This window comes from Brassica rapa, chromosome A05 (assembly GCF_000309985.2).
Source record: "Brassica rapa cultivar Chiifu-401-42 chromosome A05, CAAS_Brap_v3.01, whole genome shotgun sequence".
Lineage (NCBI taxonomy): Eukaryota > Viridiplantae > Streptophyta > Magnoliopsida > Brassicales > Brassicaceae > Brassica > Brassica rapa.
In genome coordinates this window covers 1021219-1082166 of record NC_024799.2, presented here as the reverse complement: position 1 = coordinate 1082166, position 60948 = coordinate 1021219, and the positions used below count along the sequence as shown (strand labels likewise).

General features: G+C 34.7%; 12 protein-coding genes, 4 long non-coding RNA genes and 1 pseudogene across 22 annotated transcripts in view; 9 read left to right on the top strand and 8 right to left on the bottom strand.

The window, feature by feature from the left end:
* Window positions 1-1812: 1812 nt before the first annotated feature.
* Window positions 1813-5663, top strand: LOC103866516 (probable WRKY transcription factor 54). The gene is made up of 3 exons (XM_009144459.3): window positions 1813-4156; window positions 4633-4737; window positions 4890-5663. Exons 1-3 carry the CDS (start codon window positions 3780-3782, stop codon window positions 5425-5427), a joined length of 1020 nt encoding a protein of 339 aa, XP_009142707.1. The 5' UTR covers window positions 1813-3779; the 3' UTR covers window positions 5428-5663.
* A 1657-nt stretch (window positions 5664-7320) lies between these two features.
* Window positions 7321-8796, top strand: LOC117134302. Its single transcript, XR_004458547.1, has 2 exons — window positions 7321-8055; window positions 8141-8796. It is a non-coding gene; the product is annotated as an uncharacterized LOC117134302 (long non-coding RNA).
* LOC103866515 (DEAD-box ATP-dependent RNA helicase 17) lies at window positions 8604-11597 on the bottom strand. The gene is made up of 10 exons (XM_009144458.3): window positions 11365-11597; window positions 11201-11273; window positions 10999-11108; window positions 10560-10703; window positions 10358-10466; window positions 9928-10286; window positions 9783-9856; window positions 9394-9707; window positions 9062-9308; window positions 8604-8983 (listed from the first exon to the last, which is right to left on the bottom strand). The coding sequence occupies exons 1-10, from the start codon at window positions 11501-11503 to the stop codon at window positions 8708-8710; spliced, it is 1845 nt and encodes a 614-aa protein (XP_009142706.1). The 5' UTR covers window positions 11504-11597; the 3' UTR covers window positions 8604-8707.
* A 234-nt stretch (window positions 11598-11831) lies between these two features.
* On the top strand, window positions 11832-12831 carry LOC103866514. The gene is made up of 2 exons (XR_632542.3): window positions 11832-12360; window positions 12448-12831. It is a non-coding gene; the product is annotated as an uncharacterized LOC103866514 (long non-coding RNA).
* A 114-nt stretch (window positions 12832-12945) lies between these two features.
* On the bottom strand, window positions 12946-15366 carry LOC103866513 (tRNA-aminoacylation cofactor arc1). The gene is made up of 11 exons (XM_009144457.3): window positions 15168-15366; window positions 14968-15066; window positions 14656-14817; window positions 14512-14577; window positions 14238-14408; window positions 13997-14163; window positions 13823-13913; window positions 13662-13730; window positions 13491-13582; window positions 13329-13392; window positions 12946-13235 (listed from the first exon to the last, which is right to left on the bottom strand). The coding sequence occupies exons 1-11, from the start codon at window positions 15228-15230 to the stop codon at window positions 13131-13133; spliced, it is 1149 nt and encodes a 382-aa protein (XP_009142705.1). The 5' UTR covers window positions 15231-15366; the 3' UTR covers window positions 12946-13130.
* A 350-nt stretch (window positions 15367-15716) lies between these two features.
* LOC103866512 (bZIP transcription factor 18) lies at window positions 15717-18642 on the top strand. Its single transcript, XM_009144456.3, has 4 exons — window positions 15717-16741; window positions 17546-17678; window positions 17755-17839; window positions 17911-18642. The coding sequence occupies exons 1-4, from the start codon at window positions 16314-16316 to the stop codon at window positions 18333-18335; spliced, it is 1071 nt and encodes a 356-aa protein (XP_009142704.1). The 5' UTR covers window positions 15717-16313; the 3' UTR covers window positions 18336-18642.
* Window positions 18643-20714: 2072 nt separating this feature from the next.
* Window positions 20715-22380, top strand: LOC103866511 (expansin-A8). The gene is made up of 3 exons (XM_009144454.3): window positions 20715-20985; window positions 21096-21408; window positions 21844-22380. The coding sequence occupies exons 1-3, from the start codon at window positions 20832-20834 to the stop codon at window positions 22148-22150; spliced, it is 774 nt and encodes a 257-aa protein (XP_009142702.1). The 5' UTR covers window positions 20715-20831; the 3' UTR covers window positions 22151-22380.
* Window positions 22381-24517: 2137 nt separating this feature from the next.
* LOC103866509 (macro domain-containing protein VPA0103) lies at window positions 24518-26592 on the top strand. Of its 2 annotated transcripts, XM_009144452.3 has the most exons (8): window positions 24518-24917; window positions 25123-25259; window positions 25407-25455; window positions 25578-25680; window positions 25782-25877; window positions 25951-26025; window positions 26106-26175; window positions 26267-26592. In XM_009144452.3, the coding sequence occupies exons 2-8, from the start codon at window positions 25158-25160 to the stop codon at window positions 26342-26344; spliced, it is 573 nt and encodes a 190-aa protein (XP_009142700.1). In that variant the 5' UTR covers window positions 24518-24917; window positions 25123-25157; the 3' UTR covers window positions 26345-26592. The 2 variants fall into 2 exon arrangements, with proteins under 2 accessions (XP_009142700.1, XP_009142699.1); XM_009144451.3 differs by having other exon boundaries at window positions 24519-25259.
* A 1916-nt stretch (window positions 26593-28508) lies between these two features.
* On the bottom strand, window positions 28509-29384 carry LOC117134295 (mini-chromosome maintenance complex-binding protein). The gene is made up of 2 exons (XM_033292553.1): window positions 28858-29384; window positions 28509-28770 (listed from the first exon to the last, which is right to left on the bottom strand). Exons 1-2 carry the CDS (start codon window positions 29340-29342, stop codon window positions 28656-28658), a joined length of 600 nt encoding a protein of 199 aa, XP_033148444.1. The 5' UTR covers window positions 29343-29384; the 3' UTR covers window positions 28509-28655.
* Window positions 29385-33903: 4519 nt separating this feature from the next.
* On the bottom strand, window positions 33904-36320 carry LOC103866510 (precursor of CEP15). The gene has a single exon (XM_033292557.1). The coding sequence runs from the start codon at window positions 35918-35920 to the stop codon at window positions 35615-35617; it is 306 nt and encodes a 101-aa protein (XP_033148448.1). The 5' UTR covers window positions 35921-36320; the 3' UTR covers window positions 33904-35614.
* A 1087-nt stretch (window positions 36321-37407) lies between these two features.
* Window positions 37408-40680, bottom strand: LOC103866508. Of its 6 annotated transcripts, none has more exons than XM_009144448.3 (9): window positions 40527-40680; window positions 40189-40256; window positions 39409-39701; window positions 39033-39215; window positions 38857-38949; window positions 38617-38799; window positions 38266-38539; window positions 37759-38201; window positions 37408-37689 (listed from the first exon to the last, which is right to left on the bottom strand). In XM_009144448.3, exons 3-9 carry the CDS (start codon window positions 39634-39636, stop codon window positions 37591-37593), a joined length of 1503 nt encoding a protein of 500 aa, XP_009142696.1. In that variant the 5' UTR covers window positions 39637-39701; window positions 40189-40256; window positions 40527-40680; the 3' UTR covers window positions 37408-37590. The 6 variants fall into 6 exon arrangements, with proteins under 6 accessions (XP_009142696.1, XP_033148419.1, XP_009142697.1 ...); XM_033292528.1 differs by having other exon boundaries at window positions 39409-39662; window positions 40527-40677; XM_009144449.3 differs by having other exon boundaries at window positions 40378-40555.
* Window positions 40681-43917: 3237 nt separating this feature from the next.
* Window positions 43918-47162, top strand: LOC117134305. Its single transcript, XR_004458550.1, has 2 exons — window positions 43918-44895; window positions 44974-47162. It is a non-coding gene; the product is annotated as an uncharacterized LOC117134305 (long non-coding RNA).
* Window positions 47163-48798: 1636 nt separating this feature from the next.
* LOC103867731 lies at window positions 48799-50618 on the bottom strand (annotated as a pseudogene).
* A 973-nt stretch (window positions 50619-51591) lies between these two features.
* Window positions 51592-52699, top strand: LOC103866507. Its single transcript, XM_009144446.3, has one exon. The coding sequence runs from the start codon at window positions 51903-51905 to the stop codon at window positions 52491-52493; it is 591 nt and encodes a 196-aa protein (XP_009142694.1). The 5' UTR covers window positions 51592-51902; the 3' UTR covers window positions 52494-52699.
* Window positions 52700-52951: 252 nt separating this feature from the next.
* LOC103866506 (LOB domain-containing protein 15) lies at window positions 52952-57298 on the top strand. The gene is made up of 3 exons (XM_009144445.3): window positions 52952-55387; window positions 55536-55794; window positions 55970-57298. The coding sequence occupies exons 1-3, from the start codon at window positions 55374-55376 to the stop codon at window positions 56366-56368; spliced, it is 672 nt and encodes a 223-aa protein (XP_009142693.1). The 5' UTR covers window positions 52952-55373; the 3' UTR covers window positions 56369-57298.
* Window positions 57299-58530: 1232 nt separating this feature from the next.
* Window positions 58531-60948, bottom strand: part of LOC103866505 (protein NRT1/ PTR FAMILY 5.1) — a 13450-nt gene continuing 11032 nt past the window's right edge. The window contains exon 5 of the mRNA XM_033292521.1: window positions 58531-59660. Within this exon, the coding sequence (XP_033148412.1) occupies window positions 59063-59660 (598 nt within the window). The 3' untranslated portion in view covers window positions 58531-59062. The remainder of the gene's footprint in view (window positions 59661-60948) is intronic.
* Window positions 59719-60948, bottom strand: part of LOC103848179 — a 6447-nt gene continuing 5217 nt past the window's right edge. The window contains exons 2-4 of the long non-coding RNA XR_004458541.1: window positions 60842-60948; window positions 60452-60507; window positions 59719-59890 (exon numbers count right to left, since the gene is read on the bottom strand). The exon at window positions 60842-60948 is cut by the window's right edge and continues 4380 nt beyond it. This is a non-coding gene — a long non-coding RNA (uncharacterized LOC103848179). The remainder of the gene's footprint in view (window positions 59891-60451; window positions 60508-60841) is intronic.

Sequence of the window (60948 nt, the reverse complement as noted above, 5' to 3'; positions counted from 1 at the left end):
TAAACACAAGACAAGATTAAGCTTTCGAGAATGTGATGGATATGTGGTATCTTCCGTTATTAAAGAGCGTGCTACGTGTATGGTTGCATGTTTCTTAATTAGTTAAAGAAAGTCTAAATTGGTTAAGTGCTGTATATAATATAAACCTTATATTGATCTTAACTCTAACAATTTAGATACATGTATCATAAAATTGTAGTTCATAAATTTTAACTATTCTAGTCGGCACGGCACAACAATAATGTACATGTATAAAGGACCACATGTTAAGGTTTTTTTTTTGGTAAAAATAAAATAGATGGTTTCACTTATTTGTCGGGAATCCAAACATTATAAATTATTTTTCTAGGTGACGATAGTTCTAGCCGAAATATCTTTATCACTTCGACCAACTCGTCCTAGTACCACATGTTAAGTTCAAAAAAGAAAAAAAAATACTACATGCTTTTGTATATTTTTCTGGGAGTAATGTCTGGTAATTTAGGAATCCGTTTCTCCATTTCACGACCTTCTGGATCGATATGTCGACACAATAATATATACCACATGTTAAGTTCAAAAAAGAAAAAAAATACTACATGCTTTTGTATATTTTTCTGGGAGTAATGTCTGGTAATTTAGGAATCCGTTTCTCCATTTCACGACCTTCTGGATCGATATGTCGACACAATAATATATATATATATATATATATATATGTGTGTGTGTGTGTGTGTGTGAGAACCGGCAGCCAGCCAAAATATAAAAAATAACTAAAGATATGTACCTAGCTGAAACCAAATGCACATCTACGTACAAATAAAGGCAAAATCGCTAGGTTACAAACAATCTGGTTAATGCAAAAATAGTTTTAGAGATCGCTAAATGGGATTTGGTTCAAAACAATATATTACTTTAAAGGATCCTACTTTAAAATCAAAACTCAAGAGGCAGCCGTACGTAAGACTAGTGGGACGAACGAAACAAAAATATAAGTAAATAATGATAACGACTATATACAACTATGAGCTGGGTCTAGTTGAATTATTGACGGGGTAATGTTTACATACATTTTCTATAATTTTATTGATGTATTTTAATGTCTAAGAAATAGATAATTGTTTTGTCCGACGCCAGAGTGGTTCCTTACAATCATCTCTCTTTTGACTTGATGCTTAGTTAATTATTCTTAAGATAATGAATTCCCCGATTGGGCATTCGCATGAAGTAAGATTTCAACTTACACACTAGAAAACTATATATGCCACACTAATTTTATTTACTAAAATATTTCTAGCTTCTTGACAGATCATTATCCTGATTATAGAGTAGGTTTTCACGATAAGTAGCAGTCCTTTAATTGTGGCTCTTGATTTACTTTATACTTTTATACAACTTGGCAAAGAAATGACATATTTTGAATAAATTTAATTATTATTCTTATAACCATTTGTCATTTGTCAAGAAAACGTCCATAATCACGGTTGACCTTTCTCACATCATCCGGAAAGAAAACAATATTTTAGCTGTTCTATTTTGATGTTTACAGTAAACATTTAAATATAACTAGTGTCTATTTTTTTTTAAAAAACTAGTGTCTAGATAGCCAATCTCTACTGCATGATTAGTTGAGATTATAGAGAAATGGCGGATTTGGATGACCTAAAATGAAGAAGTAAACAAAGTTGACGGGACATATATATAACATATCTATTGGTTCAAACAGAGAAGCAACACATAGTTACTGGAATACATACTCGAAATTACTGAGTTCTGCTAGAACAAAATAAGATTTAGAAGTGTTTTGATCTAGTGTGGCCCTTTAACATGAAACGGAGAATAATATATCTATTCAAGTTAATCATCTGCTGAAAGATATTGCGTTAATCTTGAATATATTTATATCTAAGTGAGATACATGTGTCGCTGTAAAACTCTTATATATTTTCATGTTGACCTAAAATGTATTTTAGGTACGAATAAATTCACTTTAGCAAGTTTTGTGAAGTTTTTGAAAGTATTCATGATGAAATCTTATACTACTAAAGTGCTCTAGAATTTCTCAGCAAGATTAATGTTTTATGATTAGTGAGTACATAGAGACGGTTTATTAAAATTGAAAATTAAGTGTGTTATAGATGTGTGAATTAATAAGTAACTATATTGATTTGACTTATGGAGTTTTATTTGCGAGTGGATGCACGAATGTGGACTGAATTTATTGCGACTCCAAGGAGAGGAGTACCTAGTGGCACACTGGCACTGGCACCTGCCCCCTCAATGCCCTCACAATATCTAAATCACTAATCATTTTTCAAACAAATGTATTACCGTATAACATTTAAATTTATTTTACACGTAAAGAGAATAAACTAATTCAACTAACCTAAAATAATTTCAGTAAAAAAAACTTAGCTTAAATAACTCTTTTTATATTACGGTCTACAAATTACGAAAAGCGAATATGTTTCAATAAAACAAGTCAAAACGAAGTTTTTTCAGAAAAAAGGATCAAAATGAATTCTTTGTTATGATCATATTATTGGTTCATTTTTTTTTTAGAATTACCCTGTTGGTATTAAAACGGATAACTTCTACGAACATTTCAATTGTTTCCTGTGAAAGTAGCGACAGTTTCTATAACAAATAAACAAGTACTGCCAAACTGATGGGGGGGCCAAGCAAGCAGTAGGCTGACACATCACACATATGTACAAGGGGCACTTGTGAATTTTGATTGTAATGCCTTCAAGTTTACGGTTCAAAGTTTTAAGCTCTATGTCTCTAGCAAAATGATTCAAAACATTTTTGATGATAATTCTACTAAAATTAAAAATAAAAATAAATCAAGGTTGCTTTATTATATTGAAATTAGTCTAGATTACCGCGTTAAGATCCTAACAAAGCGGCCTCACCAGCCACCACAACAGATATATATTAGTTTTTTTAACATTTAGTATTAGTAGTAAATCTATCCATTAAAAATTCAAAGATTCAAACCAGGATGAGAATATCCGTTAGTTTCCTTATGAATCCTTCTACTTTTGTAAATGTACGGCACTACACACATGACACATCACTAATTTATTGAAATACCTTTACCATCAAAAGTTATTTTGGTTTAGAATTATCTTACTCAATAACTCTACAATAAAGATTGTAATGGTTGGTCCGATATTATCTTGTCAACATGTCTCCTCTTTTTTTTGTTAAGTAACATGTCTCCTCTTGTTTTTGTCTCTTCTTGAAAGTGATTTTATTGCTTTATAACTCAATGTAAACAAATAAAGAGAAAACATTTTGTTCCTAGTAAGCATTTTAAAACCTAGCCGAGTTGTTTGAGATCCTTTTCGCGGAAATAAATAAAGAGTAATCCAGGAAGAACGGAGAGAACTGAAAAAAACAGCCACCAAGTCCCTCAAACGTGCTACGGAGATGGGTGACGTCATCTCACCTCATCTACGTGACGGCAGCAGAGCTCTGGTAAACCAATGGAAGGGCAAATAAGCTATCACTTTCCCATTATATCCTCGACTCCACTATACTATTGATAAGCCAGTTCACAAACATTCCTGTTATACCCTCCACGCAGTTATAACTCAAACCTAATCTCTCTCTCTCTCGTCTCTCTTTCTTAAGCATCTCCCTCTGATTATTTTCTCTGTCTTGATTAGAGATAAAACAAAAAGAAAACCCCAGAAAATCTTTCTTCCGTCCACTATATTAGACCATTGTCTCAACTTCAGATCATCATATCTAAAAACCTAAAAAAAAGACTCACACACCTATCGTAACAAAAAATGGATCCAAATAGTAACAACACCAAATCCATAAAGAGAAAAGTTGTCGACCAACTCGTCCAAGGCTACGAGTTCGCTACTCAGCTTCAGCTTCTCCTCTCTCATCAACACTCAAGTCAGTACATCAGTCAGACCCGTATTGTTTCTGGCGATCTGGATCCAGTTGATGAGCTCATCGCTAAGATCTTGAGTTCTTTCCACAAAACCATATCGGTTCTTGATTCTTGTGACTCCGTCCCTATGGCCGTTAAGGGTTCACCGAATGCTTCACGTGGTGATGATTTGGCGGCTCCTGTGAGTTGCAACGGTGGAGATTCCGGGGATAGTAGGAAGAGACTTGGGGTTGGGAAGGGCAAAAGAGGATGCTACACTAGAAAGTAAGTGAAAAAGGTTGAATTCAAGTATATATTTATTGTTTTATAGTTTTCATTCGTGTTTAATGATTTAATCTACTTTTGTGGCTATTTTTAAAAAGCATTTTCATTTCGATTGCTATTATTTTGTGTGTTGATTCCATCATATAATGTGGTAGTGCCCCATACTGAAATGACTTATCATAAGTTAAATCACATTGATTTCAGAATTGGATATGCTATATAATATGCATACTGAAAATACAATCACCTTTTTTATCATGTTATAGTGATATGAATATGATGGATTTGATGGGACCAATCAATGAAACCAAATTTTATTTGTTTCAATTAGTGTTGTTTCAATTAGTGATATGAATATGATGGATTTGAATGGACCAATCAATGAAACCAAATTTTATTACCTGGATTTGTACTATAGCGAGCTATTTACCAAAATGGTTTAGACAATAATTAATAAATTTCTTAATTATTTACAGAAAGAGATGGCATACTTGGACTGTGGAAGCTAGTAGAATCGATGAAGACAAATATGCTTGGAGGAAATATGGACAAAAAGAGATTCTTAATTCCAAATTCCCAAGGTCCAGATATATGTCTATATATAATATATAGCCAAATCATTTTCATCTTGTAACGAGAATCCCAAACATATCAATCTAATCTAGAATTTACTAGTACTACTCTGAGAATTCTGCGGTGGTCTAAATGATTGGAGATGTTTTATGTTTTTCAGAAGTTACTTTAGATGCACACACAAGCCAACACGAGGATGCAAAGCAACAAAGCTAGTTCAAAAACAAGAGCAAGACCCTAGTTTATTTCAAATCACATACATTGGCCACCACACATGTAATGTTAGTGACCAAACACAAGCAAATACCGAGCCTAATGATCACGGAGTAGTAACGGATTCGGACAACGCATTGGTTGCAACCGTTGCTCAAGACCATGTTAATGCAAATATACAAGAGCAAGAGCAAGAGAACGACATCAGTAGTCTGATTGTAGTAGGTGCAGGCATGGTGAAGGAGGAGGACAATAACAATGGTGATCAGAATAAGAACTATTGTGAGGGTTCTTCCGTAGATGGCGATTTATCATTGGCGTGGCAAGACGTGATGATGATGTTTGATGATCATCAACATCATCAGAATCACTACTATCAAGGTGAAACTAGTACTGCTTCTCATCAGTTCTCTTTCATTGACAACGATCAACTCTTCTCCTTATTCGATCCATACTGCCCTTACGAAGGAACAAATGCCATATGAACATTCAAATCCGAATTGATATATCGTAATTAGGCTAATAATCTTTTCTCATCCTCTCTCTTTGAGTATGTTTAGTGAAATGTAATATTTTTGTTGTATTTTTGATAAAGTACCATATGGCATATTTAATTATTTTTCTACATTTCTCATGTTTCATTTTTTTTAAATGGGCACTAGATGTTTTGTACGTGGCTGTATCAGTCTGATTCTTGACTAAATATGTTTTTTTCTCACAAGTTCATTTTGGATAAATCATAGGTTGACAGTAAAGGTGAAACAACTTGGTTAATGGATTGTTATGTAATTAGAATAAGCCAACAACTGCGACAGTCCCACTAGGTTATTGTTTTGCCTATATGATTGACACTCCTTTAATCCATGTGTGTGACATATGATTACCTATAAAGAGTGTAAAGAGACTTATCCATTCAAAGTGACGGCTATGAATGTTTGGTGCTAAAAAGGAAGAAGCTGGACACAAGTGCATCTCGCAACTGGTGTGCTTTGTCTTTTTGTTGTTGCCCTGACATAAGAATCGCCGTATGCACAAGGGCATTTATTAATGCTTGCTGCAGCAATAAACCAAAATCAATCAAGCTGTACTATCTTCGGTAGTGACCCAAAAATAAATATGTTCCGTACACGTTCTCTTTTATACAAACTAAATACATTTCACTCATGTGACGCATAGATCAATCTTTGAAATATTTTCAAGAATTTGAGAAATTTAAATATAACATAGATAAATAGATAAAACTTACTTGATTCCATCGAAATAATTAACGAAATAGTTCAGAAAATAACTACTTTTACGTGAGATATGATGGGGGTAATTTTGTGTGTTTACCCAAAACCTAAACTAAAAGATATATATAATTCATTCAGCACCTTAAACATATTTTGCATATGTCACAACATACTGTTATAAAATAATTGAGGATAGAGGGAGTGCCCTCTCCGTCGACATAGCAAGTACAACACATGATGAGCAAAAGGGCAAAACGAAGGCCCATGCATGATTAATAGTGACGGTGGGGAGGGGCCGAAAACATCCACTCGAATACCTGATTTTGACACTCACGACCTCTTTTTAAATTAATTGGATGCTTTTGTCTGAAAAAGACAACAACCAAAAGGAAAAAAACACCAACACGTTCATGCCAATTTGTGAGACACTGACAAACTAACAAATTTCCCCTGTTTTGATAAATTTTAAATACAAGGAGATTGCATATATAGTTTATGTAAGAAAATGTACCTTGCACTGAAATAAGTATACACAAAATATTATAGGACATTCTGATTACTTTTCTGTTTTAAATTTGTCGTCAGAAATTTGATTACTTAATGATCTATCTCAAAGCCAATCTAACCTCCTTAAGCTAAATTTGAAATGGTTTTAGTCTTTTATTAACAAGAGTCAAGAGATATGTTGGAAACAATGACTTTATAGAAAGGAAATCGTGGGAAATAATCTTTTAAAAGGAAAAATTAAAACCCTAACACTAAATTTTGTTTAATTATTAATTATTGAATATTGTAAGTACTTGCATTTAAAAATGTTTTCACAGTGCCTTAAAACAGTCGATTCTTTAATAATTAACCTTTCTTCTAAAATTTAAACTTGAATCATTTTAATTGTCACCTGAAAAATGTTACGTTAAATTGAATAATCAAATAGAGAATGATAAGAAAACAATGGAAAAAAAAATTCAAAAAAAAAAACAATGAAAATAAATAAAATACATGGGTGAAATAATCCCGTTTAGGAACAAATCACCTTCCGTTATATAGCAAGACAACACTAGTCTAAAAGAATTGGTTTCCATTAGATTACAAACTAGAATCACGTGTAATATGATAAAACTTTAATAATAACAAGTTTAATTAAACTTATCCTTTCTCTGTTGATTCATGAACCTTATTTTGACTTCGGTCGTCGCCGTCTTCAAGCCGCCGGTAACAGTGATGATGATGAGCTGGATCATTAAAAGGACATATGAAATCCATGTTGGCCCCATTCCCGCCGCTATCAAACATTATAGCGTTGGCTATGTCGAAGAAGAGGGGACCGTAGTCAACGGAATGGCCAGTTGCAGCCGCAGAGCGATTGGAGCGGTGGGGATAACGGCAGAAGCGGTTGAGTAGATATGTCAAGTTTGTGAGCCACGGTCAGTGACTAGGAAAGTGTTAATCTTTTCATAATATATATAGTTTTAGAGATAAATGTTTCTTTTAAAATATAAGTTGTTTTCACATTTATATATAACTTTTTGTATGAACAATCAAAATGTATATAAATATTTATGATCGGTTGAATTATACATAAAATATCTAAATAATAGTTTGAAAAAGTTTTTTATTTTTTAATATGTCTTTTAACCAATACTACATATTTTTTTTAATGAAATATAGGAAACATGCAATATCTCCCAAAAAAACATGCAAGATTGAAATGACGAAAGGGAAATAATTGATTCGAAATAGTTTATGGTTTAGAACTTAGAAAACCAAATTTGGTTAAATGAAATTTGGTTATTGACATTTGGTTTCGTCATAGACAAACTCTGGAGAGACATGAGGCACTGGAGGAGCCTCAGCTATACCTGAAACTGCTGATCTGATCGGGTGAGTGTAGTAGATGATGAACTATATATATATATGTGAACATTGCTCAGAGTGTTCGGTATACTAAACATTTTTACTCTTATAGATGGGCTATGAGTTCTTTGACTCTCAAGGGTAAGCCATTAGATCAAGCGCCTCTTGCTTCTTCTTCTTCAGCACCATCCTTAGCTTCTGCAGCCTCAAATGCTACAAGCACAGGTACACACTTGAGATCACTTTCCATAATTTTACTCTCAACCATGAAATTATAATCTTTGTCTTCTGGTCGTGGCAGAGCAGCCAAACCTGCAGCTCCCAGACTTGGTGCCCAACGCATTAACAGAACCTCATCTGGAATGTAATGAACCCTAGACAAACAGGCATACACTGTACATTTTTGAGAATACAAACTAATTATTTGATTTGTGATATCATTCATTTAAACCCCCAAAATGCCTCTAATTATATTATCTTGTTTTAGTGGACTCATCTTCATCTACATGTTACTCGTTAAGCTACTCAATGCATTGAAGATCTCAGAGGCCATTAGAGAAGTTACTCAACAATAATGATAAGGTTTTTAACCATTTAAATACTTCAAAATTTTCGTTAAGCAAAACTGCTCTCATTACAAAACTTAATGCCATTGTTTGTGGTGGGGAAACGGATTTGATCAAGTTTTTGTTGTACTTCTACTATTGCCACCACTCATCTTCTTTCTCTTCTTTGGGTGTTGCCCTCTCTGGCGTTCGTCTCTTTTCCGCTTCATTGTTTCCTTATGGTGTGACTTTCCAACCAACGAAGGTTGCTCTTTCAGAGCGAAGCTCTTGGCTACATGACCCAAGTGAAGCTTCTTCACCACAAAGATGCTCTTGAGCTCTCCCTTGTGAGCTGCATATCCCCTAACCCAAGAGACGAACGCATTCTTTGCCAGGTTCTTCATCTTCGGCTGCAAATAAAGGATCATTTTCCATCAGAACACCAAGCAGGAGAAGACAAGAGAGGAGAAAGAGAGAGAGAATCATACCTCAGCGTAGGTAAAGAACTCAAGAGCTCTCTGCAGAGAAATGACCCAGGGATGTGATTCTAGGGATATAACCTTCTTGATGCGAGGCATGTTGCCAAGTAGCGGAAACTTATCAAGTACTTTGAGAAGAGGGTACTCTGCAAGTGTTGCACCATGTTTCTTAAGGTCCTTAAGATAGTCTATCTCAACAGGCTGTAGAAACAACAAGGCTTCTCCCTTTTCACCAATACGAGCTGTCCTACCAACTCTGCAACCATAACACCCCAAAGCTCATTAAATTCAAAAGTACAATGTATTTTTAAGGTAGAAACGTCAGTCCAAGACTACTTTACCTATGCACATACTCAGTAGCTTCCCCGGGACAGTCATATTGTATAATACATCTTACTTTTGGGAAATCCAAACCTCTAGCAGCAACATCAGTACTCAAGAGAAGAGCTTGTTTCTCTGCTTTGAAGTTCGCAAACGCAGATCTTCTATCCTCCTGCTCCATACTTCCATGTAGCCGGAACGTTTTGCACTTGAGAAACAGCTGCTTCGTCGCCTCCTCCTCTTCTTGTGTCTCGGACTTTGGTGGCCACTGGAATTCACTCAGAAGCGAGTGATGAAAATCTACAGCATCACGTGTTGAGAAGAATACAACCACCTGTAACAAAGTGTATCCACACAAAAACCTCAATCAAACAGACTGTTCTATGACAAGAAACTTCAGATATGTTACCTTTTGAGAAGCTTCCCTCTCAAAGAGGTTCTTGAGTACAGAAAGAAGCGCCACAAGCCGTGCACCACACGGCACTGTATACAATAGACATTTGTTACAAAGAGTATCGAACAAGTAAAAAGGACTCAAGTGAAGATAAATGTACCTTTAACATATTTCTGCACAAGCTGCGATGGTATACCATAGTCCTCAGATGAAGGATTTGCTGATTTGTTTACGTGAATCACCATCTCATCCTCATCAGAATCAGGAGAGGCTGGAGACTCTATTGGCAGCTGCTTTTGTTGCGTTTTGCTGTTGTCAAGACCAATCATCACCGGATCATCCAAACTAAGTTTTGCAAGGTGGTTAACTTTCTCATTCAGTGTTGCTGAGAGTAACAAGGTCTGTTTCTGAGCTCCCTTTGGTACAACAACATCATCATCATCCCCTTCCTCGTATTGTCTAGAACCTAAAAGCTTAATGATCTGTTCCGTCTCCTTCCCATAACCCATTTCGAGAATGCTGTTTCAAATTCAAAGAAAGAACTAAATAAAGGAAGCACATGATCTAGCTTTAAGGTAAAGAAACTATACCAATCAGCTTCATCAAAGATGACCCATCGAAGATTCTTGTGCTCAAATGAAGCTGTGTTCTTCAAATGGTCAAGAAGGCGTCCTGGGGTTGCAATTAGAATAGATATCCCTGAAGTAACCAAGCAACCAATCATTAATATCTTCTACTCAACAAACAGTAATGCTGAGAAACAAAACATGTGAAACGAAGAAAAGACCAGACCTTTCCTTAGCCTAGCCTTTTCTTTAGCCTTCTTCTCGCCTCCCATCACATAACCAGGGACAATCCAGTGGAACCGATGCAGCAGCTTCTCCAAAGTCTCGTACACCTGAAGGCATAGCTCCCGTGTCGGCACAATCACCAAAGCTGCCACATACAACGTCACCAAGCATCATTACCAAAGGTCCATTTACTAAGACCATCTCCAACGTTTCACTCTATTTATTTTTTCAAAATAATAGAAGAGTTGGATTCTACTCCAATGGTACTCTATTTAAAAAATATATATAGAGTGATTAACAAAAAAATAAATAAGTTACTTCATTTAAGATTAAACCCAATTTTTACACTAAAAACTATTTTAGATTGGAAAATAGAGTTGGGTTAGAGATGCTCTAATCAAATTTTAAATTCTAGCTATAGACAATAGAAAGTAACATACCAAAAGTTCCATGAGAACGATCAACCTTGGGAGAATAAGCTTGCAAGTGATGGATGATTGGTGCCAAGTAAGCTATAGTTTTACCAGTTCCAGTTGCAGCGTTAACAAGTCTATACATTTATATCCCAAGGTCAAAGGAAACAAACACGTGGCAACGACTAATACAATCATAGATATAATAAGACTGTAGACAAAAGGATACACATCTCGACCGGAGAGAATAACGGGAATAGATTGAGCTTGTACATGCGTAGGAGCTTCAAAACCCATCCTTTCTGTTCAATTAGACACGACAAATAGACCATTAATGTATAGGTTCAAGCTCCTTAAGCATAAAGAGATTAGACAGAGACAAAAAGACCGAACCTTGGAGCTGGTCGGAGAGTTTGGGATCTAGGCCGAGGGAGGAGAAGGTGCAAGAAGCGAACAGACCGTTCTTTGATTTGTTTACATCTTTAGCTTCTTGCTTTGAATCTCTCGCGGGTTGTTGGGTTCTCTTAACCATCTTCTTCTCCGATGAACAAACTTGTTCTCCTCCGTCGTTTTCGATAACTCAACGGCGATAAACTGCAACTGTAAGGGTTTTGCTTTCTATACGACGCCGGTTCGTGTTTGGGCCCTCAAGAACTTGGGCCTACAAGCTTTAAAAAGCCTTTTTATATTATTTCCAGCCTGTAGACATTCAAATCTATTTGAGTATTTATAAACTTATCTGTAATATTTCTTAAACAAATTTTAATATTAGTGTTTTTAATTTGAAACAGAAAGTATAAAGTTTTCAGAAAAAAATAAACCAAACCAATAAAGTTCAAGTTCAACTGAATAATTAACCCCATGTTTTTCTATAAATGATTGAGATTCAGATTTCAAACTCTTTAAATAAGTTAGGTCAGAATTTGGTGAACATTTTAATTCTAGCTCAATCAGCTTCGCTAGTTCCTATATTTAATTTTGGATAGAATTATTGAAATTTGACTTGCAATAGTATTAGATAACTTGTACCATATAAATGTAGAGTATAATAATGGTATGGTTTTGTTCTATAATCTAAAACAAATCATTACTGATTATACTATACTACTACAAGTCTAGAGAAATCGTGCGGTACATACACAACAAAAGAGAACATCAAATTAAAAAAGAAATCTTGGTTGGTCGGAGCACGAGGTTCCGTCTAAAAAACAATGAGAAGTAAGACATAGAGGAATGACACGTGGCGTGATGTTGAAAGCTCCCTATGGAGATGTACAATACAAGCCTCTCAAGGATATTCTTCAGGACAATTTCTCCACTGCGTTTCAAACCTTCTCTCTCTATCTTTGGAGAAGAAAGAGATTCATCTTCTTCCTCTTCAATTCTGAGGTAAGTAATGAGATTCATCTTCTTCATATTAAACCCTAGACTTTCTTGCAGCACAAGGTTCCATATATTTCTTTATTTTTTTCTCAGATTTGATCTGAAAAACCAGATAACGATGACAATCTTATGCAACAATGGACGCAAAAGAGACAAGAGGAGAATAAAAGAGAAAGAAAAGTTGAAAGAAGAGAATCATCATAATCATCATCAATGTTGTTGTTATTGCGTGTTGCCTACGTTTTCAATAGTCAGAGGAATAAAGAGATGTCTCTTCCTCTCATGCTATCCATTTATTCGTTGCTTAGGGTATGAAGACAGAAGACATCGTCACCATCTTCACAACCACAATCATTTTCTATGATTCCTCGTTTTGTGTATGTGTGAAGATTACTATTAAACATCTTGAAAACACCTTGATTTTCAGATAAAAAACATGTAAACAATCAAATAAAGGAATCAAGATATTGAAATGTTTATGGTTAGGGCTACATATAATATCTCTCATGGTCGGATTTTTGAGATGACATTTGAGTTTCTCAATATTAATATAGTTTAAGAGACTAGAAACAACCTTTGCAAGGGAACATATTGAGCAACTTCTCTAACGAGTTTAGGGTCAAATACGATTATCATCAACGGCTAAAACAAGGTTTGGTTTAACAGAAAAAAAGTCAAAAGCAGTAAATAAGAACAAAGTCATAGCTTAACTTGAATTGTGACAACTTTCTTTATCCAACAGAGTTTGTGAATATCATCAAAAAGAAGAAGTATAACTACTTGATGGTAGCCTTGGGGATGGTGGAAGTGCAGGGTCCAGCTGACGTCATGAACGGTATGCCTTTGTAAGTGGCTACACCACTTTCATCAGTGTACAAATGCTGCAAATGTATTAACACGCAAACACAATACTCTCATCAGTGTTCAGTTTTGTTACAACGAATGAGACTTAATGAATATGTGTTTGTACATACCGGCGTTATCTTCTCAAGTTGCTTCTTTTTTGGGTTCAGTACCTCTTCCGCCTTTCCTTCCACCCTATAAACACACAAAACGGTTCTTGAGTTTAGTGAAGGACAAGCATGTTTCCAAAGCAATCAAAGTAGTTTGATGTTAACTCATTTAACATTACACACCCTGAGAATGTAACACGCTCTCCTGGTTTAGCTCCAGCAGGTGGTAGCAACGGCTCCACAACCGAGTGATCTTCATTTGAAGCACAAAGAACCTGTAGCGAAAAGAAGAACAAGTGTGAGAGAACTGAGAGTTAAGCAATAATCTGATCGTTGATAGAAGAAAACTCTTACCAGTCCTTCTGACATTACATCTCTTAGCTTTCCAGGTTTGACATTTGTGATGAGCGCAACAAGACGGTTCTTCATCATCATCATAATGCATCAAGCAACAAACAATAGATAAGTAAGCTTTAAAATTCAAGACTAATACAACAACAATGCATCACTATTACCGTTAGATCATCAGGACTGCAGAATTTAGCTAAGCCACTAACGACTTGCCTCACTTTACCCTCTCCAACATCTATTTCTTCCACAAGCAAACTGCATAAGACCAGCTTTAACAAATAAAAGATGCACCAATGAACTAACAGAGACATGAGTTTGAAAGTGTTTTGACCACAGACCTGTCTGCCGAAGGGTGTTTCCATGCTTTGCGAATCAGACCGACCTGAATATTTAGCAAACTGACACTAAGCTCTGTCTCTTTGCTAGCTGCTGCTGGTGCTGCTTCAGCAGGCTTCTTCTTTTCTTTCTTGGCATCCTTCTCCTTTGTAGCCTTCTTCTTTGGCTCCTAGACCAAACAAAAAAATGTGGAAACATCAGAGTCAAACTAAGTTTGGCAACTTAAAAGTACAAACTTAGTACCTCAGGCTCAGCTTTCTTTGTGCTCGGCTGAGCTTCTGATTTATCAAGAGGCTTTGGACTCTCTGCAGTCTTTTTGGAATCCACCTTGACGACACTTTTTGATACCTCGAAGTCAAACTGTGGTAACTTCACAGAGATTGGTCCAAACAATGTTGTCAACTCTTCTTTAATCTGTAAAATTAACAGCGAGCAGCAATTACAAACACAGTAGCTAATCATACAGACACAAGGTGTGTTGTTAACTCCATAGTATTTACAGACTAGCTTGACAAACCTGGATGTAGTTCATCCACCTTATGACATGTGGGATCTTCTCCTTGTCTGAATCCGAGAGACCAATCTGAGAAACACAGCAAGTCAGCAAAACAAAGATGTCATTAAAACAACAGATAACAAGAACATCATAACAGTCCATTACCACTGAAGAATGCAAAGCTGCAAACACAGCAACATCAGCTGCAGATGGCGTCAATCCATCTCCCAACACCACTGACTTGACTGCTAACTCCACATTCAGCTTCTCAAGAGCTGCAAAGCAATCCTTTGAGAGACCTTCTGCATATTCCATCCACTTTAAGACCTGGAACATGCAAAATTGTGAATAAAACCGAATAAAAATCCATCCTTTACCACTATAGATAAGACATTGAATTGTAAACTCAAACAAACCAAACACAAACGAGAAGGGAGCTCAATAAAAATTCAATCTTTACAGTTCATAAGCACCTACCTCCTCGTTGTTTTGTGAAGACACTTCTTTTCCGGATGCCTTCAAGACATTAGAGTACAGCGTCTTGACATCACTCTCATCAGACCCTCCAAGACCAACCTTGATGAATCAATTCAATTTCAATACCCCCATTAGAACAAAGATCAGAAACTAAGCTACTTAGCTACAAAATCATGAATAAAAACGGTTCTTTCACTTACAGGGTCAACGGAGAAGTGTTTACAGACAGCTGATAGGATCATCTGCTTCGTCTTTGAATCCATCTTCTTCTTCTCTTTTATCGTTTTTGGGGCTCTTTGCTGAAAAACCAAACACTCCTGCCGTTTTCTCTCTTACATAGGGTTTTTGCCTCGAATATAACGGCGTTAACGGACTTCCAACTAGCGGCGTTATCTCAGTTTCCTATGGGCCTGAAATATAAATCGGGCCATTGATCGCATCCCATTATGGGCTTATCAGAAGGTCTTTTAGATTTAAATACATCGTTATAAAATATATAATTTTGTGTAACTAAAAATGTTATAAAGAGAAAGTGCAGGTGATTTAATTATTTAATGGGTAATTATCTGCTTTTTTTTTAAGTTTTGTCACCAAAATAGCCTTCAGAAAAAAAAGACCAAAATAACATTATTTTATTTTGAAAATTTTAATTTTTTTTTAATTTTAAAACTCCACCCAAAAAAATCCACCCCTTAACTCTAAACTCTAAGTAGATTAGTTAACCCTATGGTATAAATATATATTTACTCTTTAATAAAATTTATTGTAGTCATTTTCATCTTTGAAAACTATTTTGTGAAAATAAATTAAAAATTGATATTTTAGAGTACAACTCCAAATCCTTGAACTGTAAATGAATTTTATGGCAATCCTACATGTTAATCTACTAACTCTTCATTCCTTCAAATTAACAGAGTTTAGATCCCCAAAGAAAAAAACTAATTCACATCTTTTGTGATATTGATCAATGCAACCTAAGAAAAAAAAACTTTATCCAACGACAATTCCAAATTACTACTTAACATGCATAAGAAACATCCAAATTACAATTTACAAATCCACAGAATTTAATTACTTCTTAAATGTTAATTAAAATCCATATGATTTTGTGTAGTCAAAAGACAGGGAAAGAGCTTCAAAGTTGCTTTAGCAGTTAAAAAGAAGAAAAAAAAAAGTAAATGAAGCATCAAACGACGCCGTACGCAGCCCGTTTCGGTTAAAAAACGTGAAATCTGAATCTCTCATTCGCTGTCCGGATTCCGACAGATAGACAGAGGAGAGAGAGAGAAGGCGCGAAACACAGAGCTAGAGAAAGAGAGAGAGAAGGACGATCCAATTCCAAGAGCATGGATGATTCTTCGAACGCGAAATCTAACCAATGCCCGCCTCCTCTCTCCAACTCAACTCCGACGCCGTTTCGAGGACCGTACCATCGTCGAGCTCATTCCGAGGTTCAGTTCCGTCTCCCCGAAGATCTAGATCTCTCCGAGCCCTTCGGAGGGTTCGACGACCTCGGATCCGAAGATGACATCTTCTGCACCTACATGGACATCGAGAAACTCGGAGGATCCGGATCCGATTCGGCCGCTCCAAAGTCCGATAACCCGTTGTTTGCCGGTGAAGAAGGTGGGAGCTCGAGTTCGAGGCCTAGGCACAGGCACAGCCTCTCCGTCGATGGTGGGTCTTCGAGTTTGGAGTCGATCGAGGCTAAGAAAGCCATGGCTCCTGATAAGCTCGCTGAGCTTTGGGTCGTTGATCCCAAGAGAGCTAAAAGGTTTCCTCTTTTTTAACTCAAATGATTTGATTAAAATCTTTTTTTTAACAACAACTTGTTTTGTTTAAAATCTAGTTCCCGTTATTAGATCGTTAAGACTAGTTTACATATGTCTTGTTTTGTATAATTCGCGGGAAAAAAGATGGTTTCTTTATGATGTTGATGTGATGCATTACTTTTGGTTACGTGTTACATTTACTTTTGTTTTGACTATGATTCTTGAGTTTCAATGGTAACTGAAATTTTAGAGGTTCTACTATGCTGCTTTTGCTAGGTCTTTTTGGGTGAGAGTGTCCATGAGGGTCCCATAAGTATGTTTCTTTTTGTGATTCTTGAATTTGTACGACAATGTGTCTCTTTCATGATGATGTGACGCCCCCCTATAACTAGATATTTTTGTTTGATTTTGTCTGTTCAAGCTTGGTGTACTTGTACATTCTTGTTTTGGTTAGAGATTCTATCTAATAATGACTTTTTGTGTGTGTGTGTGTGGTACTTTCTCACAAGGCTTGAATATGTTTCAAGTTCAAACTTTTGAGATGATCCCTTTTTCACATTCCCTTTTTAGTAGTAGTCAAACTGTACATGATTGAAAGTTAAATAGTTTTAAAAGTGGCCTTTGGTTCGGAAAAGTTTGTGCATTAGTCTTGTGTTCATTCACTCTCATAATTGTTATGAACCTCTATGGTAGTGGTTGCTATTTTGGATAGCATGACTGTTATCAAACTACTAAATATGTTAAGTCTGTACTATTCTAAATTTTTGAAACATTTAGTCTAATCCTGTCTCGTGCACTCTGTGTAGGATAATTGCTAATAGACAATCTGCTGCTCGTTCAAAAGAGAGGAAGGCTCGGTACATTATGGAGCTCGAGAGGAAAGTTCAGACCTTGCAAACTGAAGCTACTACCCTTTCAGCACAACTCTCCTTGTTCCAGGTTTCTTTATTCACAAACTGCATTTGTAGTAACATTTACATTCTCATCTACTGCCTAATAACTTTGATTATTACAGAGAGACACAACTGGTTTGTCATCTGAAAATACAGAGCTCAAGCTTCGTTTACAAGTCATGGAACAACAAGCCAAGTTGCGAGATGGTATGTTAACCTGTCCCCTCTCTCCTCTTATGTTATTTAAGATCATTTACAGATGATTCTTCTCTACGCAGCACTAAACGACCAACTCAAAAAGGAAGTAGAGAGGCTGAAGTTCGCCACGGGAGAAGTCTCACACGCTGATGCTTATAACCTCGGGATGGCACACATGCAATACTCTCAACAGCAGCAGCAACCACCACAACAACAATCCTTCTTTCAACATCATCATCATCAGCAACAACAAACCGATGCTCAAAACCTGCAACAGATGACTCACCAGTTTCATCTCTTCCAGCCCAACAACAACAACAACAACCAAAACCTAAACATTATGCATCAGGCTACTTCTAATGCCTCGGGTCAGTCTCATTCCTTTGCAGAGGCAATGAATGAAGACCCTCTTGGCCGGTTACAGGGGCTTGACATTAGCAGCTGTGGCAGAGGCTCGAACTTTGGTAGGTCTGACACCGTCAGTGAAAGCAGTAGCACGATGTGAGTCAGCCTTGTGGATAAATCCTATTCTTTTGCTCTCTCCCTTCAAAAATCTTTAGCTAAATATGGTCGTCTGATTCATTTTTTTTTAATTCTGTAAAACTTTTATTTTCTTTATGAGGGGGTTTCAACAGAGACACAGGTGTTTTTAACTTTTCTGATTCATATTGTTCTTCCTTGGGAGCTATCAAAGTTGAACCAGTTACTTTTTTTTTATGTTTCTTTATGTGCTCTTGCTTCTTCATTTATTCCTGTAAACGTTGGATTTTGCTTTGCCTTTAAACCAGAAAAGAAACTGTTTTTATGTTTCAGGTCTCCTACATCACTTTCTCTTCTTTCGTTATTTCACAATTCAATGTTAATTACTTTGCTTCAAGCACAAGTTTCTTAGGACTTTCATAAGAACCCTATCTAAAATCAGTTTTTGTTTTCTTCACTGTTCTTAAACCGACATTAGGAATCAACTACTAAAAACCAATATAGTTTCATCAAAAAATATGAAAAACTTAATTAAATTGCTTAGAAAGCAAAAGAGTACAAATCAGTGTTGAGGCCACTCAGACGGTATCCTAACTACCTAACAACAAAATTAAATCCTCACATGAAAATCTATGAACTATATCTTCAGACTTAAGTTTATCTATTGTTGGCTCATAAGTTGGGTCATTGAAATGACGTTTTCTTTGGGACAGTGACAATTCTTCAGGCACGTAGTTATGGCAAGTCCCGGCAGTTTCGGGGCAACTAAGAGACAAGCCCCTTGTGATGGTTGCTTAGAGTGTGGTCCCTTTAGTTTTCTTTTGGTACGCTTTGGATAGATCTCACGTGACCTTTTTGTGGATACAATTCAATAGGTTTTACGTTTTTTTGGTTTCAATCGAATTCTTGCTCTTCCTACTTCAATATAGATGCGTCTATAATTGGCAATAAATTTAGACGAAATTCTAAAACTGTAATTTATGTTGTAGTTCTAGAGATGTCTGATTGTATGTTGAATACTATTGAAACACATTTTACAACTGAAATTCTAAATCTGTAATGTGTTTTTCCTGCCCAAAAAAACATTTCTATATTTCAGGGGATCATGAAGTAACCTGGTTAAAAACGAACCATAAATGGTTAAGTAGATTACATTTTAGACGTAGAAGATACTTTAATAAGATGCATAAAAGGGCCACGAAAATGACGTATTGGAAATATGCATGGGAGGAGCCTCACACGTCGAGAGCCTCTTGCATGTGCTTGTAACATGGTAGGACCATCTAGTGTCACACTTGCTATATTTTGTTTAATTATTAGTGGCCTCTCTAGTCAATCCATATCATTTAGATAGCTGAAGCAAAATAATACTTGTGATCAAACCCCCAAACCAAATCGTATCAATCAATCAATCAAGATTGAAATGGAATACTTATCTAAACAATACAATATATAATTACCGACTGGTATAATTGCTTCCCTATTCCAATGTGTTCACATTAACTAACCTTATAAGTTCATCGTGTAAATGGATCATTTGTAACATAAACATTTTGATCTAATAATGTCTTACATTAATGTTTTCTAAGATTGTCAAAATCTGTATGAGTGCTTTGAACATACTGACTGAAGTTATTGATGTGTATGATCTTCAACACAAATAAAAGATGAACCAAGAAACGAGATTATCTGTAGGTCTGACGCGGCGTGGAACAGGGAAGGACACCAGGCGGGTGTGGCGTGGGAGTTTGTAGGCATTGGGAAGGAACACCTCTGTTCAGGGTCCCAAACTTTTGCAAATGTTAAATCACCCCTTGTGGCGGAGGGGTTGGCGGTACTGGCAGCAATGGAGGAAGCGATTTCGTTGGATTTCAAACAAATCTCTTTCGAGTCTGACTCAAGTAAACTGATGACGGCAATCAATGATGGCTCAAATGTTTCAGATTTGCATGGAATCCTCAGCGACATCAACTCTCTATTTTTAGTTTTCGTTTCTGTATCTTTCTATTGGGTCAGTAGATCCTCTGTTTCTAACGTGGATGGTTTAGCCAAACAGGTGTTAAGAAACCTTGTAATGAACCCAGTTTCATTTTTCAATGAAGTTTAGTTTGTGAACAAAAAAAAAAATAATAATAAAAGATATTGATCATATGACCAACGCAAAATGAAAGAAGAGACAAACTAATAAAGACTTGTGTATTGAAGCATGTGCAAGTAGGAGCCACTTGATTACGAATCACATTTGGTCTAGCCGCAACATTTGCATGTGGCCACAACCTTCAAAGTCCCCCCTGATCTTACAAAATCATAAATACACACACTTTCCTTTATTTTCCTAACTGTTTAATCTGTTGTCCACATATATTAGTACGATATAAATATTATCTCTTGCTACTATTATAAACTCCAAAACTTCCCCTATATAAACTCAACTCCTCCACCCTTGATTCCACATCAGTCTCACTATTCTCACCAAATCAAATCCAATACTCAAAACCGAATTAATCAACCAGTCCAAAAAATGTATATTACATCATCTTCCAAATATTCTATAATCTCAATATTATCCATATTCAGCGTATTATTCTCCCTCCAAGGAACTAATGGGGACGACGGAGGTTGGCAAGGTGGTCACGCCACGTTCTACGGTGGCGGCGACGCGTCCGGCACCATGGGTATGGCCAAGAAATCTTATATATATATATAAGCTTATATTAATTAGTAAACTAATCTTTTTTTTACATTCATCTATTAGCTTAACACGTGGCTTAACCTAAATATTCAGGCGGGGCTTGTGGCTATGGGAATCTGTACAGCCAAGGTTACGGGACGAACACGGCGGCTTTAAGTACGGCACTGTTCAACAACGGACTTACGTGTGGCGCGTGCTACGAGATGAAGTGCAACGATGACCCGAGATGGTGTCTTGGCTCTACTATCACCGTCACGGCTACAAACTTTTGTCCACCGAACTTTGGCCTCTCAAACGATAATGGAGGATGGTGCAATCCTCCTCTTCAACATTTCGACCTCGCCGAGCCAGCTTTTCTCCAAATCGCTCAGTACCGTGCCGGCATTGTTCCCGTCTCTTTCCGAAGGTCCGTTTTACTTTTCTTGATACTTGAGTTGCAAGTAACAAAGCTGCTTAAGGTTTTACTAGAAACCAAGTTTTTAATAAAGATGAAAATGTATCGTACTCCCCATTCGTTACAATATAAATGTTTAAATTTTTTCATACACATTAAAAAAAAAAAATTTAATATTTTATCCATAATATTATATTAAATTTATGATGTTTTTAATTAATAAATCTAAAGAATAGAGATAAAACAAGAAAAATTATAGAATTTTGCATTAAAAATATAAAACGACATTTTAAGTAAATAAAAAATTACTTCTAAATCGACATATAAAATTTAAATATATACATAAATTAAACCGGAGAAAGTATTAATTATCATGTTTAAAAAAAGACCACATCCAAACAAACAATTAAAACTAAATTAATGAGTTATGTTGTTATGTAAGTGCAGAGTACCGTGTATGAAGAAAGGAGGAGTAAGGTTTACGATCAACGGGCACTCTTACTTCAACCTTGTCTTGATCTCGAACGTAGGAGGAGCAGGAGACGTCCACGCCGTTTCGATAAGAGGCTCAAAAACAGGGTCGTGGCAAGCAATGTCTAGGAACTGGGGACAAAACTGGCAGAGCAATTCTTACCTCAACGACCAGAGCCTCTCGTTCCAGGTCACCACCAGTGATGGTCGCACCGTCGTTAGCAATGACATTGCTCCTTCTAATTGGCAGTTCGGACAAACATTCCAAGGCGGTCAGTTCTGACTTTTGAGTCAAACAGTCATCCTATATCTCTCTCTCTCTGTTATGTGGTGCTGGTGTGGCTGCGTATTGCTGAGGTGGCTCATAAGCACCCGCTTAGCTTTCAATGGTTGTATTTAGCGTGCCTACGAAGAGCAAGTTTTTATTTTATTTTACATGTTTATTGAACTTAGCCCGTTGGCATACTCAAAACATCTTATATATAAATAACTCAATAAATTGAATTTCTATCACCAACAAAGAGCATATTGACTTTGAAGTCAACGGTTGCTCCACTACAAGAAAACATCGGCATACTGAGGAAAAAAATCGTCGGTATGTCGTCGGAATAACGCTATTCCGAGGACATACCGACGAAAAAGTGTCCTCGGAAATATCTCCTCGGAAATTCATATTTCGTCAGAATTTCGTCGGAAATTTCCGACGGAATTCCGAGGAAACTAAATTCCGAGGAAACTCCGAGGACTTCAAGTTCGTCGGAAGATTCCTCGGAATATACCGAGGGACGCCTTCCTCAGAATATTTTGATGGAATTCCGATGGTCCAATCCTCGGAAGTTTCGACGAAACATTCCTCGGAATGTTCATCGGGAATTTCCGAGGAACCTGGCCCTCGGAAAATTCCGAGGAAAATCTTTCCCTCGGAAAATTCCGAGGAACTTCTGTCTCTCGGAAAATTCCGAGGAACTTCCTTCCCTCGGAAAATTCCGAGGAACTTTTGTCCCTCGAAAAATTCCGAGAAACTTCTTTCCCTCGGAATTTCGGAAAAAAAATATTTTTTTAAAAAAATTAATTTTTAAAAAAAAAATTAAAATTTTTGAAATTTAAATTCGAAAATTTAAAATTAAAATTAAAATTGAAAACATAGTAGATAATATTCAAAGTTAAATAAAACATTCCGAGTTTTTGGTAAAAAAAAAAAAAAACTACGGGTCATGAATGTTCGGGAACACCTCGTTCGGGTACATCCTCCTCATCATCTCCATCATCTGCTCGTTCAGCCTCTTCTGTGTCTCATAGCCCGCCTGTTGAGCTGCCATCTGGGTCTCCAACGCAGATATCCGATCATCCTTGTCCTTCAGCTGAGCCGTAAGAACTTCTGGATCAACATATGGCGGTGGTGCAGAAGAAGGAGCAGCCGACCGGGAGCGACGACCCAAACCGACCAAACGTCCCTTCTTCTTTGGAACCGACTGAAATATAAATAACCAAATTTAAATAATATAAATTGATGATAAAATAAAAATCAAGAAATAAATAAATTGAACTTTAAAAAAAAAAGAACTTACCGATTCAACGATTTCGTTGATTCGAACCCGGGACAAGTTGGTCGAAGCCGTCGAATCGTCATCATCGGTTTGAAGCTGAGACACTTCGTCATACACCTGAGTTTGGACCAGGTCGACCACATCCCTCACAAGACCTTTTACATAATCAGCAATCGCATCCACACAGTCTTCAGCCAAATTATAATCCGTCTTAATGCCCATCAATCTTGTAGCAGATGATAAAGCTGAATGACCATCTCTGCAACCTTCGTACAATGGTTGCTTTCCAGCATCCAACATATCATAAAATCTCCTATCTTCGGCATTGGGTAAATCTTCCCCTCTAAAATGATCATTTACCATCTGCTCAGTACCTACACCATAATCTACATCCGTTCTAATTGGTTCTTCTAATCTAACCGCTGGATGAGGTTCGCTAGTACTACCATGTTCATAATCAGTTTCCCCATGATGATACCAAATTTTGTAACTTCGTGTAAACCCACTCAAATATAGATGAGTCCAAACATCCCACTCTTTAATAACCTTTTTATTTTTACAATTAGAGCAAGGACATCTTAACATACCTGTTTTTGCTTCCGGTTGTCGGTGAACTAACCTCATGAATTCGGTTATACCTCGTTGGTATTCTTCCGTAAGCAATCTCGTGTTCGGATCCAAATGAGGTCGATCGATCCAAGAACGAAAATAATTTGAAGAAGACATGTTTTTATGAATCAAATTCGTGTGTAAAGAGAGTGAGAGGGAGGATGAAGATATGGAGTGAATGAAGAGGAAGAGGGATGCTTGTATTTATAGTTGAAATCCTGCCGACAGACCGAGGAAATTCCGACGGAATTCCGATGCCAACGGCTAGTTCGTCGGAATTTCCTCGGAATTTTTAAAATCCCCCAACGGCTCTCCAACGGCTCTCCAACGGCTCTCTAACGTCTATAATATTTCCTCGGAATTCATCGGGTTTTTCCGAGGAATACAATTTTCCTCGGTATTCCATAAGAATATTCCGACGGAATGATATTTCCTCGGAATTCCGTCGGTATATTCCGAGGAAATTCCGAGGAAACCAAATTTTGTGTTTCCTCGGAATATCCTCGGAAATTCCTCGGGATTTTCCGAGGATTTCATTTTCCGTCGGAACGTCCGTCAGAATATCGTTGTTTTCTTGTAGTGCTATATAGGCCAATGATTAACACTAACATGATTCCCTAATACTCCACACAAAAGAGCTATTTGATATTTGTGTTGTCTGATGAGAGCCTTGTGATTATCTTCAATGGTTATATTTGGTAATATAGAAAGTCTTTTAAGGATTCAGCACAACTTCATGTCTTTTTACTTTTTAAGAATCCTAATTCGAAAATAAAATTTGCTTAATAACTCAAAAAGACATGAAAAGCAAAACTGTAAATTAGAAACAGTCGTCGTCATGGAACAAGAACTTGGATGCATGTCTGTCAGAATGAACATTTCCATTCCTGGTTGGTAAGCATTCCGCTGTTTTTAAGCTGCTAATGAATCTCTTTAACTAATTACAAAATGCTTTTGAGTGTAAGAAAAGGTAGGTCTCTTAAACACGCAAACTAAGCACTAATCTTATTAAATTAAATGAAAACTTATAGAAGTCAAAACTTACAAAAAATGAAATGTGATGACTGCTTCTTCATCTGTTCTGTCTTTCTCCTAATAGGACTTCCGGAGAAGTGCTAACTGTCTATCTCATCCATGGCTTCTGGAGCTGTTTTCAATTTGTCTGATTCTAGTCTTCTCAAAATCCTTCAAGGTGACATCACCGAGTGGTCCGTGGATGCGTCCTCCGATGCTATTGTAAGTCTCTCCTTCTCCATCAATTCAAATCCTAAAACTAAATGAAACTTGAGGGTTTGTGATGAAAAACGGTTGATAGCCTCTTGTATCATTTGATTGATGCTATTGCTTCATCGTTACTTTGACTTAGGCAGTATGTTTCTTCAGGTCAATCCAGCAAACAAGCGAATGCTAGGTGGTGGTGGCGCCGACGGAGGTAGCTTTACGAGTTTTGTCTTTATCAGTTTTCTACCAGTTCCATTGCCATTGTGTATATCCGTTAACACAAACTGTGACCAATGTGAAATATAAAGGCAAATATAATTATATCTGTGACAGCAATACATAGAGCTGCTGGGCCACAGATGAGAGCAGCATGCTATGACATCCCTGAAGTTCGTCCTGGAGTGCGTTGTCCAACTGGTGAAGCAAGAATCACACCGTTGGTTACTCTTATTCTACTCATGTTTATAATCGTTGGATGTAGTTTGAATTAGGTATTGTTGATTAATGAAACATGTTGGATTACAAAAAATGAAACAGGGGTTTCAACTTGCATGCATCTCATGTGATCCACACTGTTGGACCCGTCTATTACTCAGACGTCAACCCTAGAGAGTCCCTCACCAGCTCTTACAGGTAAGCAGCTTCTCTTGTTCTACCCTATCTTTCTTGTTTCTTCTAAACATAACTCACTTATGTTTTGTTACAGAAATAGTCTTATAGTGGCGAAGGAAAACAACATCAAGTACATTGCATTTCCTGCCATATCTTGTGGGATTAATGGGTAAAATCTTCGCAACCAGAAACTTAACTCGTTTTCTTATTTGGGTTTGCTCTTAGAATGTATTGTTTTTGTTGTTAAAGATATCCTTCTGATGAAGCTGCTGTGATCGGTATATCAACGATCAAAGAATTCGCCAATGACTTTAAAGAGGTAAAGGATGCTTTATCTCGTCCATATTGTTACACTTGCATGGGATTCAAATGACATTTTCTTACAATCTTGTATTGTCATTCTTATGAAGGTGCATTTTATTATGTCCGCGGACGATATTTATAACGTGTGGGTAAACAAAGCAAATGAGATGCTACAAGAAGCTTAAGATTCCATCTGCCGCCTAAGTGAATGACCAAGTAAACATGAGTAAATAAGACTTTGTTATTTTGTGTTAGTGTGATGAGAGCCTTGTGTTATACTCAACACAAAGGAAACATTTGCCGTTATGTGTTATGTGATGAGAGCCTTGTGATATTCCATACAATGTTATATATGGTCCTTTGGATTTAAGAGTTGAAGTTGAACCCAACAAAAACAGTCGGTTTTATAAATAAATTCCAGTTTATTTGTAAACTAAACCCTCCTGCAATCCAACAAACTTACCTGAAAATTGAAAAAGGAAATTGTAGGATATTCTACTACAAAATATAGAAAAATATTAAAATTAACATGATCGTTAAAATAAAAAACCAAATTAAATATGATCGCTAAAATACAAAAAGAAAACTAAACATGATCGTTTAAGGAAAAAGGAAATTAAACGTGATCATTAAATAAAAGGAAATTAAACATGATCCTTAATATAAAAGGAAATTAGTTAAGGAACTTGTTGAAACAAAAAAAAAAAAGGAAATAGTGAAGAGACCACTCTAAAATTTCCTTTTTTGGGCTACCGACTGAACTTTCTTATAAATAACGCAGCGAAGTCTCCACCATGCATGAACCATATCAAACAAACCTAAATAGCTAAAGAGTATCTGAGTATTATGGAGAAGATGAATAGAGATCACCAAAGTAAACCTAAGGTTGATGAATCTTCATCAAAGTCTAACTATGTTCTTGGTCGTGAAGAGGGTTTTGAAGAGGGATCATCTTCATCTTCCCACAGTCACGTGAACAATCTCCAGGAACAGCAGAGACTCATGATGCTTCGTTCCCAAGGCATGCCTCGTCCTCCGGCTTTGAACCAACATGTCAATCACATGTACAATCTCGAGGAACACCAGAGACGGATGCTTCATTATCATCGCATGCCTCATACCGATCATCCAAGCAGCAGCTCCATTAACACTGTGAAGGCTCGGGTTTATCCGCCTGGTTCACGGTTTCTTCCAACCAACTTGGGGTGTTTAAGGGTTCATCTCCGCAACAAGGTAGACAAGAAGAAGAGCGGTTCCATAACAACTTTGGATCTGTACGAAGACGACCCGTGGCTTCTTGATCACGTGCAAAACGATCTGTTCCCTAGAGGCGAGTGGTACTACTTTACTCCTAGGAACAAAAGAGGTGCCACTTCATGTACCAGGACCGTTCGGGGAAGAGGAGGCGGTACATGGAAAACCACTAGTGGGAAAGAGCCGATCAAGGACAAAAACAATAAGGTGGAAGGTTACGTGCAGAGTCTAGTCTATAACAAGACTGATGTTAACGGAGATACAAAGCCTACTGGTTGGAACATGAAAGAGTATTGCCTTTATAAAAAAAATCAAGACGATTTGGTCTTGTGTCATCGCAAAGGTAATTTAAACAAGATAGGGTTCGCTGAGGAGGTTAAGAAGAACAACATCTTATCTAACCAAGTGCAAGAAGAACAAGGAGCTGGTGCTAATAGAGTTGATGAGATGAGGACGTTAGAGGAAGATCATGGTGAGGCCACTCAGCAGCAACAAGAGCAAGATGCACCACGGGTTCTAGTTCCTCCTCCTCCTCCTCCTCATGAAGCCACGGATCATGGTGAGGCCACTCGGCAACCACAACAACAAGAGCAAGACGCACAGGTTGTATATATTCCTCCTCATCATGAAGGTCAAGGTTTAGGAGTGGAGCAAGAAGATCATGGTGACGCCACTCAGCAGCAGCAACAAGAGCAAGATGCACCACCGGTTCTAGTTCCTCCTCCTCCTCCTCCTCATGAAGGTCAAGACCCAGTACTTGAGGCGATGATGAACGACGAGAACAACTTCATGACGAGGGGGGACGAAGACCAACAAAATCAGTGGGATGATTCAGATTTATATATTGACGTCGATGAACTCTTTAGCGAGGAAGAGATGATGCCAATGGATGACATTTTACAACAACCGGTTTCTCAAGCTCGAGATGTGGGAGAGAATCAGGTTATTAAGTCAGATTAAGTTTATGTCTCAGTGTGTAATGTTATCTGTTGTGGCATTCTTAGTTAAGTCCTAAGAGTCATCTTAGTTTGTCGTTTGAGTTTGTTTTTCACCTGCTTTGTACCTGTCTCTTGAGTTTTTTTTAGTTATCAAAAATATTCAAAAGAAATCAGGTAGGAACTGAGTTCCAATGAACTTTGGTCACGTTTTTGGTGCTCAGTAAATAGATAGGAAACGCTTCTTCTTCTTAATCATAACTCAGTAGAGATTACAACATACCAAACAATCCAGAAGAGGCGCTTTTTACTTGAGCCTCTCCTTTCTTAGTCTTTCTAGTTCCAACACCATTTGCCAGTCCTCTAGCGAAAGAGTGGTCTCCCCATAACTCACAGACATCATGCGAGCCATTGTCAACAATCTGCATAACCAACCAAACAAAATTGCCAAAAAAAAATCCTTATATATTTGATGAGAATAAACATTAAAGGAAGGCTTTATTTAGTACCTGCTCAAGTCTTGGCTGCCTAAACTACGATCCGTTTGCCTTAATTCAACCAAATCATTCTCCAGTACCTGTTGCAACTCCTCCCCAATGGAGTTGGATAACGATTTGCAAGTAGCTAAGTAACACCTCCAAGCTTCTGCTGTTTCTGGTGTGATGACTTGCAATGAGTTCACTTGGGAAGGTTGAAACGGTACAACCAAATCAGCAGGCATTATGTTCGATTTCCCCTCGGAGAAGATGAGCATTTGAGCGTCAGTGGCCATTTCCATTTTATAATATTGAAAATCATACTCCACCTGAAATAATAGCAACACACTCCATAAATTTATTATACAATTGTATTGATGTATTCTAAACTCTCTTTTCACATACATGAGTATTGTCTTTAGTTTTAAACAGTTAACTAGATTTTGACCCGCGTTTTCAAACCGCGAGTTTATTTTTTTATTTTTTTTTTCAATTGACAAATATTTAGTAAATGTCATATTTTCATATATTTGTGTTTTATTTTATAAAAGACTTAAATTTTTTATCTTTATTTATCGTATTTCATTTTAAATGACTATTTATTTTTAAAAAAATTAAATTTTATTTTTTTAATGAATTAAGTTGGTATAACTCTGATAAATTAATTTTATTATGTGGTTAATATTTTAATAAAAAGTTTTTATACTTTTAATAAAAATTTATACTTTTCAATGAAAAAATTCATTTTTTTTTATGAATGCTTAAATTATATTAAGAAAAGAAAAAAATAATAATTAAAAATAGTTGAAAAAAATTATTTGAACTTGGACTCAATAGCCCAAAGGAAAAAAAAATGTGAAAATTGGATTTGATTTCTTAATCGGCCCAAATGGCCCAAGAAATATATGATGTGGGCTGGATCCAAAAAAAATGACCCAATATAGATGTGTTATTAATATTTCTTGATTGACCTCAATGAAACGTGCAATGTTAGTAAAGAAAATGGCAGGCTAAGACAAAAAAGACAATATGATCATGCTTTAATAGTATAGATTTAATAAAAATTCAAATATTGCATAAATCAGTGGACCAACAATTATGAAATCTTTAAAGAAACGAACACAAAAAAGATTTTAAACATCTTTGACCATCATCTTATGTGAGTTCATGATGCAACTATGCCATAAATCAAGATTGTCATATTTTTTGAATTTTTATCAAAATCTGAAGGTTAACCCCTACCAAATTTAGTTTTTCAATAAGTGCTCTATATATTGAAGTTTACACTCTTTAGTGTTGTTTAATAATCTCAACCTCATTATACATTAACGTATGCTAAACTCTCTTTCGTAATACATAGACATCGCTCAAATTATTTAACAATTAATTTAATAAAATATTTTATACTGCTTAAATCAATAGACTAACCATTACAAAATATATATTCTCTATATAAAAGGTCACAACAAGGATTTCAAATTTCTTTGACCATCATCTTATGTCAATTCAGGATGCACTTATGCAATAAAAAATACATGTCGTATTTTTTGATTTTTTCTCAAAATCTGAAAGTTAACCCTTACGAAATTGAGTTTTCGGTAAATGCTCTATACAATAAAGTTTACATACGTTAGTGTTGTTTAAAAATTTCTAAACACTTTATACATTTGTATTAATTTATTATAAACTCTCTTTCATGGTACATGAGTATTTTGCTATAAATTTTTAACAGTTAATTTAATAAAACTTTATAGATTGTATAAATCAGTGGACTAACTACTATAAAATCTTTATGCTCTAGAAAAACGGACACAAAAAGAATTCCAAACATCTTTGACCATCATACTATGTCAGTGCTGGATGCAACTATGAAATAAACAAAATTATCATATTTTTGATTTTTTTTTTCAAAATCTGAAGGTTAACCCCTACAAAATTAAGTTTTCCAGTAACTGCTATATATATTGAAGTGTACACTCTTTAGTGTTTCTTAAAATTTTCTAACCACATTCTAAATTTGTATTAATATATGATATACTTTCTTTCATGTTACATAGACATCTCTCTAAAAATTTTAATAATTAATTTAATAAAACTTTTTATAATACTTAAATTAGTGGACTAACCACTATAAAATATATATTCTCTAGAGAAATGGACAATACATATTTAAAACCTCTTTGACCATCATCAATTGTCAGTTCAGGATGCATTTACGCAGTAAAAAAAAATTTCATATTTTTAAAAAATTTCTCAATATCTGAAGGTTAACAAAATTGAGTTATCGGTATATGGTCGATATAGTGAAGTTTACACTCTTTATTGTTGTTTGAAAATTTCTTCCCGCATTATACAATTATATTGATGTATTCTAAACTCTCTTTCCTGGTACATGAGTATTGCCTTTGCCTTTAATTTTTAACAGTTAATTTAATAAAAAATCATATATTGCATAAATCACTAGACCAACCACTATGAAATCTCTAGAGAAACAGACACAAAAAGAATTCCAAACCTCTTTGACCATCATACTATGTCATTGCTGGATGCAACTATGAAATAAAACAAGATTGTCATATTTTTGATTTTTTTTTCAAAATCTGAAGGTTAACGTCTACGAAATTAAGTTTTCCAGTAACTGCTATATATATTGAAGTGTTCACTCTTTAGTGTTTCTTAAAATTTTCTAAACACATTCTAATTTGTATTAATATATGATAAACTCTTTTTCATGTTACATAGACATCTCTCTAAACTTTTTAATAATTAATTTAACAAAACTATTTATAATGCTTAAATTAGTGGACTAACCACTATAAAATATATATTCTCTAGAGAAATGAACAATAAATATTTAAAACATCTTTGACCATCATCAATTGTCATTTCAGGATGCACTTTTTTTTTAACACTGAGAAATCCATTCAACATAAAAGGCCAACAACAGAGTCAAAGTACAAACGTACGGCTATGGTGGACATGCACCATGCAACGATAAAGGAAACAAAAGTTCAAACCCAATAGGGATAAAAAAAACAAGCGCACAAGGCAGAAGAAAATAATAATATCAAGACCACTCGAAGATAAAGATCTCGGATATAGTGGGTAAGAGTAACGGGATGGAAACAGTAATTAAGCCTCTCTTACTATCGCCTGATGAAGCCAAGCAGGTCCATTTCTTGCAACATAAGATTGGTACCGATGTTCCGATGTCACACTTACAGCTATTCTCAATGCAATGGAGTTTCTTTCAGGAAGAACTTTGTCAAAACGCCAAGCCGATAAAAGCTGCAACTTTGAGTTGATGATGTTTGAGACACGAAAGGATTCAGGATGCACTTATGTAGTAAAAAAAGATTGTCTTATTTTTTGAATTTTTCTCAATGTCTGAAGACCCCTACAAAATTGAGTTATCGTAAATGGTCGATATAAGTTTACACTCTTTATTGTTGTTTAAAAATTTCCTACCGCATTATACAATTGTATTGATGTATTATAAACTCCCTTTCCTGGTACATGAGTATTGCCTTTGCCTTTAATTTTTAACAGTTAATTTAATAAAAATTCATATATTGCATAAATCAGTGGACCAACCATTATGAAATCTCTTGAGAAACGGACACAAAAAAAGATTATAAACCTCTTTGACCATCATCTTATGTTAGTTCAAGATGAAACTATGCCATAAAGCAAGATTGTCATATTTTTGAATTTTTATCAAAATCTGAAGATTAACCCCCTAAGAAATTAAGTTTTCCAGTAAGTGCTCTATATATTGAAGTGTACATTCTTTAATGTTTCTTAAAATTTTCTGACCACATTTTAAATTTGTATTAATATATGATACTCTATTTCATGTTACATATACATTTTTCTAAAAAATTTAATAATTAATTTAATAAAAGCTTTTATAATGCTTAAATCAGTGGACAAACCATAAAATATATATTTTCTAGAGAAATGGACAATAAATATTTAAAAACTCTTTTACCAACATCAATTGTCAGTCCAGGATGCACTTATGCAGTAAAAAAAGATTGCCATATTTTTTGAATTTTTTTCAATATCTGAAAGTTAACCCCTACAAAATTAAGTTATCCGTAAATGGTCGATATAGTGAAGTTTACACTCTTACTTGTTGTTTAAAAATGTCTTACCGCATTATACAATTGTATTGATGTATTCTAAACTCCCTTTCCTGGTATATAAGTATTGTCTTTAATTTTTAACAGTTAATTTAATAAAAGTTCATATATTACGTAAATCAGTGGACGAACCACTATGAAATCTCTAGAGAAACGGACACAAAAAAGATTCCAAACCTCTTTGACCATCATCTTATGTTAGTTCAGGATGCAACTATGCCATAAGACAAGATTGTCATATTTTTGAATTTTTATCAATATCTGAAGGTTAACCCCTACGAAATTTAGTTTTTCAATAAGTGCTCTATATACTGAAGTTTACACTTTTTAGTGATGTTTAAAAATCTCAACCTCACTATACATTAATGTATGCTAAACTCTCTTTCGTGGTACATAGACATCGCTCAAATTGTTTAACAATTAATTTAATAAAACATTTTATACTGCTTAAATCAATAGATTAACCACTACAAAATATATAGTCTCTATAGAAAAGGTCACAGCAAGGATTTCAAATCTCTTTGACCATCATCTTATGTCAGTTTAGAATGCACTTATGCAATAAAAAATATATGTCATATTTTTTGAATTTTTCTCAAAATCTGAAGGTTAACACCATTACGAAATTGAGTTTTCGGTAAATGCTTTATATAATGAAGTTTACACACTTTAGTGTTGTTTAAAATTTTTAAATCATATTATACATTTGTATTAATTTATTCTAAACTTTCTTTCATGGTACATGAGTATTTTATTTAATTTTTTAACAGTTAATTTAGTAAAACTGCATAGATTTTATAAATCAGTGGACAAACTATTATGAAATCTCTATTCTCTAAAAAACGAACACAAAAACAATTTCAAACCTCTTTGACCTTGTACTATGTCAGTGTTGGATGCAACTATGCAATAAAAAAAGATTGTCATATTTTTAAATTTTTTCTCAAAATCTGAAAGTTTAACCCCTACAAAATTAAATTTTCTGATAAGTGTTCTATATATTGAAGTGTACACTCTTTACTGTTTCTTAAAATTTTTTAACCACATTCTAAATTTGTATTAATATATGAAAAACTTCCTTTCATATTACATAGATATCTCTAATTTTTTAATAATTAATTATATAAAACCATTATAAAATATATATTAATGCGATGCATGACGACAATTCACAATCGTTGATTCAATGCATGCATAGTACAGTATTATATTGCGAATATTGGATGCGTGACGACAATTCACAATTCACACCAACACTAATATTTCAAAGCAAAACACCAAATGTGTTTTTATATAATTTTAAGCTTCATATGTAATTTTAGGAATGATGTGCTTTTCAGAGTGGCACATTTTCTGCAAGTCAGCCAAAAGAAAAACATGTGCACGGGATTTTATAGATCGCTTTATTCTCATATACAACAGTCGCTTACAGTGGATCAAATTTCTAAGTATTAAGATTTAGAAGTTCAAAATGTTAGATTTAATAGTTTGACTATGGCATAATGTTACTATATCTTATTTTAAGGGAACATTGTACATTGCATATATTTTATAGAGAAATTCTTTAGAATAATTTTTTTTTTAGTTTTTATCAGAAAAATAGTTTCCAACGAAAAAACTGACCAAACTAAGTTTTACTAAGTCTTTTTAAAGATAGTTTATTTTTACTCTATAGTTAACTAATCTGGACTTATGGCTTAGAGTTAAGGGGTGGAGTTTTAGGGATAGGATTTCAAATTTTAAAAAATAAAAAATAAATATTAAAAATTTCAAAATAAAAAAAAATACTATTTTGGTTATTTTCTTTCTTGAGTGTTATTTTTGTAACAAAAACGTAAAAGTGGTTTCGAGAAAATTGTCCTATATATATATCATATTTCACACAATAGCTGCCCCCATGTGAGAGTTAATATTTGTAATGCTTTGTTAAAGGCCATGAAGCCAAAACTTGTTTAGCAAAAAACAAAATGAAGCAAAAACATGAATAGTTGTCGTTTTTGTTTTTAATTTGTAAATACAACTTGTCATATGGTGAATATTGGTTTAATAGCAAAGACTGCACAACTGACACAGTGTTCTTTTTGTCAACAACTGACGGAATGTTTTTGTGTTTTTGCCGCCTTTTATTAATCTCAAATAATATTTTTGAAAACATGAAATTTAATATACACCTGTGTAAACCCGTTTGGTTCATCAATTGTTTTAATGTAAATTTGGATTCCTTCGAACGATTAATATAACGTTATTATATTAATTAAATTAATCTCACGAACCAAGTAGAAACATGTTATTTTTATATATTGTTTAAAATCACTTCCAACTACCGATTACGTTTTTCTTTAAAAGAAAAATACAGGTTTATCTAATGAAATAGTGAGTATGAAACATACATACAAGAAGCTCCCATCAACACGAGAAAACGAGACAATTCAATATAGAGATCACTATTTATATAAAAAAAGACATAATTAAAATGTATAGATTTCAAAAATGAAGAAAAAGCAACAAAAAATGATCATGTGGAGACGCGACCTTTTAGGACAAAAAACATACATGAACAAGAAAACAAACATGTATGTATAAATATATAATGCAAAATGCTGAAATGTAGTATATGTGTAGAGAATACACATGAAAACGTATCATCAGTGGCCAATACCGGGGCTTGGGACATCACCTTGCCTTTTATAGATATCATCATCATAATCAGGCACTGGTGGTGATGGTGATGCTGAAGAGGCTCCATCATCATAATCACCTGAATAATCAACTTCCAGTTTCGTAGCCATCAACTTCCTGCTCTTCATTGTCGGGAAATACTTTCCGCCGTGAAATGCTTCCGGCTCAGATCTAGTAATGCCTCTCATTTTGAATCCGTGAATCGAAGGAGCTATGGAGATGAGTATGAACGAGAGTAACAAAACGTGAAGCTTAATTTTCCTTTCATCCATTTCGCGAAGAAACCTTCAAGAACACAATCAAATGGGTGAAATAAGAAATTTTGTATATACGGGTTTTCTTTCTTCTTGATGACTTTAGGGTCCAAGAAGAGATTGTGTGCTATAAATAACTATGTAAGAAAAGAAATATTGAATTATTAAATCTGGAGGGCCAACTTTGTTGAAATTGGCAAACAATGGTCATGATAAATTTATAACATGTCTACTATTTACTTTTTTTTCTCTTTTCTTAATGTTATCTTCTTTTTATCGCATGATCCATCATTGCATGCTTTGTTCTGTGACAAGTCGTATCTTTGTTGGAAAATTGATTAAGACAATATGTAGACGGTGAGTCATGTATTAATAACTTATTTATTTAAATCAAACACAATTAATAAACTTTTCAACTAGGATGCATAACTTTTTTGTCAAAAAAAAAATTAGGTAAAAAAAAAATGGTAAAAGAGAGAACGTGAAAGTTCTGGTAGCCAGACACATGAAAATCTGGTGTGGTACAGATTCGAACTTAGGTCCTTTTAGAGATCTACGGAACGCCTTGATCACCCAACCACAGACGTGTGGTTTTTTTTGTAATTAGTCATGGAAGACTAGTTAATATTGACTTGAAGAGTTTATAAGCGAAGTATGCAGACTGACATATACTAACATCGGAGACACTTGCCATGATTGGTCAATGCAGGCTGAAGTGGTAGCTCGAATAAAGCATGGGGCTATAAATTAGGATTTAGGTTAGTATGTGTAATCAAAGGTACCTATAATATCTAACGACATAATATTCCAGCACAGAAGAAGTATATAATTGCGTTTGCTTAACTTATAATAATCATGTCTCGCTTAGAAACTTAGAAATGCACTACATGTTACAAAAAAAAATTGTAGTTTGTTGCTAATTGTAGAAAATAGACACGTATGTACCATTGGGATCCGTTCAAGTAAGTGATGGGCTTAATGCGAAAGAAATATTAACTTATATTTTATTTAACAAGATTACCTACTTATGTGTCACAAACTACATTATACCACTACACTAATTACTCATAACTTGCTAAGATCTCTTATATAATCAAACTTATTACTTCACCTGATTAACATCCTATCTTTCAAACTATTCATGTAACTATACAAATCATCGGCTCATCTTGCACAAAGAATTGCTCTATCACAGAGGAAATGATATACAATAAGTTGCAGATACTGATTGCCATAGAAATGATGTCATGCTTTGAAAGTATATCGTCATCACACATAAGACATATCAATTTAAAGAAAAATGGATAAGAAAGAGTCATACGGTGGACCCCTCAACTCTCGACTAGCATGTGATAACAACTTCTCTATCAGATCAAACACAAAGACCTATCTACTGAGTTAACGTCATTGTGATGTAATAATAATCTTACAGTTTAGATTATTGTATCAAATTTTGGTTTGTTTGTTGTTGTTGTTGTTAACTCAACAAAGAGCTAGATTCATTGTAATTACTAAAGTAAAACATTAAATTTTCTACTGTCAAGAGATCTCTAAATGATCCTGATAAAAAGAAGCATATGCGTTTAACCTCTGGAACTTCACATTTAGCACCATAACAAAACAAAAAAAAAACTCTTAGTCATTGTTTTCTGTTGGTAAACATAAGAGATAAAACCTAAGAAACCAATTCAAATATTCTGTTTGACAAGTTGAGACTGAGATGCTGAAGGCAATGAGTTCACCGTGCTCGGTTTGCCACTGAACCTCTCTGTATAAGATTGCTGACTCTGCAAAAACAAAACCTGATGGATCATACAAAAGACTCAAGGAGAAAAAAAATGGTGAATGAACTGTACCATTTCAGGAATGTAAGTGCCTGTCCCTCTTGATCTCCTCATGTTCTGCAACGAGTTTGATGAACCATTCATATTCCTCCGATGGAAATCATTCTTTTGTCCGGCCACAAACCAACGAACAATGTCCCAAGAACTTGTGTGGTCTTGCCCCTGCCCCTGAGGGATCCACTTATGCTGAGTCTCTCCGTGAAACCCTTTCCCATAAACAAGACTCTTGAAGTATCCTTCAAAGTCTCCTCTGAGCTCAGACGCTTCTGCTCTCCCAGTGCCAAACGCCACGACAGGCTCCTCCACGTCTTGTCTCTGTCCCTTGCCGTTCCTCTCCAACGAGCTACAAAAGAACTTCTCCAGTTTCCATCCCATGGCTTCTCCAGGCACTGAGAGCACATCTTTGAGCTTCCTAGCTCCCAGAGTAAAAGCATGTCTTATACGTTGCAAATTGCCTAATAAAATTACAAATCATTAGCTTAATGTTGTGGACTCTTGCTGCATCAATTGGGAGGTTACCTTTTGTCACACTACGGCCAAGGTTGTTACTGTGCTTCAAAGGATCCACTATGTTGAAATGCTTCACAGGGAAGTAATGACCGTTTGCTTCAACAGCTTTAGTTGGAACCGAATACAACTCAATGCACTCTCTGAAGAACTTCTCGTTCAGGACAACCTCAGCATCATTACAAGGCATATCAGGCAGAGAAGATATGGGGACTGGACCGTTGACAGTTACACAGTAGCTGTCCCAATCAAACGATGCATAGTAATCCAAGAACTTAAACAGCACCTGTTGATACCATATGTTTAAAATCTTAGAACCAATGGGAATATAAGCTTAAGAGTTATTATTATACACACACTCACCGCTAAAGGACCAGAGAGTGATGAATAAGAGATGTTGATGATATGCAAGACTAGTACTGCCAATGCATAAGTCGAAATCAATCCAGTGTTGGCGCCGAGGATGCGGCTCTCATAGTAGCACCAAGCTTTGATCAAGATGATGCTACGCTTGAATAGATGGTCCTTCCCAAAGATCTGGTCAACCTAACAGAGAAACCAAATCAAAGAGGAATGATGGAAGAACTATTTATAAATGTCTACCTGCTCTAAGAAACATAATGCGCAGAGTCCAGCCATTTGATTGAAGGAGATGTCTACAGCAATGTTCCTGATACTGCATTTTATGACCTTAACCTACCACCACCACCATAAGCATGTAATGAGTTTTATGAAATACAAATAAATCAAAAAGACACAAAGGGGATCAAACAAAAAACCTGTGCTGGGATGTATTGAACATCAGTCACATGGAAATCAGATTCTCCTCCGTCTTCAGCTCTAAGCATACTGCACAATGCATTAGCCAAGTCCTCCTCTTTATCTTGAGGAGTTAGGACTGTCAGATCAATATCTCCATCTGGTAGATATGTTTTCAGTGGCACGGAGCCAAACAAGAAGACCTGCAATGGTACATAGAGTTTAGGGACAAGATAATAGTCCTAGCTCCAAATCTAGTCACACAGCAGTACAACTTTGTGTGCAACATCACAAACAAGATATCATCATCAAACAAAGTATCATCAACTAATCAGTATAAATATTTGTTTAGTTTTTTTTTCTAATGAACAAAAGAGAAAGCCAAGCAAGTCTAACCTCAATTCCAAGACGATCTTTAATAAGGGTCTGGACATAATCGATGATCTCGTTCCTGCTTTTGTCTGAGACAAAGACAGGTTGGATGGCGTTTAGTATCTCCTGAGCCCTTTCCTCGGCAACCATCCAGAGCTCTCCATCTATTGCCATTGTTGATAGTGACAGAGACGATGATGATGAGGAGGATGAAGATGAGGAGAGTGACATCCTCTCTTGAAGATCAGCCATTTGAAACACACAACACTTCAGATTAACTAAAACCCAGGAAGAGTCACCTTAAGGAGATTACTTGTCTGAAAATGAAATATCAAGACATATACAAAGCATTAGAACCAAAGGTATGAAGAAGACAAAGGCAGAGACTGAAACTGAATCACCACAGAAACACAGACCAGAGAAGAAAAAAAAAAAGAGGGAAGATAAAATCTTGAATTGGAGATCTCAATTCCACCAATGAATGCTTCATAACAATTCAAGCCAAACCAGTGACTAATTAACATTCTAAGCACGTCAATAAACTCAAAACAGGGCAAGAAACAATGATATGTAAATGCGATTGTTAGGCATCCCTACTTTCTTAGCTTCCTCAAAGCCAAAACTCACATAAAAATTAAAACTTTGACTGCTTTTGCACAGCTTCCATGGCACCACAATGATTGCTACAAGCTTAAACTAGTTTCAGGAATCTCAAAGGACAAACCTTTATCAACCTCGTAGATGCAGAAAATAGTTTTTTTTTCTTTTCTTTTTCTTTTTGAGTTGTAAGTAACGAAAAGGTACCTGTGCTTTTAGTACATGTGTCAAGATCCTTCCTTTGAACAAAACCCGTGTTGGGTTTTTAACTCATCCTGCAAAACAATAGACATCCAGAAAAAAAATAAAAAATCAAAACTTTATATGAACAATAGATTGTAAACAGATTTAGGGTTTTAGGATTTTTTTTTGATTTAATTGGCATTTGTGTTTCACCTTCCAATATAAAAAAATAGAAAAAAATGAAATTGAGAAGAGAATTTCAACGAAAATGTTTGGTGGTGTAATTAATTTGAGACAATGGTGATTTAGATTTTTTTTTTTTTTAAGAGATGAGATCGATAGTAAAGAGGAGAAAGAAAAACCACTGAAACTCCGGCGGAAAATGTGGCAGCTTGGCGTCTAAACAAGGAGAAGATAAAACCAAGTTAAAATGAATATGAAACGATGGCTGGGAAAATTAAATAAATAAAAAAGTCAATGAAATTTTTGGAAGATTCCTGGAGTGTGTGTGACTTTATGAGTCATGAATACAATTATATATTTTCTCCATTTAAGATAGATATTTTTTAAAATATATAAATATAAGATAGATTTTATATTTTGACCCAAAAAAAAAAGGATAGATTTTATATTTCCTATGCAGTAATTTTTTTAAAAAAAATGAATTTATTATTTATTAAAAATTATTAAAAATTGATAACTATAAAAAATGTTGTATGGTGTATGGATACTCTTAATCTAACATGGATTCTGAAATTTAGTATTTGTATAAATACGTATTGTAGCCTAAACATACTACTATTAATAACTTTTTTTAATAAAGTGATACTAATTTAAACGTCCTTGTTTTTTTTAGAAAATCTTCTGAAATTTAGCTTTGTGTTCATAAATAATACAAAACAAAAATTAATTTTAATACATAATATTTTATAAAAAATGGACAGAAACTGATACTATTATTGAGAGGATCGGGTCGGATCTGCAAGATTACAAGTACTTTTAATTATGATTTGTTTTAATTGCAAGAAAAACTATATATATATATATACGTATATTATAAATAAAAAAATATTGTATATTAACAATAGAGTTTCAAATTATTGATTACTCAAATCCTTATGAGTGCTGAGTGCATGTCGGTAAGACGTGATGATGAGTGTACGTAGGCTATTCAAACATATATATGTCCATAATAGACGAGAGTATAAATAGCTTTTTCATGATTGTGAGTAAATTGTTTTTCTTTTCTAAAACAAACATTGTAGTTGTTTTAAGAGTTTTAGAAAATGGTCTAACTTCTAAATTAGCTTGAAGAAATTGACAGATTACCATGTTAATAGCCTTTACATGTGTCCTACCAAAACAAACGGCTAAAAGGAAAACTACTTGAAATGTTAATCTCGTTAATACAATTAGTCTAAGCAGGCAGCAAATATCAAAAACAAGAAGTCGAATGTGATGCACTTTGTTCTACTGATATCTTTATTTTTGTGATTTGTTTCACTCCATCAATTCTATATACATGTTTTGACTGTATAGTCTCCATCCATTGTTATAAATCCACGAGTAACCTTCCTTAGCCTTTCCATTATTGTTATAAACCAAGGAATAACCTTCTTTCTCTACCATAGTACCAGGTCCTCATCTCCATGATATACTTTGCCTTATCATAGGCATATTTAACTCATCAGATCCTATTCAAAGGAAGGAGGGTCAGATCCATTTATACTATTATCTTTAAAATCAATAATACGGTAAAAATGTCCACTGTACATTATATAAAGCTATAAATACAGTAGGAAAAACTGAATATACTATTTGTTATCTAACTTATTTTCTTTACAATAACCCTACTTCTTGAATGAGCCATAAAGTCATATATTTTTGAAACCACTAGTATGTATAGTATAAAAGGTAATTAATAACAGGTATCTTGAGATAATCAAACCCACATCTCCAAATTATCCTTTGTGCAAGTCAAAGTAACTACTCTTGCTTCAAACTATATTCATATTCATTCCACCAGGAAAACAGTATTCAGGTTGCATTATTTTGCCAGATCAACAAATTAATGAAGCAAACATGAGTAACAACTTCTATTGAATTGAGTGAAGGACTACAAGGTAAATATAAAGAGAGTAGTAAGGGAGAGGGGTACAAATCAAACTAAGGGAGAGGGGTACAAATCGTTTTCATGCAATGCAAATATAAAGTAAACTCCACCGACAAACTAAGAAAGAAACTTAAACTGAAGTAAACATGAGTTAGTCTGAAGATCCTCCTACTGCATCTTGAGCGTGAGAAACCGGTTGTAAATGTGCTTCATTGGCATCATTTTTAATACTTTCAAAACATAAATCTAAATCATCAAACTGATATTGTTGGTTTTCGTCCAACACCGGCATGAAGTTGTTGTCGTTGTTCGGCGTCCAAAACCATGAAGGACGAGCTCGAACCTGTGGTGCATCTTGCTCTTGTTTCTGCTTCTGAGTGGCGTCACCATGATCATCCTGTCGCATCGTGATCATCGTCTCAAACCCTAGTTCATGACTTTCATGAAGAGGAGGAGGAACTAGAACCGGTGGTGCATCTTGCTCTTGTGGCTGCTGCTGCTGAGTAGCTTCACCATGATCTTCTTTTAGCATTGTCATGAAGTTGTTGCCGTTGTACTGCGACATCATCATCATCATCGTCTCCATTCCTGAATCTTGACCTTCAAGAACTGGAACCGGTGGTGCATCTTGATGTTGCTGCTGCTGAGTGGCCTCACCATGATCCGTGGCTTCATGAGGAGGAGGAGGAGGAGGAGGAGGAGGAGGAGGAAGAGAAGGAACTAGAACCCGTGGTGCATCTTGCTCTTGTTTCTGCTGAGTGGCCTCACCATGATCTTCCTCTAACGTCCTCATCTCATCAACTCTATTAGCACCAGCTTCTTGTTCTTCTTGCACTTGTTTCGATAAGATGTTGTTCTTCACCTCCTCAGCGAACCCTTTCTTTTCTAAATTACCTTTTAGACGACACAAGACCAAATCGTCTTGATTTTCCTCATAAAGGCAATACTCTTTCATGTTCCAACCAGTAGGCTTTATATCTCCGTTAACATCAGTCTTGTTATAGACTAGACTCTGCACGTAACCTTCCACCTTATTGTTTTTGTCCTTGATCGGCTCTTTCCCACTAGTGGTTTTCCATGTACCGCCTTCTCTTCCCCGAACGGTCCTGGTACATGAAGTGGCACCTCTTTTGTTCCTAGGAGTAAAGTAGTACCACTCGCCTCTAGGGAACAGATCGTTTTGCACGTGATCAAGAAGCCACGGGTCGTCTTCGTACAGATCCAAAGTTGTTATGGAACCGCTCTTCTTCTTGTCTACCTTGTTGCGGAGATGAACCCTTAAACACCCCAAGTTGGTTGGAAGAAACCGTGAACCAGGCGGATAAACCCGAGCCTTCACAGTGTCAATGGAGCTGCTGCTTGGATGATCGGTATGAGGCATGCGATGATAATGAAGCATCCGTCTCTGGTGTTCCTCGAGATTGTACATGTGATTGACATGTTGGTTGAAAGCCGGATGAGGACGAGGCATGCCTGGGGAACGAAGCATCATGAGTCTCTGCTGTTCCCGGAGATTATTGTTCACGCGGGTATGGGAAGATGAAGATGATCCCTCTTCACGACCAAGAACATAGTTAGACTTTGATGAAGATTCATCAACCTTTGATTTACTTTGGTCTCCATTCATCTTCTCCATAATACTCAGATAATACTCTGTATCTATTTAGGTTTGTTTGATATGGTTCATGGTGGAGTCTTGGCTGAGTTATTTATAAGAATACAGTTCAGTCGGTAGCCCAAAAAAGGAAAAATTGAGAGTGATCTCTTCACTATTTCCTTTTATTTCCAACATTTATCTCTTATAAAGTTTTAAAAAAAACATTTATCTCTTATTTTTATTTTTTATTATTAAAATTAAATATTTTAAGTTACTCAATTTACTATTTCCTTTTTATATCAACAATCATGTTTAATATCTTTTTTTTACCAAATCTTTTTTTTCTTGTTCCTTATATAATTTTCTTTTTGTTTTAAAGATCATGTTTAATTTCCTTTTTTAGAATTTAATATTTTGAGTTGAATATCCTATACAATATCCTATATTTCAACTCTATAAATATAAAAATTGTTTAGTAAATATACAACTTCCTAAACAATCATCACCTTCAGTTTTTGAGAAAAAAATTCAAAAATATGAAAATCTTGCTTTATTGCATAGGTGCATCATGTATTAGCATATGATGATTTTTTAAAGAGGTTTGGATTTTTTTTTTCTGTTTCTCTAGAGAATAGAAATTTTATAGTGCGTTAATCCACTGATTTAAGCAGCATAAAGCATTTTATAAAATTAATTTTAAAATATTAGAGTGATGACTATGTAATATGAAAGATAGTTTAGCATAAATAATGTATAATGTGGTTTAAATTTTTTAAACAACACTAAAGAGTGTAAACTTCAATATATAGAGCACTTACCGAAAAGGTAAATTTCGTAGGGATTAACCTTTAGATTTTTGATTAAAAAAAACAAACAAAAATATGAAAATATTTCTTTATGGAATAGTTGCATCCTTAAGTGACATAGATGATGGTCAAAAAAGTTTGAAATCTTTATTGTGTCTATTTTTCTAGAAAATAGAGAATTTTTTGTTAGTCCAGTGATTTAGACAATATATGAAGTTTTATTAAATTAACAGTTGAAAAATTAAAGATACTCATGTACCATGAAATAGATTTTATAATACATTAATAAAAAGTTATAATGTGGTTGAGAAAATTTAAACAACACTGAACAAAGAAAACTTCATTATATAGAGCATTTACCAGAAATAAAATTTTGTATGGGTGTTAACCTTCAGATTTTGAGAAAATTTTAAAAATAATGATAATCTTGTTTTATTGCATAATTGCATCCTGCACTGACATAGGATGATGGTAAAAAATGTTTGTGTCCGTTTTTCTAGAAAATAGATATTTATAGTGGTTAGTCCAATTATTTAAGCACTATGTAGATTTTTATAAAATTAATTTATAAAAAAATTAGAGCGATGTTTATGTACCATGAAAGAGATTTAGCATACATTATTAAAAATGTAGAATGTGGCTACAAAATTTTAAGCAACACTAAAGAGTGTAAACATCAATATAAAGGGCACTTACCGAAAACTTAATTTCATAGGTTAACCTTCAGATTTTGAGAAAAATAAAAAAAATATGAAAATCTTGGTTTATTGCATAGTTGCATCATTCACTCACATATGATAATTTTCAAAGAGGTTTGAATTTTTTTTTTGTGTACGTTTCTCTAGAGAATAGAGATTTCATAGTGATTACTCCACTAATTTAGGTAATATATGAAGTTTTATTAAATAAACAGTTAAAAATTAGAAAAATAGTAATGCACCATGAAAGAGAGTTTATAATACATTAATACAAATGTATGATGTGGTTATAAATTTTTAAACACCACTAAAGAGTGTAATTGTTAAAATATTAGAAAGATGTCTATGTACCATAAAAGAGAATTTATCATATATTATTACAAATTTAGAATGTAGTTAGAAATTTGAAAGCAACACTAAGGGGTGTAAACTTTAATATATACATCATTTACCGAAAAAACTCAATTTCATAGGGGTTAACCTTCAGATTTTGAAGAATAATCAAAAATATGAAAATGTTGCTTTATTTCATAGTTTCATCTTGCAATAACATAGGATGATAGTGAAAGATTTTTGGAATCTTTTTGTGTCTGTTTCTTTAGATAATAGAGATTTCATAGCGTTAGTCCACTAATTTAGGCAATATACGAAGTTTTATTAAATTAATTGTTTAAAAATTAGAGAGAATACACATGTACCATGAAATAGTGTTTAGAATATATTAAGACAAATGTATAATGTGGTTAGAAAATTTTAAATAAAAATAAAGAGTGTAAACTTTATTTATCGAGAATTTACCGACAATCTATTTTCGTAGGGGTGTTAACCTTTAGATTTTGAGAAAAATAAAAAAATATGACAAACTTGTTTTATTGCATAGTTGAATCATGCGCTGACAAATGATGATGGTCAAAAAGGTTTGAAATATTTTTGTGTCCGTTTATCTGGAGAATAGATATTCAATAATGGTTAGTCCACTGATTTAAGCAGTATAAAACGTTTTATAAAATTAATTTTAAAAATATTAGAGCGATGTCTATGTAACATGAAAGATAGTTTAGCATACATAATGTATAATGTGGTTAGAAATTTTATAAAAACTCTAAAGAGTATAAACTTCAATATATAGAGCACTTACCGAAAAAGTAAATTTCGTAGGGATAACCTTTAGATTTTTGATAAAAAAAATAAAAAGAAAAATCTTTCTTAATGGAATAGTTGCATCCTAAAGTGACATAGGAAGATGGTTAAAAAGGGTTGGAATCTTTATTGTATCTGTTTCTCTAGAAAATAGAGATTTTTTTGTTAGTCTACTGATTTAGACAATATATGAAGTTTTATTAAATTGACAGTTGAAAAATTAAAGATACTCATGTACCATGAGATAGATTTTATAATACATTAATAAAAAATTATAATTTGGTTAAAAAAAATTAAACAACACTAAACAGAGAAAAGTTCATTATATAGAGCATTTACCGAAAATCAAATTTTGTATGGGTGTTAACCTTCAGATTTTGAGAAAATTTCAAAAATAATGACAATCTTGTTTTATTGCATAATTGCATCATGCATCGACATAGGATGATGGTCAAAAAAGTTTGAAATATTTTTTGTATTCGTTTCTCTAGAGAATATATATTTATAGTGGTTAGTCCAATTATTTAAGCAGTATGTAGATTTTTTATAAAATTAATTGTTAAAATTTAGAGCGATTTTTATGTACCATGAAAGAAATTTAACATACATTATTAAAAATGTAGAATGTGGCTAGAAAATTTTAAGCAATAATAAAGAGTGTAAACATTAATATAAAGAGCACTTACCGAAAAACTTAATTTCGTAGGTTAACTTCCAGATTTTGAGAAAAATTCAAATATGAAAATCTTGCTTTATTGCATAGTTGCATCATGCACTGGCAAATGATGATTTTCAATGAGGGTGGGAATTTTTTTGTGTATGTTTCTCTAGAGAATAGAGATTTCATAGTGATTAAGTCCACTGATTTAGGAAATATATGAAGTTTTATTAAATTAACAGTTAAAAATTAGAAACAATACTAATGTACCATGAAATAGATTTTAGAATACTTTAATGCAAATGTATAATGTGGTTTTAAATTTTTAAACACCACTAAAGAGTGTAAATTGAGTTAAAAATTTTAAACTCAATTTCGTGGGGGGGGGGGGGGGGGGATATTGAATAGTTGCATCATGCACTGATATAGGATGTTGGTCCAAAAGGTTTGAAATCTTTTTTTGTGTCCAATTCTCTAGAGAGTAGAAATTTCATGAACGTTAGTTCACTAATTTAGGCAATATATGAAGTTTTATTAAATTAATTGTTAAAAGTTAGATACTATACTCATGTACCATGAAATATAGTTTAGAATACATTTAGAAAAATGTAGAATGTAGTTAAAAATTTTCAAACAACACTAAAGAGTGTAAACTTCTTTATATAGAGCATTTACCGAAAACTCAATTTAGTAGGGGTTAACCTTCAGATTTTGAGAAAATTCAAAAAATATGAAAGTCTTGTTTAATTGCATAAGTGCATCATGAACTGACATAGCATGATGGTCAAAGAGGTTTGAGATCTCTATTGTGCACATTTCTAGAGAGAATATATATTTTATAGTTGTCAGTCCACTGATATAAGCAGTATATAAAGTTTTATTAAATTAATTCTTAAAAAAATTAAAGATATTTTTATTTACCATGAAAAAGAGTTTAGAATATATTTCTACAAATATCGAATGTGGTAAAAAAATTAATCAACACTAAAGAGTGTAAACTTCAATATATAGTGCACTCACCGAAATACTCAATTTCGTAGGGGTTAATCTTCAGATTTTGAGAAAAAATCAAAAATATGATATGTTGATTTATGACATAGTTGCATCCTACACTGACATAGAATGATGGCCAAAGAGGCTTGTAATTGTTTTGTGTCTATTTCTCTAGAGATAGAGATTTCATAGTGGTAAGTCTACTGATTTAGACAATATATGATTTTTTATCAAATTAACTGTTAAAAATTAGAGGCGATACTCAAGTACAATGAAAGAGAGCTTATAATACATTAATACAAATTTGTAATATGGTAGAAATTTATGAACAACACTAAAGAGTGTAAACTTCATTATATATAATATTTTATTACTACTTTTTATTATTTTAAAACAATGTATTGCTTATTTTATAAAAAAATTAAGAATACAACAAAACCAAAATCTAAAAACTAAAAACCAAAACCGAAAGCCAAAAGCTAATAATTAAAAACCAAAATCTAAAAGTTAAAAACCAAAAACCAAAAATCTAAAAACTAAAAACTAAAACCAAAAACTAATGGAAACAATCATTACCTTTATTTCGTAGATGGTGATTGTTTACCAATAAAAATATTTTTATATAGAAATATAAAAATATTTTTGAGTTGAATATCCTATACAATTGTAAATTTAGAGTTGAAATATTTTTATATTTCGATTTACAAATAAACCGAAGTTTGATTATAAACCAAAGAGTGAAAGTAAAAACATGTATCCAGCAGTCAGGAACAGGATCATTGACATTACCTTGCGTCTGGGAGGGAAGTGAAGAACAAAAACATCATTTTAGTAGACGTGTAATCGCTATTCTATTCCATTTAATTTCCAAAACACGAAAGATTACACATCTCTAAGAACAAAACTTAGTGTAAGGCAGTAAGGGAATGTGTACTTGTTCTCTTTTAATATCTAATTCCTTGAGCAACCTCAAAGAAGTGTGCAACGTTCTCTTCAGGTGTTCCAACTTTAATACCATGTCTTAGATTCAGAATATGTTTCTCTCTCCCAGATTTCTCCACAGTATCTTGAATCCTTCTTGTGATAAACTCTTTAGATCCGAACAAAACTCCCGGATCCACGTTTCCTTGAACCGCTATGTCTCTTCCTAGCCTGTCCCTTCCTTCAGCCATGTCCACTGTCAAGTCCAAGCTCACAACATCCACACCGTTCCGAGCCAACCTCTTTAGTAAGCCTCCTGATCCACTCGCGTAGAGTATTAAAGGTAGGTTTGGGTGAGTTTGTTTCACAGCTTCAACTATCTGTTTAAGGTAAGGTAAGCTTAACTCCTCAAAGTCCACAGGGCTTAGCTCCGTGGCCCAAGAATCAAAGATTTGAACTGCTTGAGCTCCGCTGTCTGCTTGGTAGCGTATGTATGTGATCATTGACGTTGTGAACTTTTGGAGTAAAGCATGTAGAACCTGAAGAAAGAAACAAACATCTGAGAAAGTTTGTACCAAGTGTTTAAAGGTTAAGAACCTTACCTTAGGTTGAGAGAAACCTAATATTTTGATATGTGTGAAGTTCTTAGACGAAACACCTTCGATTACATAGGAGGAAAGAGTAAACGGAGCTCCAACAAAACCAAGAACAACACCTTCATTCCCCACCTGAAAACAAAACATGTTCTGATATAAGTGTTCTGATATAAGTGTTCTGGTATAATATAAGTGAATTGATCCATTTATCTTATATATTAATTAGGATTTTTTTCAACTACCGACGTGGGAGACTTAGTATCTAATAATCAAGAGCTTAAGAGCATTTATCATTATGACTACCTCGTTTCTTAATCTCTTGAGTGCTTCTCCAACGTAAGGAACGGACTCCTCCGGTATGAATTCTTTAACTTGATCAACATCAGCAGCTGACTGCGGCGGGCTGAAGATGATGTGGCCTTTTCCTTTAACAATGTCAAAAGGTATGTTCATTCCAGACAAAAGGAGTGAGAATGTCCGAGAACAGAATCACACCGTCTGGCTTGAACACCTTCCAGGGCTGCAGAGAGATCTCCACCACAAGATCAGCGTGGCAAAAATGACAACGTTGCCTTGTCAGCAGATTTTTGCCGTGTCATTAAAAGAGAGCTGATGTGGCTTCAACGTTACCTTGTCAGCACAATAATCGCACTGCTATTATTGTTCTACAAAATCTTCTTTTTTTATAAAGTTCCTAGCATTTCAAATCTGCAATATATATTTTTTTTGATTTTTTACTAAAGAATTAAACCATTTTAAGGTATACAAGTCGAACAAAAATTATAATATAGGGAATCACTTTTTTCATCTTAATATAGGAATAACTATGTTTGCACAATACATATGCATGACAGTGGTTGAAATTTTGAGCCAGTATTTAAACCTTTGAGAACTAGCTTCCCAAGATTTTCAGGAACTGCAATGGTAACCATATGTCCATAGAGGAGGACAGATATTGAATACTGGATAAGATTGAATTAATGTTGATAGTATTTGTAGAGAAAGTATCTGATTCAATCTTGAAACGGTAACCAATTTTTTTACTTTCGTTATATAAGTAGAATTCGAAAAACAAAACCAACGTAACAAAACATATGTAGACTGTACAGATGTAACAAAAGAGTGTATGAGTGTGTTAAAAATAGGTTATATAGTTTGAGTACATCACTATGGTTTAGGTGGCCATTTAATCTCTGGTTCTGAGTAGTGACCGTCTAGAATTCATATTAGCCGTTTAGAATCTATAGCCTAGCTACACCACCCAACCGACTGCTCTCTTGAACTAGAACTGCCTAAACATCTTGATCTTCTTCTTTTTTTTTTTGAACTGGCCTAAACAATTGTCTAGACCGTCGTTTGTAACTTTGTTTTTATCTTAAATCTATATGTAGAATACATTTAGCGTATATAGGGTGGATATATGAAATAAATAAGAGGAGCTATACGTCTTATATTTTCTAACTAACTTTGTCTTCATATTTCTCTATCGAATTTAAGCAAATCTCAGTACGGTCCAGGAACGGCATCTCCTATTCATTAATACGGCTCAACTGTACATCCAGCGATCCACAGTCATCCACCTTGCTTACCCCTCTTTTGTATCCTACAGTATATCATTTTCAACGAAATTAATTGTCACACGGTTTTTAATTTACAGGATATTGTATGCAGCTACCACATGAATTCACTTGATTTCTAGCTAGGTTCAGTCAGTAGCAAGAACAATAAAAGACCATACATACTAGGAGTAATGTTAATGCATGTTATGAGTAAATAAAATAGTAACATCTAACAATATTAAGTCGCATACACATTCGCCCCCACTCACTTATTATCTAACCATTTATTGCCCTCTGCAATTATTTTCGAGTATCCTATATATTCCATATGATCATCCATGTGAAATTCGCCAATAGAAAAATTCAGAAAATAATACAGACTACAAAAAAATACAAGAAAGCATAATATAAACACATGACATGTGCTTGCTTAGACACTCCATGCAAATAGAGATCCTTTAATTCTTCCGCAAACTTCTCTTACACTAACAAAGCATCACTTTTCATAAATAGATGCACCTTTGTCTCTCTTTCATATCTGAAGAAGCTTCGTTGTCTTCGGATCTCGCATTTCCATTTTCGTAGCTTAGTTCTGATAAAACCTGACTCAAAACATATCCAAGAGAGGGAGTTTTGCTAGATCACGTCAAACATTTAATGACAATGTCAGAAAGATCAGAAGACAACACAAACGTAGTCAGATCTTTAAATGTAATCGTAAAGGAGAGCTCGCAGGTCAATACATCATCAAGAATCTATTACTACGGCGGAGCTTCCGTGCCGTTTTTGTGGGAGACACGGCCAGGCACACCAAAACACCCTCGTTTCTCTGAATCATTTCATCTTCCGCCGTTAACGCCGCCTCCGTCATATTTCTCCTCATCCTTGTCCTCCGGGAACAAACTGAGCAAAGCTAGAACGAAACAAACTCGATCAGTTAAGACCCTTTTCAACGCAAAGCATCACGTGTCGTGTCCTTCGTTTTCTTGGTCGTCTACCACGTCGTCTTCTTCTTCCTCTATGTCCTCGTCTCCTAGGTCTAAAACAGTGTATCCTGCCAACAAATGTTTTCTTTTTTGCTCGAGATCGTACGTTAAAGATGACGACGAGGAAGAGATTGGTTCATCGTCTCCGACGTCAACGTTGTATTATAAAAGAGGGTTTAGCTCATCAATGGGAAGTATGAAGAGAGCTTTGAGTTCTGTTCTTAGCAACCGATCTAGTCGTAATGATCTTAGATTGATTTAATGGCATGTTGTCTTATTTCGTTTGTTGTTATGAAACCTAGGATCTTGGTTTTTAGCTTCACTGTTTTTAATGTTTTGACTTTTGCCTCTTTGAACACACATATTAGTGTTTGATCGTGTTCACTGCTAATGATCACATGTTTTGATCATATTGCTCGTTGTAACTTTAGTAATTTCATTGTTTGGAGTTTATGAAATTTAAATGAATATTTTGTTACGCTAAAACTAAATCGATCGATGGGGTGTTTATTGAGATTTTTTTTCGCCGAAATGTGTTTGTTTATTTTTCTCGAATTTACTATTAGCCGTCAAATTTTATTATGTGAACGACAAGCTTTATCTAAGAACTAAAGACGAAAAAAAATATGGATGATTAACTGACCATGTGCCATTTATTGACTCTATTCATATACCCTTGGTTTTTGAAAAACATATTCATTCTCTCAGTTTAAACCAGTAAAACCAAAACCAGAATGGTCAACGTCAACAAAAAACAGTGATAAGAAACAACAATGAACTGATACCTTTCAACCGTTTTGAAGATGCTAACTATAATTTTAATCATATTTCTCTTTTTATAGTAAGTGTTGTTTTAGATTTCAATGCAAAATTTTGACACACAATTCCTAACTTAATCTCAAATGTAATAAATAATTTCAAGAAGCAACTGTAATCTTGAGGACTATTATTTTTAATATGGCTTTTTGGGTTGTGCGAAAACTGAAAAGAGAAACGACTGTCCTTTAAAAACCAAAGTTCATAGAGAGAAAAGGAGAACAAAGAGCGTTACCTGAAATTGTGGGTAGTAGTTTTTTTTGTCGTCATGATATTTGTGCATGTATGACATTTAACAACAGAAGTAATTTTCCCAAAAGAAGATTTCCTTAGAATATGCAACTTTTTGGGTGTCAAAATTTCAAATTGTGTGTATCCTATATCTTAGTGTAGTTTAATCAACCACATAGTTAATCAGACACATAATTCGGGGGTAAGGCCTACAAAATAACGGTCCAATGGGGCTCGGATCCATGTTAAAATAAGTATATTGTCCAGCCCAAATTATATTTGTAATTCGATTTTTCAATTTTGCAAGTAACACTTAAATTATATTTTATATGTCATTAAATAATATTCTCTGCTAATTCTAAATTTTAAATTTTAATATTTTAAGAATAAAAACTCTAAATTTTAATACAAAGAAGAGAGAACAACGGGGCGACGAGTTAGGCTACGAATACGGGTCAAACAAGAATATACAAGTGCAAAACTTTCTTAGAGTCTAAGCAATATTCTTCTTTCTATTGGATTTTGAATTGAAACTGGAGATAAATTGAATAATTATTATTTTACAGTTACCAAGATATATATATAACTTATGGATGTTAATCTCAGGGTTATGCCACCATCTGAACTCAAATCTATAAAGTGCATATTAACAAATATATAATATCGTTGTGATAACAATATTACCTTTTTGTAACACCGAAATTCTGAACCATGATATCTTTTCGAATATGAAAGCCAAGCTGACTTAATCCTCTCCATGATACATATTTTTACGCAAGTGCTATCTACGCCATTGTTAGATGTGTGTTCGTGGTTCAAGATTTAAGTAACCTTTAACGATTGACGAGGAAATTTGATAAAATGTTTGGTACTACTAACTGTGGTCTACAGAGTATATATATGGGCCTATAGTTAATAACAAATAATATGTTTTCTAAATGCTTCACCAAATTTTTACTGTTATGAACTTTCAAACCTATTAAGCTATCGTTGATCAGTTTAGTATCGTCAGGCGGTCCATTCGCGTGCAACGGTGTAGACATATATATAATCCTGTAATGCCATAAAGAATTACCTGCAAACTTGGTTACATAATATAAAACGTAAATTTGATTTCTAAGAAGTATAAATTTGATTCCTATTAAAAATAAAGCAGAAGCGTTATAAATGTGAAGCAAAAGTCCACATGCGGTCTTCCAGGCTACAATATATCTGATTTGGCGTGAACGGAACTCGCGACTCCACGCTGGCCCATCACTTCTACTTTCTCTACTGTTTAGGCAGATTGACAGGTGTATCAAGGATGCAATCTTGGCTCGTCTCAACCGCAAGGGGTTCAGAAATCTTCTAAGCCTCTGGTTTGCTAATGAGTAACTGATCTATTACCTGATCTCTTCCCCTAGTTTCATGTAGGCTTTTTCCACTTTTTTTTTGGGTTTTATGAAACTATAATAGCTTCGCCGAACTGATGTAAACAAAACTGTTCCTTTTGGTATAAATTCACATTTTATCAAAAAAAAAAAAAAGTCCACATGCGGCCATGGGAAAACAAAAATATTTAAAGTAGGCATTAAGCACAAAATCCACCTGTTGTTGACTGGCCGATGAATGAGTGACTACATGCATGCATATTTGTATATGATTATAATTGTGTGTGATCATCAGAACTTTTTTTTCTGAACACAGATCATCAGATTCATAAGGTCAAAACAAAAATAAAAATAAAAACCCTCACGGGTCACGTGCTTAAGCTGTAAATACAGTTCTTCAGTCTTTCATTAACTATAGATATCTTCAGTTGTTTTCATCTTAAAAGAGACACTGTTCTGCTTCTCGAGCTACCAAACCCCTTTCATCTCCTTCAGAAAGGTCTATTCAACCCAGCCTCAACATTTTCTTATATATCTATCTTTATATTGACACAGGTATATATCGTGATTAGTAAATTTTAAACTTCGTATTTTACTTGCCTTTAAAGCCTTCCTTACCAATCTTCCTTCACACCCTCTTTAAAAGTCACTTGACTTTAATATTTCTCTTTTTGTTTCTTTCTGCTTTTCTCTCTTTTCTTTCGATCATCTGAGAGCATGCTTGAATGTCAAGAGAAAGGTAAAAAGTGAACATCTCACTAGTGAAACCCTTTTTCTCTTTACAATGATTTAATTTTAATTACCCTCAAATTGGTGGATATGGTTCATTTTCACTTTTTAGTCATGTTTTAACCAAGCTAAAGTTCTTATTTGGTTCCTTTGTTTAGGGAGAGACTTGAAGAGATAGGGAAGAAGATCAAAAGAGAAGCAGATGCTTGGCCTAATCAAATGGCAGGAATTAGAAGACATATATCTGGTCCTCCTGGAGCCCTCAATACCATTACTCCTTGTGCGGCATGTAAACTTCTGCGCAGACGATGCGCTCAAGAATGTCCATTTTCGCCTTATTTCTCCCCATATGAGCCTCTTAAGTTCGCGTCGGTCCACAAAGTCTTTGGAGCTAGCAACGTCTCCAAGATGCTAATGGTAATAACAAAACACAAATATCATCATTTTATAGTGATAATGATCATATGTTTCTTTGGTCGTAACATAAACGGGGACTAGTCTGTCTGGCTTTCATTATAAAATATATCATTAAAAAAAAAAAAAATACTTTTGGCATTATTTTCATAATGTTAATATTTTTAACACTAACCAGGAGGTACCGGAAGGCCAGAGAGCAGACGCGGCAAATAGCCTCGTGTATGAAGCAAACGTGAGGTTAAGAGATCCAGTGTACGGTTGCATGGGAGCAATCTCAGCTCTACAACAACAAGTTCAAGCTTTACAAGCCGAGCTTACGGCCGTACGATCTGAGATTCTCAAGTACAAGCAACGAGAAGCTGTCGCCACTTTGATCGTACCGTCCAATTCCCAATATCACAACTCTGGCGGCGTCTCCGTCATTGCACTACCACCACAAACGCCGTCAACTCCACCGCAACCTACGGCGGCTCATCCTCCGCCTCCTCCATCTTCTTGTGTTTACTCTCAACCAACCACAAGAGCACTAGAATACGGCGAGATTGAAAGTGAGAACAACTCCTACTTCGGTTAAAATTTATTTGAATCATTCTACAAACACACATACATATAATTTATTTCCATAATTTGTGGTCCGACAATTATAACTAAGTTAAATAAATATAAGGGAGGAGGATGATGTTAAAGAGCCTGTCACTAATCGATCAAATGTATATTTATATTAGCGCTGTTCTTTTTCTTGACGCTGCGGCAGCGATCAGCGGGTAAAAAACACGAAGAAAATATTATAATTAACGCCATCGTCTTTCAAGTTTGTGTCGCTGGCTTTATAAAAACATCCGCGTTCTCCAACTTTCTTGCCGCCGTAATTTATGGCGTCACAAAAGTCTCCAATATTTGATCGCCGCGTTTTTGATTTTCTATTTTAGCCACAGTAACAAAAAAGATGAAGCTACTGTGTAGTGTATTTTTGTGTCGCCCAACGCTGTCGCGGCGTCAGCTAAAAGAACAGATGTTCATTATGTACTCTTTACATTTTACATAATCGATATTGAGATGAGGTTGAAACGTTGTTCTTAAACCCACAACGTGGAAGTCCAGTTACAAACTTCCAGTACAGAACAGACTCGAAGTCTATTTATTTATGTCTTATATAGAAGATAAAGAAACTCGATAATTTCATTGATTAAATCTTTAATAAACTACACATATGATATATTTGAATTTTGGGTAGCTTAAATTCATTTAATGAGTCATGCGTACTTAAACTTTTTAAAAATCTAGAATCCAAGCAACGTAGTGAGTTAATCCTACAAAAAGCTACTTGCACCAACTTTTTGTGATAGCTGGCTTTGAATGTGCACATATACATCTTATACACACACACATATCCCTTATATATTAAAAGAGAAGCATTGTAATAAATGCATTCACACTATAATATACATGTGGCAGCCTCACAATGATTTGATAATAAATATGTTAACGCGTTCACACTATATTCATAAATGTGTTCACACTATATACTTTTTTATTTTTTTAATATAAAACTTATGTGCATGGTTCAAATAAAACTTTGGATTTTTCGGTTCGAATCAAAACAAATAACGAATCAAAAGCTAAACTATATATATATATATATATTATTTTTATTGTTTACGGATAAAGTTGGGCAAAATATTTATAAGTTTTGATTCAATTCGTTATCTGTTTTGATTTGAACCAAAAAATATGGACATTGTAACTCTACGAAACAAATCAACTACTAAAATACAATTAAAAAAAACAAATCACAAATACCAATATTTTTAGAAACGGATATCAAATTTGATCTGTTATATGCATATATATACATATATGTACAGAATTATATATATATATATGTTATATATATTATAGTTTATATAAGTTTTACAATATTTTTATGGATTAAATTTATTATATTAGGTATTAAAATTTAAAAGTTAAATAATATTTTATTTTTGTAATAAAATGTTATTATTAAAATTTTCAATTATTTTTTAAATTTTATTTTATTTACGGATCAAATCAGATATTCTTTAAAATTCTAAATCATTTCGGATATCAGAGTTAAAGCCTTTTTTATTTTTAATTAATTTTAATTTTATCTTTCATGTATTATTTAGAACAAAAATGTTATTTAATACTAATTAACAATATATTTATATATTTATCATTTATTTTTATATACTTTTACATACATATACATGTGCACCTTGATGTGAACACTGTATAAGTATTTACCACCAGTGAAGTATCAATTTTTTTTTGGAAGTTGAAACATTTTTTTTCTTAATGTTTCTTTCACTACCGACCAAATTATAGTAAAATGATTTGTCTTAATAATTTTTTTTTCTTGAACTATTATCCATTTACAAACTATGAAACCATTGGTTCAACATGACGATTATCTAAATTATAACATGAAAATAAATAAATAAAAATAATTTTTGGATTTTACCGAAAAAACTAAAAAACAAACGTTCTAACATAATAAACCAAAATAAATATTAATTTAAAATAATGGTTATATTTTAGGAGATTAAAAACAAAAAATAACTTAAAACCGAACCGATATCCATTTTTAAATAGATTTGTTTTTTTTTATTAAAAATAACAAAACTAATAATCACATTCCGCGCAAGGCGCGGATTATTACCTAGTATATATATATTGGGTGAACTGTCAGCTGTATATAAATATCACTAGTTTATCTTATTCATTTTAATTAATTTTACTTTCGGTGTTTCCTTAGCGTATCGAATTAATCAATACATCTTCTTGCGGACCAGATTCATGCAGTGTTCGGTGGGATGTGCTTTGATCAAAAGTAGCGAATTTCTTTCTTTTTTTGGAGCAATTAGAAAAAAAAGATATAGTTGCCAAAGTATCCGATATATTAATTTAGTCGAGATATATAAGTCTTTTATTTGGCATCGTCAAGATATGTAAGTCAATAACATATAGTCTAATCCAATATGTTAGACGTTATATATAGTTAATTGTCCGGATCCGGTTCATGTGAATCCTTCTAGGTGAAAGTGTATGTGACCAATGAGAATTGGTTTCTGTGTTCAACTAGTAGAACAAAACGATATATAGAACGTGAGCAATAACTTAGGTCGTCCAAGTGGTGCTTGTTTGCTTAGGATAAACACTAAAGTTTTATTCATATCATGTTAATCAAAATACCACAACTTACATGTTTTTTGAGAAAACCGTATATATAAATCACTCATTGTTATAGCTAGATAGTAAGAGGAGATGTATCTAAGGATTTGACCTCCATTTGAACACATCCTCCATTAAACAATTTGGTCTCATCACTCTTGTAAATATACTTGCTAGCTGCCCACAAGAACAATCCCATGTTCACAATCGAAATCACCATTAGAAACCCATAATAGTAATCTAGCCTAGAATCGTTCAAGTTATCCCCAATCCAACTCTTGCCTCCCCCTTTACTTGTGATCTTATCAATCATTGTCATCAAGAAGCTGTTCAAGAAATTCCCAAGACCGATCCCACTGGTAAAAAACGTTGTCCCAAGGCTCTGCATCTCCTCAGGTGACTGATCGTAGAAAAACTCAAGCAAACCAATCGCGTCAAACACACCCCCAATGCCCAGAAGACAGTATTGAGGGAGCAACCAGAAAATGCTCATAGGCACAACTTGTTTAGGGTTAGTTATGTGAAATTCTTTTATTACGTGCATCCTCTTGACCTCTACAGCCGAAGCAACAGCTATTGCAACAATTTGGATCAAAAACCCTATTCCTAGCCGTTGGAGTATGGTGATCCCTCTAGGGTTTCCAGTTTTCTTGCGCATGAAGGGAACAAAGTATTTGCGACACCCGTCACCTCCTATCTGGAGGACAGCGTGTCACCACCGACGCGTCATCATACAACAATGTGACATCCGTCTCCTTCTCACTAAGGACGACGGGCCACCAACAATATCCCATAATATAAAAGCCCATAAACCCAATAACGCTCACCCAAGCCCAAATAAAATCCGAAAGAAAAGTCCAGTAGCACCAAGTCCGTCCAAATATCACATACTTATTTGTCTCACCTGAAAAAAAAGGGAAGAGTGAGGGGTGAGCGATAGGTGAATCGCCCAGTGAGGTATGGGGGATGCTACCCCGAAGTCCATGGACCCGGACATAGCACTCCGAATAAATATAAATTAATTCTAATGCATGTCAAACACGGTACCTAAAGTACCCAAGCAACAAACAATGGTCCTAGCGAGGTGCACACTCGCCGCCCACTAACAGGCCAAACAACACAACTCGAGATAGTGCTCGGACACCGCCCGTGGACGATTTATCGACACTTCCAGGCTACAGCTCAACCGGTCGACTATAGTTGGCCATAACCTCATACAATCCGGCATACAGAAGTCCGTCTCTGTATCCGTCTCCACACTAAAACAATCCTAGCTAAGAATTTACATTAAGTGAAGCAATCAATATTGAATCATCTAGCCCCCTAGTTCCGGTTTATGCAAAGAACCTAATAACTAAACAAGCAATGACAGACTCGATTTCAAGCAGACGGAACACATTAGAAATAAATTATACTTATTCGAGGTCCTAAGCCGTGTAAGAGGAGTTCGGGAATAGACCCTCACCTTAGCAATAGAAAAATAGTGTTTATGAACTCCAGCTGCTCAAATAGACTCCATATCTGAAATCAGATCGAAATTCTGAGTCAGACGCCTTTCGAACGGTTAAAAACGGGACTGGTCAAGGTTTGCGAAAAAGTCAACTCGCTGGTCAAAGGTCAATCCGGTCAACTCTTGACCAGAAATCGATTTGACATAACCGGCCGGTTTACTTTAACCGAACGAAATTAATTTAAACCGGTCAAACCAGTCAACCAACCGGTTTACCGAGTCAACACCGGTTTACCGAGTCAACCGACTTGACTCGCTGAGCTGACTCGGCCGAGTTGACCGAGTCACCGGCGAGTCACCGGTGTCGGTCACCGGCCGCGACGGCGGAGGGCGGCGGCGTCTTACCGGAAAGTTTGTCGGCGGCGACGGCGGAGGCGATTCCCGGCGGCGGCGGAGCTGTGGCGGAGGCGACTTCTGGCAGCGGCGGAGATGCGGCGGAGGACGGTGGCGGA

Excerpts from the sequence above, each read along its gene's own strand:
- LOC103866512 (XM_009144456.3), top strand. The coding sequence starts at position 16,314 with ATGGATGATTCTTCGAACGCGAAATCTAACCAATGCCCGCCTCCTCTC. Across the intron at positions 17,679-17,754 it reads CACAACTCTCCTTGTTCCAG|AGAGACACAACTGGTTTGTC; the intron begins GTTTCTTTATTC and ends TGATTATTACAG. Across the intron at positions 17,840-17,910 it reads ACAAGCCAAGTTGCGAGATG|CACTAAACGACCAACTCAAA; the intron begins GTATGTTAACCT and ends TTCTCTACGCAG.
- LOC103866510 (XM_033292557.1), bottom strand. The coding sequence starts at position 35,920 with ATGGATGAAAGGAAAATTAAGCTTCACGTTTTGTTACTCTCGTTCATA.
- LOC103866513 (XM_009144457.3), bottom strand. The coding sequence starts at position 15,230 with ATGGATTCAAAGACGAAGCAGATGATCCTATCAGCTGTCTGTAAACAC. Across the intron at positions 15,067-15,167 it reads AACACTTCTCCGTTGACCCT|GTTGGTCTTGGAGGGTCTGA; the intron begins GTAAGTGAAAGA and ends TGATTCATCAAG. Across the intron at positions 14,164-14,237 it reads CAAAGAAAGCTGAGCCTGAG|GAGCCAAAGAAGAAGGCTAC; the intron begins GTACTAAGTTTG and ends TGTTTGGTCTAG.
- LOC103866508 (XM_009144448.3), bottom strand. The coding sequence starts at position 39,636 with ATGGCTGATCTTCAAGAGAGGATGTCACTCTCCTCATCTTCATCCTCC. Across the intron at positions 38,950-39,032 it reads TTCAATACATCCCAGCACAG|GTTAAGGTCATAAAATGCAG; the intron begins GTTTTTTGTTTG and ends TGGTGGTGGTAG. Across the intron at positions 37,690-37,758 it reads GCACTTACATTCCTGAAATG|AGTCAGCAATCTTATACAGA; the intron begins GTACAGTTCATT and ends TTGTTTTTGCAG.
- LOC103866509 (XM_009144452.3), top strand. The coding sequence starts at position 25,158 with ATGGCTTCTGGAGCTGTTTTCAATTTGTCTGATTCTAGTCTTCTCAAA. Across the intron at positions 25,456-25,577 it reads TGGTGGTGGCGCCGACGGAG|CAATACATAGAGCTGCTGGG; the intron begins GTAGCTTTACGA and ends TATCTGTGACAG. Across the intron at positions 25,878-25,950 it reads TCCCTCACCAGCTCTTACAG|AAATAGTCTTATAGTGGCGA; the intron begins GTAAGCAGCTTC and ends GTTTTGTTACAG.
- LOC103866506 (XM_009144445.3), top strand. Across the intron at positions 55,795-55,969 it reads ACGTCTCCAAGATGCTAATG|GAGGTACCGGAAGGCCAGAG; the intron begins GTAATAACAAAA and ends AACACTAACCAG.
- LOC103866515 (XM_009144458.3), bottom strand. The coding sequence starts at position 11,503 with ATGGTTAAGAGAACCCAACAACCCGCGAGAGATTCAAAGCAAGAAGCT. Across the intron at positions 11,274-11,364 it reads ACTCTCCGACCAGCTCCAAG|AAAGGATGGGTTTTGAAGCT; the intron begins GTTCGGTCTTTT and ends CTAATTGAACAG. Across the intron at positions 9,309-9,393 it reads GCTACTGAGTATGTGCATAG|AGTTGGTAGGACAGCTCGTA; the intron begins GTAAAGTAGTCT and ends TTATGGTTGCAG.
- LOC103866507 (XM_009144446.3), top strand. The coding sequence starts at position 51,903 with ATGACAATGTCAGAAAGATCAGAAGACAACACAAACGTAGTCAGATCT.
- LOC103866516 (XM_009144459.3), top strand. The coding sequence starts at position 3,780 with ATGGATCCAAATAGTAACAACACCAAATCCATAAAGAGAAAAGTTGTC. Across the intron at positions 4,157-4,632 it reads AGAGGATGCTACACTAGAAA|AAAGAGATGGCATACTTGGA; the intron begins GTAAGTGAAAAA and ends AATTATTTACAG. Across the intron at positions 4,738-4,889 it reads CTTAATTCCAAATTCCCAAG|AAGTTACTTTAGATGCACAC; the intron begins GTCCAGATATAT and ends TATGTTTTTCAG.
- LOC117134295 (XM_033292553.1), bottom strand. The coding sequence starts at position 29,342 with ATGACATTTACTAAATATTTGTCAATTGAAAAAAAAAATAAAAAAATA. Across the intron at positions 28,771-28,857 it reads GGCAGCCAAGACTTGAGCAG|ATTGTTGACAATGGCTCGCA; the intron begins GTACTAAATAAA and ends TTGGTTATGCAG.
- LOC103866511 (XM_009144454.3), top strand. The coding sequence starts at position 20,832 with ATGTATATTACATCATCTTCCAAATATTCTATAATCTCAATATTATCC. Across the intron at positions 20,986-21,095 it reads CGACGCGTCCGGCACCATGG|GCGGGGCTTGTGGCTATGGG; the intron begins GTATGGCCAAGA and ends CTAAATATTCAG. Across the intron at positions 21,409-21,843 it reads GTTCCCGTCTCTTTCCGAAG|AGTACCGTGTATGAAGAAAG; the intron begins GTCCGTTTTACT and ends ATGTAAGTGCAG.